A 72,089-nucleotide genomic window follows, 5' to 3' on the forward strand; every position below is an offset into this window, starting at 1 on the left:
TCACCACCCCTTCATACATGTCCCTAATCACGTCAATGTAATCTTTTGTCACCCATTTCTTCTTTAACACCCACCATATTATATCCCAGGGCACTCTATCATATGCTTTCTCAAGGTCGATAAACACCATATGAATATCTCTTTTCTTTTCTTTATACTTTTCTATTACTCTCCTTAAAAGATAGATCGCTTCCATTGTTGACCTACTAGGCATAAACCCAAATTGATTCTCTAACACCTCTGTTATATCTCGCAATCGGCGTTCCATCACCCTCTCCCACACTTTCATTATATGACACATTAACTTGATTCCTCTATAGTTGTTACAATTCTGGACATCACCTTTATTCTTATAGATTGGCACTAAAATACTCTTCCTCCACTCATCTGGCATGTTCCTAGTCAACAAAATTTTGCTAAACAACTTAGTCAACCAACCAACTCCTTTTTTACCCAAACACTTCCAAGCTTCAATAAGGATATCATCGGGTCCTAAAGCCTTATTTGATTTCATCTTCTTAAGTACAATTTCCACTTCAAAGTTCCTAATGCTGCGATAGAACCTATAGTCTTGGTTTATCATATTACTGGCTATTTCTTCCCTTATTGTCGTACCTCCATGCTCTTCATTTAATAGTTTCTCAAAATAATTCTTCCATCTTTCCTTAATCTCATCATCCTTCACCAATACCTTAGAATCCTCACTCTCGATGCACTTTACTTGATTAAAATATCTTGTTTTCCTCTCCCGTATCTTAGCAAGTTTGTATACCCTCTTCTCTTCCTCCTTACTATCTAGTCTAGTGTATAGGTCATCATACACTATCAACTTGGTCTCTCTCACTACTTTCTTAACCTCCTTATTAGCCAATCTATAGCTCTTAAGGTTTTCCTCGGTTCTATCCTTCTGCCACTTTTTAAAGCACTCTTTTTTTGCCTTAACTACCGCTTGAACCTCTTCCCTCCACCACCAAGTTTCCCTAGAGCTGGGTCCCATTCCTTTCGACTCTCCAAGCACTTCCCTTGAGATTCTCCTTATACAATTGGCCATCGAGTTTCACATAGTGTTAGCATCACCTTTTAAGTCCCAAGTACCTTCCTTATCCATTCGATTGTTAAATATTTCTAGTTTATCCCCTTTTAGGTCCCACCATCTCGTCCTACGACGCCTACCATCCTTCTTAGCTTGGTATTGCCCTCTAAAGCATAAATCTAGTACCAAAATCCTATGTTGAGAGATCAGACTCTCTCTAGGAATCACCTTACAATCATTGCATTTTAGGCAGTCCACTTTTCTCACTAAGAAGTAATCTATTTGACTCTTAACTAATCCATTCTTAAAGGTTATCAAATGCTTCTTCCTCTTCTTATACATAGTATTGGTCACCACCAGGGTCAGAAGCCAATGCAAAATCTAAGATACTCTCTCCAGCCTCATTTATGTCACCAAAACCGTATCCACCATACACCCTTTCATAACCTAGTTTATCTATGCCCACATGGCCACTAAAATCTCCACCTATAACCAGGTTCTCTCCTACGGGTGTCTCCTGTAAGATCTCATCCATTTGCTCCCAAAAATCCCTCTTAGTTTGATCATCTAACCCTACTTGAGGGGCGTATGCGCTAATAATGTTCACTATATTCCCTCCAATAACTAGTTTAACTGGCATAATCCTATCTCCTTTCCTAGTGACCGCCACTACACTTTCCAAAAGACCCTTGGCAATTATGATTCCTACCCCATTCCTACGTTTATCCTTACCACTATAATATAGTTTAAAGCCGGTATCCTCAATTTCCCTAGCTTTCTCTCCCGTCCACTTAGTTTCTTGTATGCAAGCTATACTAACTCTCCTCCTAATCATAACATCTACCAATTCCATCGTCTTACCAGTTAAGGTTCCCATGTTCCAAGTGGCTACGCTAAACCTATAGTCTTCGACTAGCTTCTTTACCCGTGCTCATCCAGAAAAGCGCGAAAACCTTTGCCCATTTTTCACCGCACCCAGGCGTCGATGCGGCTCCCTTTGCTCACTTTTCGAAACACCCGGAGGCAGGCGCAATGCGTCACTTGAGGGGAACGACCTAGCATTTAAATGATTCAAAGTAGGATTCATTTTCATAAGGGATCTGAGCGGCTTTTTTACGTGTTAGCTGTCGGCTACCTAACACATAACCCTCCTTCTTAACCCGGGCTTGGGAGTTTTTGTACTAGCCAGTCATTCTGTTTAAAATTTTTTAACTTATTTTGGGATAGAAATATAGACGTATTACTTATTCAATAAGCAATGCATTTATTTCAGTGCTGAACTTTTGTTAATTTTTCATTTTCCTTTTTCCTTGAAAGCAAATTTGTCTACCATCTTAAGTTCTTTAACACGTATGAGGTTAATCTAGTTTTGCCAAAAAAAAAATGATCATATATAAAGAATTTATCTCATTGAAGGAGGTTAGCATCCAATCCAACTATTATGCTTATATTTTTGTAGGTTGAATGGAATTGCATTTAATTTTCCTATATATGGTGCTTCTTCTTCATTTTATTTTATTTTTTAATTTTTGCTTTTTATATTTTTATATATGCTTTGTTCTTTATTTCCATTTTTGTTGTTTAATGAAATGCCATAATAGTGATGTAATGAATGAGTAAGATTGACATAGTGGGACATCAACTGTGACAACTCAAGACATGTCCTGTTGTTTCCACAGGGCCATTGCCGCTGTCACGACACATATCCCTCTTTACTTTGGTAACTTCGATGATTATTCTTTCAACGAAAGCCTACACATATCCCCTCCCCCTCCTTTTTCGGCATTGTCATTCTCATTTACATCATGAGGACTACCTCGTATTGTGAGAATAATATTAGTATATTATATGTATTTTCTAGTTGCTTCCAATAAACGATTCTGTATTTTGCAGTTATTTCCAGTAAACGATTATAAGTTTTTTTTTGTATTACAATTTCTGCTTATCTATTTTATTTATGAATATCCTATTTTAATTTAGTTATTTTAACTTGTTTTATTTAATTTAGTTATTTTATTTATGTGCTGCTTCCACATCTTTAGTATCAGAGCCAAGTTGTTTATTGTTATTTTTTATTCGGTCTTCTCTAATCTATCTTCATAATTGATTCCAATCATCTTTATTCAGTTTAACCTTATTATCCCTTTTTCACTTTGTCAGTAGCCACCGACCTTTTGCCCCGCATCTCTGTAAGCCCTTAAGTTTAGGCAATTAACGAAAATAAGGGTTCTCAGAAAGGGTATGAGTGAACACATTGTATGTGAAAATATGATAAGTTAACCCAGAATTCAGATTTCTGACAATCTTCTATAAATTTAGAAATATGAGTCGATTATTCAAAAGCAACTCTTCTGTTAGCTCTAGATCTACAACATTAGCTCCTATACCTGATAACGATTTACTTATTAACGAAGAAGAACATGAATTTCAAGATGTTAATCTTGATTTAAGTTGGAATATCCCTAAAGTAAGGATTAAAGAAATCTACAAAACTAGTTTTTTACAATCAACCTTTAATGTAGATTTACAGGTCAAAACTGTTGAGCAAATTTATGCTTTAACTAAAATTAGAGAAACTTGCCAGTTATTATCTAAAGAGTCAATTAAAAAACATATCAAAGATGGGCGTAACTTTATTCATCTAGGATTAATTCAAGTTGGAATCAAACCATTAACTCAACAAGGTAAAAATACTTCTATTCTTTTATGCTTAAGAGATGCCCGATTTATTAATTATCATGATAGCCTAACGGGTATGATGGAATCAGACCTTCATAAAGGACCTGTTCACTTTAATTGTTTTCCTGATTTTACTTTAAGTCTTAGAGATCCTCATATATTAAAAGCATTAGCATTAAATATTCAATTGTTTAGCGTATTCACTAATATGTTAGCTAATGTTCATAATATTGCTTTGATTTATCGCATTTATTATAAATGTATTAAAAACTAATCTCAATGTTTAAGCTTTAAATAAAAGTCCAAAAGATAAAACGTTACTTATTCAAGGTAGTACACATGAAGCTAATATTTCAATCCCCAAAATGATTTGTTGGAACGATATTACTCTTCCTGAAGACTGAGTTACAGTTAATGAAAATTATTTCCAAAATCAACAATCTTCTACTAATCAAGATATTCAAACTATTTAATAATTCAATGACGGTTCAGTTCATATACGCTTTAATTGCCTTCCTAGTCACTCATCCTGTCATAGTACTTCTAGCATCCCTACCAACTTAGAAGATGAAATATTTAATACACCTCTATTTACTCACAAAGATAGAAAACTTCATCTTTGGGAACATTCAGATAGTAAATTAAAAGGAATAGATAATTCCTCTACTTCCCAAATTAGTAAACCAGTTTGTTCAACCCACACACATCTCCATGAAGATGAAACCACATCTCAAGATTCACCTACTTAGATTGATTTTGAAGTCGTTCCACCTGTTAACCCACAATTATTAACTCTTAGTAAACCTTTTACTCCAGATCTTAATAAACTCCGTATCGAATTTAAATCTAAAGCCAATAAGTCTAAATGAAAAACCTATAGAAATAATTATAATGAACACCAACAATCCAAGATTACCAAGAAATGGTATAAATTTGTAGCACCCCCAATTAATAATACAAATAATCCAACTCGTAGAGAAATGAATGTAATAGAATTGGCATGCTTTCATCCATCAGAGTTCGTATTACAAAAGGTATTACATGGATTATACATTCATAAATGTTCATCCTGAATCTATAGCATGTAACACTAATTAATAACAGCAAAATAAACGCCCTACGGGCTTACATCTCTCTAAGGTATTTTCTTGGTTACAACAAAAAGGGAATCGTAAGCTCCATACATATAAAGCCCTCGGCTTAAATAAACATTTAAACACAAAATAACAAAAATAGAGCCTCCAGCTCCTAAGTCCTCCAAATCTACGTCCTTGGAGGAAGTATGTCACCGGTACTTGAAAATGGTTACCAAGTAGGGTGAGCCAAAGCCCAGTAGAATCAGTTTAACACAATATATAAGGTTTAACTAAGATATGAGTGTCAGATAAACATTCAACATTTATGACCAATTTACATTCTTCCCATGATCATTCAACATAGATAATCACATCTCAATCCATGTTCATTAATTCATTTCAAGTTAATTTATTTCATTCAAGTCATATACCAAGTGTATAATATTCCAAATACCCAACCGAGACAACAACTTAGTGGTTTTCAATCAAGATAACTATCATACAAGCACTTCAACCTTGTCATTTTACGAAAATTTTGTCTGCGAGATTGGCAACCATGTATACATAAGATTTCAGGACTTTCGCCCTGGACACTCCGACAAACTTAGTTTTCAATGGAGTCCATCCCATATCTCCTGCCAAACAATAGAGTACATCCCTTTTCTCCTTCCAAAATAATATGCATATACAATGTATTTAAAGAATCGTCATATTCAATGACTATCCACAACACATATTCAAGGCCTTAATCATACCGTTATATTCAATGATAGAATTTAAATGATTAGTGTCAATTCGCCTAATCCTCATGCAATTTCTACAACAAACATAGCTATCCTGCACCGATAGCCCAATACAAATATTTCTAAATAGATATACAATCTTTTTAACAGATAATTCATCAAACTCCCATAGGTGAGTGATTAAACAAATCAAACTACACTACTCATTTATACCTTTCCCTAATTTCACATTCCTCACACCAATTTCGTTATTTATACAAAATAATTATTTAACATATATTAGGGCAAATTTCCCTCTTTTTCAAATATTAACCCAAAGGTCAAAATCCACTATTTTAACACAAGATAATCTCATATCCAAAACCCCATAATCCTTTTTGTAACCCAACATGGAAACCCCTCTTTTCCATTTGAACCCAAACCATAAATTTACTCAAAATACTCCCAAATCTCACCATTTATACATAACAACAAACAGCTAGATTAAAGATCATAACAAAGTGTAGAATATCCCTACCTCAAATGTAGAAGCTCAAAGGAGAAGTAGAGAAACTTCAAAGATGCCTAAACTTGACTTTATTCGGATCAAATGGAAGCTCACAGGATGCTCTGACTTTTTATCAAATTGAGTTGGGTGGTCAGATCACTAGATCTAGGCCAAAATGTAGAGAGAGTGTAATTTAGAGAGAGATGGTCCAAATCTAGGTTTTTGGGAAGTTTTAGAGAGAAAAAGAAATGACAAAGTGATGTAAAACATCACTTTCGCGATCTGATATATAAGCAGTTTGCTTGAGCTGAGAAGCTGACGCTCAAGCGTCAGACACAAAGTTTTGTTCCGCTCGAGCGTAGAATACACACATCCAGTATTCATGCAGACAACAGACAACCCGCTCAAGCGCAAGTAATGCCGCTCGAGCGTGGAAAACACCCCTCCAGTATTTTGCAGACGTGGAAAGTATTGAGTGTTTGCGAACCCCGCTCGGGTGGAAGACCAAAATTCTGGGTAACAACATTCAAGACCAACTAGCAACCAACCTATTCTAAACACGCCCAAGATATTCCAAAACTCAGATTTAAAGAGGAAAAGAAGGAAAGGCATCAATAACAATATTAAACCACAGGACCCGAGTCCAGAATACAACAAAGATCGGGTCAAAATCGGAATCGCTATAACCTCTGAAACATTGTGGCGGTAACGCCAAACGAAAAACAACCTCCCTAATCCGCTCAAGGATCTCAAAAGGGCCAATAAATCAAGGGGACAACTTCTCACTCTTTCCAAATCTCCCCAAACCCCGCCTGGGTGATAGTTTCAAAAAGACATGATCTCTCACCTCAAAAGACAAGGGTCTCCTTCTACGGTCGGCGTAACTTTTCTGGCGACTTTAGGCTGTAACCAACCTCTTACGGATAATTGTAACTTTCTCCGTCGTTTCTCGAACCAACTCTGGACCTAACAAATGTGTGTCACCCACCTCGCCCCAACACGCTGGAGATCTACACGGTCGACCATACAAGGCCTCAAATGGTGCCATACCAATACTCGATTGGAAGCTGTTATTATAAGCAAACTTCACTAAGGGTAAGTGCCTCTCCCACAACCCCTTAAAATCAAGGACACAGCCTTGAAACATATTCTCAAGGATCCGAATGGTACACTTGGATTGCTCATCAGTCTGAGGGTGATACGCGGTGCTAAAAGTCAATTTAGTGCCCAAGGCACTCTTCAAACTCTGCCACAACCGAGCTGTGAAGCACGGATCTCTATCCGAAACAATAGTTATAGGGACCCATGCAACCTCACTATGTCCCAAATATACAAGTCGGCAAGGAATTCTACGGAATCTCTCACGCACATAGCTATAAAGTGTGCCGACTTGGTTAACCGGTCAACTACCACCCAAATAGCATCACTACCCCATTGAGTCCTCGGAAGGCCCACGACAAAATCCATCGTGACATGCTCCCACTTCCACTCAACTATAGGTAAGGGTTGCAACAAACCCGCTGGCCTCTGATGCTCGGCCTTCACTTGCTGACAAGTAAGGTATTTCGATACAAACACGGCTGCATCCTTCTTCATACCGCTCCACCAAAATAGGCGACTAAGGTCGTGATCCATCTTTGTGCCTCCCAGATGCACCGCAAGGCGTGAATGGTGAAACTCTCAGAGTACTACCTCTCGGCAAGACTTCGGCACAAACAAACGATCACAGTATCTCACACTCTGCTCGGGATACACATTCAAAACCTTCTTTACCTTTCCAATGGAGATCTTCTCCCAAAAGGTTTCTACTTCAAGATCACCCCTCTACGCTTTTAACACTTGGTTCACAAGTGTAGGTTGTGCAACTACTGAAAATAAGGCTATAGACTCAACTAACTCGCCCAAATATAAGTCAAACTCTCCAAGGGTACCCAACATTTTCCATTCCCTGATGGCAATACAAGCTACACTACTAATTGACTTCCTACTCAAGGCATAGGCCATATCATTCGCCTTTCCCGGATGCTAATGTTACTCGAAATCATAATCATCTATGAACTCCATCCACCTCCTCTGCCTCAAGTTCAAGTCTTTCTAGGTAAACAGATACTTCAGACTCTTCTGATAAAAAAACACCTCAAATCTCTCACCGTACAGATAGTGCCTCGAAATCTTCGAGGCAAAAATCACCGTTGCTAACTCTAAGTCGTGAGTAGGGTAGTTCCTCTCGTGGTTTTCAACTGCTGTGAGCCATAGGCTACTACCTTCTCCTCTTGCATCAAAATGCAACCCAAACCTTCTCGTGAGGCATCACAATACACCGAATAGCCCAAACCCCTCTCTGGAATAATCAAAATAGGAGCAGTGGTGAGTCTAACTTTAAGTTCCTAGAACGACTTCTCACAAATCTCATTCCACACAAATTTGACTCACTTCCTCGTCAGCCTAGTCAAAGGTGAAGCTAGTCCAGAGAAATCCTTCACAAATCTTCGATAATACCCAGCCAACCACAGAAAACTACGGATTTCGAAGGCATTCTTAGGTTGTTCCCAATCTTGAATTGCGTCTATCTTGGATGAATCTACAACCACCCCTTCCCCGGATAACACATGGCCTAAGAACTCAACTTCCCTCAGCCAAAATTCACATTTCCCAAATTTAGCATATAGCTTATGGGTTCTCAGCAACTCAAGCACTACTCGCAAGTGTTCCTTGTGTTCCTCCTCAGGAGGTAAACAAATCAAAATGTCATCCACAAAGATGACCATGAAACGATCTAAGAATTCACGAAAGATCCAGTTCATCAAATCCATAAACATAGCTGGAGCATTGGTTATCACAAAAGGCATCACTAAAAACTCATAATAGCCATACCACGTACGAAATGTTGTCTTCGGGATATCTTCATCGCTTACCCTCAACTGGTGGTAACCCGATCTCAGGTCTATCTTAGAAAAGCAACAAGACCCCTTCAATTGATCAAACAGGTCATCTATACGAGGCATTGGGTACTTATTCTTAGCTGTTACCCGGTTCAACTTTCGATAATCGATACAAAGTCGCAACGCTCCATCTTTCCTTTTAGCAAAGAGAGCCGATGCTCTACATGGTGACGTACTGGGCCGGATAAAACCCTTATCCAACAATTCTATGAGTTGAACCATCAACTCACTTAACTCGGCAGGTGCAAACCAATACGGAGCCATAGAAATCGGTACCGTGCCAAGCACTAAATCGATAGGGAACTCAATCTCTCGGTGAGGTGGTAAACTAGTAAGGTCCTCGAGAAAGACATCAGGGTATTCACAAACCACCCTTGGTAACTTAACCCAATCTTCATTACACTTACCACTCATAAAGCTGGCAAGAAGACAACTAAGCCCACTCCGCCCACATGAATCATATACCAGGGATAAGGCTTTATCCACTCAGTCGCACAAGAAGTGAAAACAGTCACCGCTCAAGGTACATATAGTAACCCTTTAACGATAGCAATCTATAACAGCCTGGTATGACGGTAAGCTATCCATACCCAAATGACATCAAAACTAGCCATATCAAGCAAAACAAATGCAAATGGGAGTCGACGACCAGCAAAATTCTGGGCAACAACATTCAAGACCAACTAGCAACTAACCAGTTCTAAACACGCCCAAGACATTCCAAAACTCAGATTTAAAGAGGAAAAGAAGAAAAAGACGTCAATAACAATATTAAACCACAGGACCCGAGTCCGAAATACAACAAAGATCGGGTCAAAACTGGAATCGCTATAACCTCCCCCCTTAAGGAATTTCATCCCTGAAATTACAAATCTTATTTCAAAACCAAGATTAGCCAATTTCCAAAATGATTACAAATCAATTTTCAACACCATGACCCACCTATTGGTCATTTAATCCCTTCACAAGATGAACAAATCCACAATATACATCTCAGCATATAGTACCAACATGTATCTCCGTAGTTTTAACCGATTTCAATACGTGTATCTCATCTTTCCAAAACATATTCGATGTTTATGATAGATTTGCATTTCTAAAACTTAAACAACATATACAATATTCATATTTAACTTGCATTTCTAAAACATATTCAACATATACAATGTTCTCAGAATTCAAAACATATACAATGTCTTTACAGTTCATGAACAAAACTAAAACCTAAACATATACTCAAACATCAACAAATAAGTTTGGATATTTCTCACGGACTTCCAATTCACACTCCCAAATTGCTTCCTCAACCCCGTGATGTTTCCACAAGACTTTGACCAAGGGGATAGTCTTGCCACACAAGACTTGGTCTCGTATATCCAAGACTCTCACCGGTCTCTCCTTATACGAGGCATCCTCATCCACCTCTAAGTCGGTCCAATCTAATACATGAGATGGATCCGGCTCATACTTCCGAAGCATACTAATATGAAATACGTCATGCACTCAAGAAACTTGTAGCGGTAATGCCAAACGGTAAACAACCTCCCCAATCCGCTCAACGATCTCAAAAGGGCTAATAAATCAAGGGGACAACTTCTCACTCTTTCCAAATCTCATCAAACCCCGCCTGGGTGATATTTTCAAAAAGACATGATCTCCCACCTCAAAAGACAAGGATCTCCTCCTATGGTCGGCGTACCTTTTCTAGCGACTCCAGGTTGTAACCAACCTCTTACGGATAATTGCAACTTTCTTCGTCGTTTCCCAAACCAACTCTGGACCTAACAAAGCTGCGTCAACCACCTCGGCCCAACACACTGGAGATCTACACGGTCAACCATACAAGGCCTCAAATGGTGCCATACCAATACTCGATTGGAAGTTATTATTATAAGCAAATTCCACTAAGGGTAAGTGCCTCTCCCACAACCCCTTAAAATCAAGGACACATCCTCGAAGCATATCCTCAAGGATCTGAATGGTACACTCGAACTGCCCGTCAGTCTAAGGGTGATACGCGGTGCTAAAAGTGAATTTAGTGCCCAAGGCACTCTGCAAACTCTGCCACAACTAAGCTGTGAAGCACGGATCTTTATCCGAAACAATAGTCACAGGGACCCCGTGCAACCTCACTATGTCCCAAATATACAAGTCGGCAAGGAATTCTATCGAATCTCTCACGCGCATATCTATAAAGTGTGCCGACTTGGTTAACCGATCAACTACCACCCAAATAGCATCACTACTCCGTTGAGTCCTCGGAAGGACCACAACAAAATCCATCATGACGTGCTCTCACTTCCACTCAGCTATTGGCAAGGGTTGCAACAAACCCGCTGGCCTCTGATGCTCGGCTTTCACTTTCTAAAAAGTAAAGCATTTCGATACAAATACGGCTACATCCTTCTTCATACCTCTCCACCAAAACTGGCGACTAAGGTTGTGATACATCTTTGTGCCTCCCGGATGCACCGCAAGGTGTGAATGGTGAAACTCTCACAGTACTTCCTCTCAGCAAGACTCTGGCACAAACAAATGATCGCGGTATCTCACACTCTGGTCGGGATACACATTCAAACCCTTCTCTACCTTCCCATTTCAGATCTTCTCCCTAAAGGTTTCTACTTCAAGATCACCCCTCTGCGCTTCTAACACTCGGTTCACATGTATAGGTTGTGCAACTACAGAAAATAAGGCTACAGACTCAACTAACTCACCCAGATGTGAGTCAAACTCCCCAAGGGTACCTAACATTTCTCATTCCCGGATGGCAATACAAGCTACACCACTAATTGACTTCCTACTGAAGGCGTGGGCCACAACATTGGCCTTTCCCGGATGATAATGTAACTCAAAATCATAATCCTCTATGAACTCCATCCACCTTCTTTGCCTCAAGTTCAAGTCTTTCTAGGTAAACAGATACTTCAGACTCTTCTGATCAGAAAACACCTCAAATCTCTCACCATACAGATAGTGCCTCCAAATCTTCAAGGCAAAAATCACTGCTGCTAACTCTAAGTCATAAGTAGGGTAGTTCCTCTCATGGGTTTTCAACTGCCATGAGGCATAGGCTACTACCTTCCCCTCTTGCATCAAAATGCAACCCAAACCTTCGCGTGAGGCATCACAATATACCGAATAGCCCAAACCCCTCTCCGAAATAATCAAAACTGGAGCAGTCGTGAGTCTAACTTTAAGTTCCTAGAACGACTTCGCACAAGTCTCATTCCACACAATTTTGAGTCACTTCCTTGTCAGCCTAGTCCAAGGTGAAGCTAGTCCAGAAAAATCCTTCACAAATCTCCGATAATACCCAGCCAACCCGAGAAAACTACGGATGTCGAAGGCATTCTTAGGTTGTTCCCAATCTTAAATTGCCTCTATCTTGGATGAATCAATAGTCACCCCTTCCCTGGATACTACATGGCCTAAGAACTTAATTTCCCTCAGCCAAAATTCACATTTCCCAAATTTAGCATACAACTTATGGGTTCTCAACAACTCAAGCACTACTCGCAAGTGTTCCTCGTGTTCCTCCTCAGAAGGTGAATAAATCAAAATGTCGTCCACAAAGACAACCACGAAATGATCTAAGAATTCACGAAAGACTCGGTTAATCAAATCCATAAATACAATTAGAGCATTGGTTAGCCCAAAAGGCATCACTAGAAATTCATAATGGCCATACCGCGTACAAAATGCTGTCTTCGGGATATCCTCCTCCCTTATCCTCAACTGGTGGTAACCCGATCTCAGGTCTATCTTAGAAAAGCAACAAGACCCACTTCAACTGATCAAACATATCATTTATATGAGGCATTGGGTACTTATTCTTAACCGTTACCCGATTCAACTTCCGATAATCGATACAAAGTCGCAACACTCCATCTTTCCGTTTAGCAAAGAGAGCCGGTGCTCTACATGGTGACGTACTGGAGTGGATAAAACCCTTATCCAACAATTTCTGGAGTTGAACCTTTAACTCACTCAACTCGACAGGTGCAAACCTATACGGAGGCATAGAAATTGTTGTCGTGCTGGGCTCTAAATCAATAGATAACTCAATCTCTCGGTGACGTGGTAAACTAGTAAGGTCCTCGGGAAAGACATCGGGGTATTCACAAACCACCCTTGGTAACTTAACTTGGTCTTCATTACACTCACCACTCATGAAGCTAGCAAGAAGACAACTAAGCTCACTTCGCCCACGCGGATCATATACCGGTGATAAGATTCTATCCATTCGATCCCCCAAGAAGAGAAAACAGTCAGCACTCGAGGTACATATAGTAATCCTTTGACGGTAGCAATCTATAACAGCTTGGTATGACGATAACCAATCGATACCCAAAATGATATGAAAACTAGCCATATCAAGTAAAATAAACGCAAATGGGAGTCGACGACCGGAAAACTCTATGTCACAACCCCGACACCCCTGTTTCAAGATAACCTCACCCCCAATAGGTGACTCTACACAAATAAGAGATGCTAACTGTGCCAACTCCATACCCAAAATTGATGTAAATGCAGACGAAATAAATGACTGGGATGCACCCGTATCAATCAACACATTGGCAACTGAATTGCAAAACAAGAAGGTTCCTTTCACTACAGAAGGTGCAAGTACAAGATCTGGCACTGTGACTGGATACATACGCCCTGTTAGCCTCTGATCTACCTGTTCACCCTTGGAGCATAGGACTACAGCACTGACTGAGCCAAAGATGCTCCCTAATTGGCCCTCGAGGACTGTGCTAACTGTGCAGGCTGATGACTCTGTGTTTGCCTCGAACCAGATGCACCAGACGTGCCACCCAACTATGTGTAGACGGCCCGAACATCCTGGCTCCGCACGCGAGGGCACGAAATCGTTTTGTTCTTAAACTACTACAGTTCGGACTCAATGTCGCGGTTCTGTATCTAATCTCGCAAAGTGCAATGTGTGGGAGCCGAATAATGGCAAAATCAGTACCTTAGAAGACTGATATTAATCGACTGTATCCTACGAGAATGGGAAGCCGAATTCAATACATGTGCCGAATAAGTGTAGATCCTTAGAGCCGAATAAGAGAAAGGATAATGATTAAAAAGTAGGCCCTGGCCCTGAGGACCAAAAGGAACAGGTATAAATACAGGAACAATGGATTGAGAAAGTTATGTAAGAATCACTTCACTTAACTTAGTAAAGAAGCTATCCTGAGTGTCTGAACTGACTTGTCCGTCGGAGTGCTAATTCCGGCACCCCCGACCGGAGTGTTTGTATCTTTTCAGGTGACTAGCTGAGGATCACTAGCGTCTCCCAGGATCTGAAGAGTATTTTCAAACCACTTCCCCATAATTTGTGCCGTCTGTGGGAATACTCCAATACATCCATGGCAGGCGTGACTCAAGATCCTCCGATAGCCACTGACGAGACCGCACAGGGAGATGACCTCACTCCAGCAAATATGCTCGGAAAGGAAACCATCGCTGCAAGACGCGCCTTGAACTTCGACTCACCAACAACTTTAGCGCAAGAGACAATGCGAGCGATCATGGAACAAGCAAAGCAGAATGAACAAAGGTTGGAGAACATGATCGCTGAAAATGAACATCTCCGTCAAGATTTGGCCCTGGAATTAGCAAAATCCAGAGAAGCCGTGCGCCAAGATCCCAAACGACCTCAGAGGGCAGGTGGACAACGACCTCGAGCCCGACCAAAGGAGACCGATAGCGACTCCAACTCATTACCCACGGAGCTCAACAAGAAGGGACGATTCGAAACTTCTAGCTCCTCCGAAAAGAGTCTACATACAAGGAACAAGCGCAGAAAAAGCAGTTCAGACGAAGAAGACTAGTACGATCCTTTTGTCCGACGGATCGCAAGGGCAGCCCTGCCCAAGAAGTTCAAAGCTCCGTCATTCACTCTTTACGACGGATAATCAGACCCCACTGATCATATCCGTCACTACAAGCAGGCCATGACATTGCATGCAGACAACGAAGCCCTCATGGGCGGAATATTCCCCAGTAGCCTAGGGCCATTAGCTGTCAGGTGGTATTATAAGCTGGAGCCAGCTTCGATCAAAAACTTCCACCAATTACAGAAATCCTTCAGGGCCAGGTTCATCACCAATGAGGTACAGCCGAAACAGGCCGACTCTCTTTGGGCTATGCAGATCCAGTCAGGAGAAACGCTCAGAGCGTATTCGGCGCGCTATTGGGAGTGCTTCAACCTCGTCGACGACGCTTGCAACGACTCCATGGCCATCACTACCTTCAAAATGGGACTACATCCCGACAGTGCTCTTCGCAGTTCCTTGACCAGAAGACCCCCCAAAACAATCTGGGTGTTGATGAAGAAAGTTGAAGAGTATTGCAAAGTGGAAGATGATGCCTTGAGAATAAAAGCCGGACAAATGTCCAACAAAACGGCCCCCCTTGAAATTGCTCAACCAACAAGTTTCGTGCCACCTCTGAGCCCTGAGCCACAACAATTCGCTAAACGAGACAAAAGGTGGGACTCTCGCCGATCAAGCGATCAATGCTCCCACCGGACGAATGAACAACTGCAAGTCGACAGCAAGCGCTCGAGGCGTGCCGACAAGAAGTACACAGAGTTGTCAGAACCAATCACTGCAATAATGACCAAAGTCTAACACCTTTCATTCTTCAAATGGCTGTCAAAGATGGTGGGGCCACCCGACATGCGAAGAAGGGATAGGTGGTGCGAGTATCACAAAGATCACGGCCATGAAACTGAGAGCTATTATGCATTAAAGGATCACCTGGAAGAACTGGTGCAAGACGGCCGATTGCAATAGTACGTGAGAAAGGGAAAGCCAATCCAAGCATTACCCTTGAGGCAGGACTCACCTCCACTTGGCGTGATCCATATAATCTACAGCCTGCCTGTGTCCCCAACTGTGCACATAATTCAATCGCATCCAATCCCCCAAGAGCAACGTATTCCGACCGAATGGCCCAGAGAAGCTCCGACAATTAATTTCAATGACTCCGATCTTAGTGGCACAACAGCCTCCCACATCGATCCGTTGGTCAGCAAATTACGCGTAAATCGGTTCACCATTGAACGCATTCTCGTAGACCCAGGGAGTACTTCAGAGGTTATGTATTACAAACCTTTCATCAAACTCGACTTCAATGAGTCAGATCTGTCTCCGACGCCTCACCCATTGTTCGGCTTTAATACGAATCCTAAGTACCCGTTAGGGAAGATCATACTACCTATTCGAGCAGGCTCCAGAATGGTCGAAGTAGAATTCCTGGTCATAAAGCTCCCTTCGCCGTATAATGTCATCATGGGGCGGACCTGGTTACATATTATGAAGGCCATTCCAAGCACTTATCATTAGCTTGTACGCTTCCCGACAGCCCATGGCATTGAAGAAATCCGTGGCTCCCCGCAATCGGCACAAGCAGAGATTTTATTAGAACCCTATTACTGACCCGACATGTGGGCTTTGATACTTGTACATATATCACTTCTGCAATGCAAACCATTTTTCTTCATCGCTCAATTCATTTCTTGAAGCCCTCTTTTGGTGCATGACACCTTAGGGCCGATTAAGCCTCCAGATTCGGAGCGCCCTCCGTGGATATCACGATTGGCCAAACTGAGTCTCCAGATTTGGAGCCCCCTTTGCTGCATGACACCTTAGAGCCAATTAAAGTCTCTGGATTCGGAGCCCCCTTCGGTGCATGACACCTTAGGGCCGACTAAGTCTCCGGATTCGGAGCCCCCTTTGGTGCACGACACCTCAGGGCTGATTAAGCCTCCGGATTCGGAGCGCCCTTCGTGGATATCACGAATGGCCAAACTAAGTCTCCGGATTCGGAGCCCTCTTTGGTGCATGACACCTTAGGGCCGATTAAAGTCTCCGGATTCGAAGCCCCCTTCGGTGCATGACACCTTAGGGCCCACTAAGTCTCCGGATTCGGAGCCCCTTTTGGTGCATGACACCTCAGGGCTGATTAAGCCTCCGGATTCGGAGCGCCCTTCGTGGATATCACGATTGGCCAAACTAAGTCTCTGGATTCGGAGACGCCTTTGGTGCATGACACCTTAGAGCCGATTATAGTCTTCGAATTCGGAGCCCCCTTCGGTGCATGACACCTTAGGGCCGACTAAGTCTCCGGATTCAGAGCCCCCTTTGGTGCATGACACCTCAGGGCCGATTAAGCCTCCGGATTCGGAGCGCCCTTCGTGGATATCACGATTGGCCAAACTAAGTCTCCGAATTCGGAGCCCCCTTTCGTGTATGACACCTTAGGGCCGATGAAAGTCTCCGGATTCGGAGCCCCTTTTGGTGCATGACACCTTAGGGCCGATTAAGCCTCCGGATTCGGAGCGCCCTTTGTGGATATCACGATTGGCCGCCCCCTTTGGTGCATGACACCTTAGGGCCGATTTAGCCTCTAGATTCGGAGCGCCCTTCGTGGATATCACGATTGGCCAAACTAAGCCTCCGGATTCGGAGCCCCCTTTAGTGCATGACACCTTAGGGCCGACTAAGTCTCCGGATTCGGAGCGCCCTTCGGCATGAACAAAACGAAACAAAACATGCCAACATTCGAAATAAGGTGCTTAGCTCTGCATATAAAAAAAAAAAAAAAATCCAGAGTAAGACGCAAATGTTTGAAATAAAACTTTTTATCTGATCAAACAGTTGTTACATAGACGCAATCCGCGTTCGAACATTACAATATCTATCTTTAACTTCTATGGAGAAAAGGGGAATTAATCACGTTGATACAGCGGAGGCCCTGAATCGATGCACGTCATTTGGAAGGCCTCTGCGGCTCAAAATGCCTTGATCCAACCATGCCCGAATTAGCTTATCTCTGGACCTCCCTCTGACACCATCGACAATGTCAAGGCCAAGATCCAAGACAAGGAAGGTTAAGGGCAATGGTCGTTGTGTCTCCTTTCGGGGCGATCTGCTTCGACGACTTGGAGGCTAATGCGCCTCCCGTTTCTTTTTTAACGACCTACCTCCCACACTAGAGAATTCTCCGCTGCGATCCATTGCGGCATCAAGCTCGGCCAAAGTTCGAGTTTGGCTGTTTAAAGAAACTCTGTTTTACATCCACAATATTATATAACCCCACGCAACAAATGGCGTTATATTAATGAGGTCACTGGCACGAAGAGTCCATTCCATTTATTTTTAAATGCTGGCAGTGACCCCGAGGTAATTTCATTAACGCCAAAACCCCAAGAGACGAATGTCGGTTGACATTAACCACGGCCTAGGTATCCGAACGGCTTTTTGGAACACATGCACTGACTGCGACAGGGGCGGCGCTATCAATCCAACCGGCCAAGCATTTAGACCCCGCGCCGACTGGAATTTGTCACAGCCACTCCGCGTACTGGCTTTTGGCCTCTTGAAATTACAGTGGCCATTTTCAAGAATAAACGGCCATTACGATTGGGCCGACCCCGCCTATAAGCCGGCGTATCACTATACGATCAATGTTTGTACATTCATTCAAACATCCATATAATAAAACAAAACACGCATATGTCGAATACGAACTACGACGAAATATTTATAATAGAACGTTTTTATTCAATCCAACAATAAATTACATAGTTTTTATTGCGTTTCAACCTTACAATGCGTATTCTTATACGGCGTCACCCTCATCCTCACTTTTCTCGACTTCAAAATCGGAAAGCGGAAAATGGAAAATGTTCACTGTGGTAGAGTGGCGATGCCGAATCAATGCCCGACGCTCGAAGACCTTCCGCGGTTTGAGATGCCTTGATCCAACCGTGCCTAAATCTACGATTCTCACACTGGCAAACGTCTTCGGCAAGCTTCTCCTTGGTCTTTTCGATTCCAACTTTTGGCCTTCATGAAAACCTTTTTCATAGGCCCTCCCCTTCGCAGACTCCATTGCAAACATACTCGCCGTCTCACGATCGGCGAGCGCGGTACTGATGAACCTACTGGTAACCCTTTCCTCCACAATTGGGTTTCCCTGCCCGGCGGGTTGTGCCTGTGCCACCCTGGCTTTCCTTAACTCACGCTCAGCCGCCTCCGCGCTGTAGACACCCCATTTTTGACCGTCCTCAAGACTCGGACGTCACCGCTTGAACACTCGGTGATTATCCTTGTTTGTGTTTGTTTGGAGTTCCCGGAGGTTTTGGCTCTCGCGCCCTACCTCAGAATCTCCGAACTTGACCGTTCAGTGTCCGGTTTTGCACCGAACACTTGTGTTTTGCCTTGGAAGGGCAGGGTAGGGCTTGTAGACCATCCCCACCCATCACCGGCAGTGGCTAGAGGCCACCGGCTGGTTTTTGCTGCCACCGGCAAAATAGTTTGCCGGTCGGCACTATTTGTTGCCGGTCAGCACTTTTTTGTGCCGGTCGGCACTTTGTTTGGCCAAGATGGCATTTTTTGCCGGCCGATTGCTGTTCATCTGCTTTTGCAGATATTTTAGGACAGCTGTATAACTTTTTCTCCCCTCCATACACGTGTATGGAGGGATCTCCCTCTTGCAAAGCTTGTTGAATAAGCTTTACAAGAGGCTTATAGAGAGGGCTCTCTCTAAGGCAAAGGGAGGGAGGCTTAGACATTTTTGAGAGAAAAAAGACAGGGGAGAGCTCTGGTTTTCTAGGGTTAGGGTTAGATACACTCAATCTATCTCTCTTTCCCTCCCATTTTGCACACTAGGTGTTTTGTGCCTTACTATTGCACACAAACACCTAGTGTTTCACCTTCCTCTTAAGATTAGAGTTCTAAGGGGTTGTTCTTGAGCTTCTTGACTGATTTGGAGCCAAAGGAGGCCATTGGAGCATCCTTGTTGAAGAGGACTACAAGGGTAAGAAACTTACACCTTTATTCCCCATTCTTGCATCAATTTTATACCTATCTTAGAGCTGTTTTTGTGATTATTGTATAACATAAAAAAGTTCTATTTTTAAGCCCTCTTTATTGTTTATTAAGAGTGTTTTGTTGTTTGAGGGGTGTTGACCACCCTTAAGCCCCAAAAGGCCTCATTTTGAGCCATTTTGTGCTAGCTCCGGGATTTTGGTGTTGAGGTCTCTTCACCACTGAAATCTTGAGGGATTTCAGTGGTAAAGATGATGCTTTGAAGTCCCAAGAAGGAGAGGGCCACCCCCTCTCCTTGTTGTCCTTGAAAAGGGCACATTTTGGCCTCTTAAAGAAGCCTATGCTTGAGTGTGTGTTGAGCATGTTTGGTTTGTTTTTCATGCTTATATATCCATGATATAACATGATTTCAAGTTGGTTTTGGAACCTTATGCATGTTTAGCATAGTTGCCATGTAATGCCTTATTTGTGCCTTAACATGTTCTAGGTTGTTAGCCTTTGTTGGAGCATGTTTTAGGCTTGTATTTGTGAAGGTTATATGCTTATTTTGCCATGTTTTAGATCTGTCCATAGTCGTTTGGGTCGATTTTAGCATGCATTATAAGGCTCCTTTGCATTTGGGCTTGTTGGCCTTGAGTATGTGCATGTGTAGCATGCCATCTTTGCATTGTTTTGGTGAATTGGGATCATCTTGCATGCTATTTCAGTCCCATTTCCATGCTCGTTTGATTGCCTCGCATGCCTCTTTAATGCTTTGAAAGCATGTGTTGCAATGCTCCATGTTTTGGCCATGGTGTATGCCTTTGTATTTGGGCCACTTAGATGCCATCTAAGTAGTCCTTTAGCTTTGTTTTAACATGCTAAACCCCTGTTTTTGGTTGCTTAATGCATGCCTTGTTTGGTCTTGTTAAGTATGCTCAATGCCACTTTGGTTTACTTTGAACACTTAGGCCATTTGTCGCATGCTTGACTTGATTTATAACTTGATTTGGCATCATTTTATAGCATGATTTTAGGGCTCATGTTGCATGCTAATTGTCCATGTTTCCTCCTTTCAAGTGTGCTTGAATGTTGTTTGATTTGTGCTTAAGTGGTGGCTCTCATGTGCATGTGTGTGTGCATGCCATCTAGCCTTCATTTCACAGCACTATGGCTACTGTTTTAGGCCTATTTTAGAGCCACCTAATTCATGTATAAGTCCATCTTGCCATCCATTTGCATTGCTCTATGTATGCTTGCATGATTGCATAAGTGCCTTGCCATGTCATGTTGCATTCCTAGCTTGTATGCCTAGGTTGCATTGCATTTTGCATGCATGCCTTGTTCCTTGAATTGGTGATAGGAATTGGGCCTAATTTGTTTGATTGGTTTGCATGCATTTGAAACCAAAGTTGCATACTTGGTTCCTTGGGCCATCATGCATGGAAATGCGTGATTGGTGGTCCGAGAACCGAGGCACATGTCCCTTTGAGTCATCACAATGATAAGGGACATGGTTAGTGCATACATGTTTTGAAATATGCTGTCATGCCTTGTTTTGCCCTCTGTTGCTGTGAGTTGCAGGTTCTGCAGGAATACTCTGCCGACCGGCAGTGTAATGTGCCGACCGGCACAATTTTCTCTGCCGACAGACCCTATTTTGTGCCGATGGCCATACTACACTGCCGGTGGAAGTTTCATCTAGCCGGTGGTGATCCTCTCTGTCCAAGGATGTAGTCCTGAGGTTTTGACAACCTCCAGAGGAGGAAAGGGAGGAAAACAGAGGCAGCTTGCGCATGGTGGCGCGTTTCCCGAGACGCTTTCCTGCTTTAATTAATTTAATTTAATTTGTTAATTAAATTAGTTAATTTGTAATATTAATTAGCTTGCGTAGTTAATTAATTTGTAACATTTATTCGGTCCCTCCGAGCGAGGGCAAATCTGTAATAAGTGTGTGTGGGTGTGTGAATGTCTTCCAATCCCCACTTCTTTCTTCCCTTTTACTTACCTGCTTTGATGGTTAGTATTAGGTCACGTCTAATTTAGCATACCTTATGCTATGCATGTGTGCATCCATGCATTTGTATTACATGCATTAGGCTCGGTACATCACGCTAATTGCATCAATACTTCAATTTTCAAACTGAATACGTGATAATTGTGCATTTTCACATGACATGTTTAGGATAGCCGAGCCTATCTTAGCGACATTTTGTATGCGATGCATTAGGCACTTCACATGGACTTGGATCATGCATGATTACTAACAAGTTCTTTGTTTTGGCGCGGAGTACTATGTAAGTATTTCCGCTTTAGCATATCGCATGAGTGTGAATGTTGCCATAACAGCATGCTTAACATGTGGCTAGATGCTTATGTGTTAAACTGTTTTGAATGCCTGTGGGTGAAGGCCGGATTGTTTGAGTTGGAAAAACTCGTTGAAATCCGTATTTTAGCCTACTTGCGAGTAGCAAATTCCAAAGCATTTTCAAACCAAACGGATATGCAATGTTTATTTCCAAATTAGGCAATCTAGTCTATACTTGTTTGCTGTGCGCATAACATAGTAATTCTAGGCTAATAACCGGAATAAGAACACATAAAGTTTTCAAAAACGGATATCACGGTTAGTAGAGGCCGGTCTTCGGACCGGGCGAAAGGGCGTGCTCATAGCTGACCTTCCCCGATCGTACCCAAGCTCCCGAGCCGAGACAACTCCGGTGATGACGGACATGTGGCCTTCGGCACCGAGTCAGGGTTTCCTAAATTCTCCCATAAAAAATATTTAGGTGGCGACTCTGTATCTGGCAAAGCAGTCCATGTTTGGCACTACTTTTTCAAAAATCTGTTTCTCAAAACGATTTGCCAGATTTGGACTCTTTGGTTCAGATTAAGAACCGTGACACAAATCGAGTCCGAACTGTAGCATGAGGCCCACGCGGGCGCTGTTACAGTTTCTGGCGACTCTGCTGGGGAATTTAGAGAGCTTGACTCGAACGCATGATATCCTATTTTGATTCCATTTATGTGTCTCTTTGCATTGCATGTGCATTGGTGCGCCTAGGAACACAGTGTTTGCCATCTGCCATTCCTGAACGGTTTGCCGGAGGCTTGTCTTGTCAAGGCATGTCCATAAGGCTGACCGGCTATGGGCTCTGACAGCATGGGAACACAAACCCCGATTTACCGGGGCACCCTTTTTGACCATTCGACCTAGTGCATATTCGGAATCCATAGTGACCATTCCAAGCTAGGACAGGTTGCTTACCCGATTATAGGTTGTTTGAAACCGCTGCGTGCGTAGTGAAATCCTAGTTCCTGACAAAATAGGACAGGGAAACCCTACCCCAACATAGGGGTGTTTTGGCTCTCTCTTACTTGCTATGTGCTTTTAGAGTGTATCTCTACAGGAATGTACATACCAGTTTGCAAGTTTGGGGCATCAGGCCTAAGGGCATTGGTATCAGAATTTGAGAATCAGTTATCCGCGGGTATCAGATTCAGTATTTTGGGGAACAGAAATCTGGGAACAGTGATCAGCAGTAGGGAACAGTTGTTCGGCTACACCCGTGTTTGATCAGTTTGGGCTGAAGTGCTGTCTGTTTTTCTTTCAGTCCAGAGAGTTGCAGAGTTGATACAGAACAGCCAGTGTCTCCCCTTTGCTGAGGCAAGATTTATGGCGACACAAAGTTCAGAAGAAATTGTGGTTATGACAGCCGCACCGGAGCAGGGAACCACTCCGCAGAATGAAGCCAGCATCAGTATGTCATATCCGCCCAGGTCGCCCGTTGTGCACCCGGTTTGGGCTCCCCAGTTATACCAGGCTCGTGAGCCCACCACCTTCGAATTGATGGGGATGATAGGCGATCTCCAAAGGTCTGTGGCAGACCTCGCCTATGGAATGTCGGCTTCACCACCAGCGGCACCGTATGCCGGGAATTTTGTACCACAGGAGCCCCCGCTACTGGGGCGGATTGTGATAGAGCTCAGCCAGCCAGAGATGGCTTCTGGCTATAGCCACGATATGTCAGCACTAACCCCGACCCTCGATCAGGCTGAGGCCAAAGGAAAGGACAAGGCAAAGGTAGATGCCGACCCTATTGAACAACTGCTGTGGGCAGTCGAGGCTCTGAAGGCCAGAGGGATGAACAAGCAACAAACATCCGCAATAGTGACCAAAGCTATAGATGATGCTTTCCCCGCTCCAACCAAAGGCAGTTCAAGCCAGGCAGAAAACCGGGATGGGCCCCGTCATGCCCAAACAGTTCCTGTTGTTCCCAACCCTGCACCGGGAAAGGTTCAAAAAGCCAAGGCAGCGCCAGCTGATCCTTTCGCCAGTGCGTCTGGCAAGAATCCTCAAACTGCAAAGTACCTACCTCGAGGGCGCAGAGTCTTTCACGACCTCCACATGCCATTGTCTAGGGCATTGTTGATATTGGCGAAGAATGGGCATCTTAAGCCTTTGGAGCCCCGACCGCTCCCGAAGAATCTCCCCGCCACCCATGATGCTACCTTGTACTGCGCGTACCATCAACAGTCCGGTCACAGCACCGATGGATGTTCCCGCCTTCGCCATGAAGTGCAGGATTTGATTGATAATAAGGTTATCCTACCACCTACCTCAGGCAAGCCCGTCACCACTCAGTTGTTGGATTTCGAGGGCTCAGATACTGCGAGTATGTAAAGTGAACCGCCTGCGGGCAACATTTGGTATTTTTTTTGATGAAGCGTTTGGCACGCATTTTTGAGCATCGGTGAAACCGAGTTTTGTAAATTCTGGCTTGGATATCGAGTCGGTCTTTTGTTTTGAGTCTGTCTCTTTGTCTTGAGTCAGTCTTTTTTTGCTTAAGGGTCTGTCTTGTTGTATCGAGTCAGTCCCCGTTGTATATAATACCCGGTGATTCAGGGGTTGTTGTCCCGAACACCGTCTTGTTTTATTATTATCTGTTTTTGTTTTGAGTCTGTTCCTGCCGAGGGGCCAGTTACACCAACAGAGCCGATTGAAATAGCTGTTGCTATCTCAACTTCATGCTTGCTTTCAGCATAAGGACCAGAGAATTTGATTGGGCTGACAGTACATCTCGCCTGCTCTCCTGCGCGCCAAACTCATAACATTAACCTAAGTTTTCAAAAAAAAAAAACTTTTTGAACACTGCGGTGATGAAAACGAAGAGGAAGGAATTCCTTGGGTTTTGTAAAATTTTGATCATTTTGAGAGAAAGAGAGGCGTGCTAAGCCTTTTTATGAATGAAATCATGCTTGTCGGCGTGAGTACTGAGAAGGACCCTGGCCTGATCCAGATTGGTTCCACACTATCTTCGGCACGAGCGATTCGTCGCTTTCTTAAAAACTTTCAAAAACAAATATTTTACGCGGCCTTGTGAAGACCTGTGTGGAATCGTTCTTGAGATCGCGCAGCTTAGGATCGCTCTCAGCCTCAAGATTCAACCCGCTCCGACTTTGAACCCATTCAGACTGTTCAAAAAGTTCAACGGACAAACGCCATGAAAGGCCCGTGTGGCCAGTTTTGAGGTAGCCTTCGATCAAGAAGCATCAAGGCCGAATCAGAAGGAGTAGATCTCGCCGGAAGAAGCTCGTAGAGTAACCCTGATGGGTTCTCCGCAAATCAGTGCAACAGCCGTTCTCTTAGACACGGAGAGGCTTCCAGTCCAGGAACCATTTGGCATGGACTTGCTACACTTTTACCCTTTGAGAGGCTCGCTGGGCCGAAAACCCAGAAGGGCGACCCAGGCAAAAGTTAGAGCAAGAGAAAAATACAAAAAAAAAGAAGAAAAGAAAAGAAAAGACAAAAGATACCAAAAAGAAAAGAAAAAGAAAAATGCAAAAGAAATGAAGAAGAAATAGAAAATGAAAAGAAGCTCGCAAGGTCGAAAACCCGCATTGGGCGCCTTGGCAAAAATAAGAGCCAAACAAAGTGAAGGTTAAAATACCCGAGTGGACCTTAACCGGAACTACGTAAGGCTTGATTCCCATGTTTGGGATACGTAGGCAACTTCATCATGAAGTCCAGCCCCCAACGCTTTCATAAGCGTCTCAGTCCATGCAATGGTTTCAATTTCGTTCCAAAGTCCAGTGGCCAACACCCTTCAAGGTGACTGTGTCCATATATGTGTTGTGACCGTCTTCGTCATCGCTGTGTCTAAGAGCTCGACCACCGCCAATGAAGACTGTCTGTGAATTGCTGCGGCACCATCCCAAACAAGGGGCAACTTTCCGTTGCCACGAGCCGCTGTGAGCCGCCTTTCAAACTAGGGGCAACTTTCCGTTGCCTCCCACCCTCCTTCAAACCAGGGGCAATTTTCCATTGCCTCCGATCCGAGGTCGCGCATCTCGAAGAGTAAGTTCCATGCTTGTTGAGCATCAGCTATTTGAAAAATAGTTTTTGAAAATTTTTACTGAGGTTGACTATTTTCTCGAAAACTATTTCATTTTCCAAAACCGGACCATTGTCTTGGACCTAAAAGGAAAATTTTCAGTGCTTGCTGCCTGACTTGCATGCTTTTCAAAACAAAAGTCGAACAAGTACGTTAATCCGACTCTCATTTCGATCAAAACCGTTTTAGTAGAAAGTAAAAACGAAAAAAATGGTTAAAATGATGAACTAGGGGCACAGTTGAGCCAGGCGTTCTGTCTCTCCCCCGTCATCGACGTACTTGCCAGAAGAGCACTCTGCCTGCCCGAAGAATAGCCGTGAGCTAACGGTGTCGAGCATAAACCCGCACCTTTCCATTTATCCATCAATCACCCCGGGGAGGGATGAAAAATGAGAGAATGAAGAATAGAGAGGTGTAAGTTGAGAGAAAAGCGAGGAAAAGGGTTTCGAGAGAAAATCCGAGCTTGAGAATTGAGTGATGTGAGAATCACAAATAAGAAGGGGTGGGAAACAATACCCAGATTGAACTGGCTCCTCGTGGTCCGAGGTCCCCCATCTTTGGTTACGCGTCTGTGTGTCGTGTCTCTTTCATTTGACGGTCTCGTCTTTTGTTTTTAGTCTTTCCCGAGCGTGTCTCGTTGTGTTTAGGTCGTGTACCTATATTTGAGTCCTTTCCGCTCTGTTCAGTGGTAGGCTCGATATCCCGGTTTGAAAAACCCTCATTCGATTTCAAAAATCGCTTATGCTCAGAATGCTGTGCCATTCTCTACATTGGAACGTGTTCCGACTCCAACCGGTTCCATCTTTGAGGTCCGTCCTGATTAGATTGGGCTGTCTTGTTTGAGAATTGCAGTGTGCAGAATGAACTGAATGCTGTGTTTTGGGCTGTATGCAGATCAATCCCCAACAGAGTAAGGGCTGTGTGTCTAAGAATCAGGCAGTGGGTTGCTTGGGTTGTTTCGGTTGTTAGCTGTTTAAGTTATCTGATTATTACAGTGCAAGTGTTCAATTTTCAGACAACCAATCAATTCCATTTACATTGAGGTGTAACATGATGAGATGCGATGCAATGCATGAAATGTGTAAATGTAAACACTTTTTCAGATAAAAAGTTCGCTTCGTTTCATTTCATTATCTTTTTCAAATGTACAAGCTTTGGAAACAAAACCTGCCTGTGGCAGTACAAGGTAATCTATCTACCAACCAAAAAGAAAAGTACAAGGAAAGAAAGAAAAGATAGCAAAAATCTACATCTATGTCAAGCACTCCGAAGGGCCGTCAGTCTGTCCTGGTCCTCTTCCTGGACGAGGGTCCAGGAGCATCAGCAGCGTCGTCATCAGAGCCCGAGCTAGAACCGTCTGCGGTCTCCTCCTCCGACGACCCTGCCTCCGCCTCTGACTCCTCGTCGTCGTCATCGTCCGGGACTGGAGCCCGCGAGCTGCTCCCGACGTGAGTACGCCCACCCCTAGTGCGGGGAAATATCCTGCCCTCCTCATCTCTCCCCCGGGCAGGGACAGAAGGTCTGGCTGGAGCACCTCCTGCCATGGGAATCTGGAAGGCAGGCTAAAAAAGCACACAAAAAGTGAAATGCATCAGTATACTGTAGACAGTTTATCAGTGCAGAATGCAGTGTATGGATACAGTGTATGAAGGCCGTGAGCAGTTTGTCAGTACAGAGTTTAGTGCAGAATGCAGTGTATGCAGTGCTCAGATACAGTGAGATCAGTGTATCAGGTGTTGTGCCGTGAATCAGATTATGCGAAGCAGTGTATGAATGGTTTGAGGCCAGTGTCAGAAGGACATACCGGTATGCTGTAGACAGCCAGAAGGTCAAATGTCCGCTGGAGCATCCCCATCATCGAGGCATTCATCGCCAACGACTGACGGGTGTACTCAGGAGAAGCCTGCAAAGGTATCAGATGCATTAGTATTCTGTGGAATATCAGTAAACTGAAGTGAGATAACTGTACGAAGTGCAGTGATACATACCGGCGGAAGGTCGGGGATGTCAGTGAACTCATGACCAGCCGGTGGAGGGGCGAAGGGGATCTGATAGGTCGACCCACCCTGCCCCTGGAAAGTCAGTACAGCAGGCAGGGCAGGCCAGCCAGCTCCTCGTCCTCCCCGCGCTCCGCCTCTGCCACGGACTCGGGCCCTCCTCGAAGATCCAGCCCCTGCTCCTGCTCCGGCCCCAGCCGCCGATGCTACAGGCCTGGCCCCCTCTGCTCGACGACCGCTCAAAGGTCGCATCAGGTACGTCCGCACGTACTCCTGATAGTCGCCGGTGCCTCGGAAGCCGGCCTCCTCCCAGCCGATGGAGTAATCATCCAGCTGCTCAGGGGTCAGCCCCTCGGTCTCCCTCATCTCTGCAGGAGGGTGAGCCGGGACTATCTGCTCAGGTAACCCGCGGGTCTGGCGTAGAAAACGCTCCCCCAGGTACCAAGCCCGACAGACCGGGCCCTCTAGCAGAATCCGGAAACGCGAGGTCTCCTCAGCACCAGGGAACCGACCCCGCATCGCCGACGGCAAGGAAGCCCATGGCCGCCATGTGATCTGAAAGTAACAGACAGTTTGTTATCTACTGTTATTGAAACATGCAGTGGGAAAGCGAAGCTAAACGAACTGAAAGTAAAGCATACCTCTGTGGGGGTGATGGTGTCGAAGTATCGGCGGAAGAAGCCGAATGTCTCCCGAGGTCGCCGGGTGCATCCCCCGTCAAAGCGACTCGAGAAAGGAACAGCCGGAGGAGGCTCCGCAACTGGTACAGGTGCAAGCCTAGGGAAGTAGGCATAAACCCACAACTGCAAAACAGATGTCAGTATGACCTTCAGATAAAGCAGGGTATACAGAATAAAGCAGAAATGGCAGAGCCGTGTGTTGTGCAGTGTATTGTGTGCAGTGTACAGTGTGAGCAGTGTACAGTCAGTGTAAAACAGAATGTATGTGTGTGCCGTGTGTACAGTATACAGTGAGTGTAAAGCAAACCGCAGTGTGTGCAGTATACAGAGTACAGAAAGTACGAGACAGAAATGAAAAGTGGAGAAGAAATGTACCTCCCAAGCTCGCCAGTAACCTCCGAGCAGCTGGCCGCTGCCGCGAGAAGCCGAGCTCATATATCCGTACAAGGTGGCCAGAGCAGCGCCGCCCCAATCGAAGTGCAGAATATCTCGGACGTCCACCAGTGCACTGAGAAGGCAGAGAGGCACGGTGTTCGCCCGGTCGGCGAAGATAGTAGTCCCGAAAAGGAACATGAGGAAGCCCCGAGCATATCTCTCCACGTCCTCCTCGGTCATCTGAGTCTCCTCCCCCAATGCGGGCAGGACCCTGAACTGTGCCTCGAACCAGGAATAGCGGACGAAGCCTGGGCGAGCTAGCGGAGGGGCCTCCCCCAGTAAATGAACCTGAGCGGCGGTCCACTCATCCATCGCTATGTCGAAGGGGATCGGATCACCCCCTACCCCGATGCCTGTGAGCATCGAGAAGTCATAAGGGGTCATCGTCATATCCCCTGCGGCAGAAAAGTGGAAAGAATCGGTGGTGTCCCACCACCTCTCCGCCAAAGCAGCAAGGAGAGGTCTGCATGTGGAGAGCCTAGAGAGCCCTCGGCAGAAGGTGCCGAAGCCCGCTCGGTCCACGATGCGCTGGACCGCATCAGGGAGCTCGTCATACCACTCCCGCGCACCAGTATTCCCATACCCGCGAATGGTATGGGAATCCTCCTGTAAACAGAAAACAACAATTGCAGGACAACATTCAAAATGCGATTTTGAAAAGACAGATATGGCATGTATGCAAGTTTGTCAGATTCAGGCAGATACCGGGTGCCGGTGTGCTTATAGAAAATACGTGTGCTGTGTCAGCGTGTTTGGGCGTTTCAGAACAGATGTGGCATGTGTGCAAATCGAACAGATTCAGACAAATACTGGGTACCAGTGTGTGTGCAGTAGAATACAGTGTGTGCCGTGTGTTTGGGTGATTCAGGACTAGTGCAGTGTGTGTGCATGTGTCAGTCTCAAGCAGATATCAGTTGTATGTATGTTTACAGTCAACTACGGTCTACGGCATATCAGATTTCAGCAATTAAAGAATACAGCTAACTATGGCAGTTTTGTATCCTACATTGCAGAAAGTAAAGCAGAAGATGAAGAGTTACCTCGGGAGTGCCGAATGAAAGGTGGGAGGTAGGCTCGCGTAGCAGTAACTCAGGGGGCGCGTACCTCTCGAAGCTCCGGAACTGACGCAGGCCGTCAGGGGGCAGAACGTGGATCGCCGGCCGGTAGGTCGCCGGGTCGAACGGGCGCTCGCTCAGTGGTAAGAGCTCGACCCCGGGGTCCATCTCGTGGTCCGGGGGAGTCCCGACACGTGGAATGTCGTCCGCCATGTAGAGAGTGGTGTGAAAATGGCCGGAAAAGGAAAACCGAGCCGGAATACGAAGAGTCAACTGAAAAGTCAACTCCCGAGAGGGTCGGAAATGGCCGGGAAGGCCGGAATGTGAAAGGACACGGAAATGAAGAGGAAAGTGAGGGGAACAAACCCCGAGAAGGCGAGAACGCCGAACGAGGCGCCGAAACGAGAATGTGATCGGTGGAAAATGTCCGAAACGCGAAGAGAAACGCGAATCCGACGACGAAACGGGCGTAGAACGCGAAGAAACGGGCGAAAAATGAGACAAAAGCACTCTAGAGAGAGAGGGCAAGAATTTTCGGCGGTGGAAAAGTGAAGAATAGGGTTTTCAAGCCCTATTTTATAATGCCCGAAGTGAAAAGACAAAACTGCCCCGATTCAGCAACTGTTTGCCGGTCGGCAATGTTTTGTGCCGGCCGGCACTTTTTTGTGCCGATAGAATTATTTTTGTGCCGACGGCCAGCCGGTGGCCTCCCCTTTCGGCCGGTGGGGTTCCCACAGCCTTGGTTAGGCCATATGAGAAGTTTGTGGTCTTCATAGCTCAAGAAAGTGCAAGAAAGTGCATCTCCGACATTCAACCGGCCCCCGTTTTGACCGCTGGCCGTGTCTCCAGTGTGTGGCACTCGAATTCGTGCAAGGTGTATCCTTTTTGTATCCTTTTGAATTCAAAAGTTGCCCCATGTGTGTTGCACGAACTCATCACACTACTTCGGTGCATTACATCGCGCTGTCACGCGCCACACATTTGCATTGTTATGCACGTGTTACATGCGTTGCAACACGCACCCCTTTGCATTATCGTGCACATTTCTCATGCATCATCATTGCATTTCCATTCCATGCATTGTCATGCATTCCGGAATACGTGCGTTGTTGCGCATTTAAGCCCATTTACACTCCGTGTGGCATGCACGTCACACTTGGCCTTGCACTTGTTAGTGCATTGTATTTTGTTCGCGCTATCTTGCGCACCTTACTTGCACTTGTTAGTGCATTGTATTTTGTTCGCGCTATCTTGCGCACCTTACTTGCACTTGTTAGTGCATTGTATTTTGTTCGCGCTATCTTGCGCACCTTACTTGCACTTGTTAGTGCATTGTATTTTGTTCGCGCTATCTTGCGCACCTTACTTGCACTTGTTAGTGCATTGTATTTTGTTCGCGCTGTTCTGCGCATTGCACTTGTTAGTGCATTGTATTGTTCGTGCTGTTCTGCGCATTGCACTGTCTTGTGCATTTCAAACCTCGCGCTGTTCTGCGCATCGCACTGTTCTGTGCATTTCAAAATTGTTCGCGCTGTTTTGCGCATCTCATTGCATTTTGCATGCATTCCATCGCACTGTCCTGTGCACTCGCGTTGCCTAACGCATTGCGCTATTTTGTGCATCATACCGTCGTGCAATACCGCCGGTCTGGCGAGACCTTAAACACGCACGGTCTGGCGAGACCTTAAACACGCACGGTCTGGCGAGACCTTAAACACGCACGGTCTGGCGAGACCTTAAACACGCACGGTCTGGCGAGACCTTAAACACGCACGGTCTAGGAGACCTTAAATCCTTTGGAGGTGCGAAACCTTCAGCGCATTGTCACGCGTCTTGTAAATACCCCAATGGTCTGGCGAGACCTTAAACACGCATGGTCTGGCGAGACCTTAAACACGCATGGTCTGGCGAGACCTTAAACACGTACGGTCTAGGAGACCTTAAATCCTTGGAAGGTGCAAGACCTTTATTGCATTGGTGTGCACACTATTGCTTTGTACATATCTTAAGCCGCGTGTTGTCGCGCATCTCATGCAACATGCATTTCATACATCATTTGCATTTCAAAAAAAAACAAAAAAAACATGCATTGTCATGCATACATTTTGCATCCCGGTCTAGGAGACCTTAAATCCTCTGAAGGTGAAATTCCTTCGGTGTTTGTCGTGCCCGAACGACTTTCGGTGGTCTGGTAAAGCCACCTGTCTGTGCTTGCGATGAGTTCCTAGAAGACCAACGGGGACGGTGGAAACTAGAGTTCGAACGGCTTATGCCTAGAACGCAAAGGTTCGGGAGTTCCGAGACTAAAGTCTGGTTTAAATACCCAGAGGTTTACCCTCGGCTTGAAATCTGTATGGAAGCCCCATAGGTTGAGGCGGCATGTCTACGCCTCAGTTCTGGATACTGAACCAACCTAGTATATCACCCTGTTGGTAAGATAGGGAAAGTTGCAATCATAGTCATTGCATATTTGCATTGTCTTGCATTTGCATTGTAGTTTGCATGCATTCATTGCATCACCTTCCGCCTTTGGCTTGCGCCTTTCCAGGTTGAGCTTGGTCTGGTATGTGTCCTTACTTTTCATGTTAGAACACAGTTCTTGTGTATCGCGCCGATTCCACGTTGATATGTTGGTTGAGGGTTGCGGCACCTTTTCTGTGTTACACATGGCTCGTATGTGTGCATGCCTTTCCTAGGCAAGATTTGGTGTGGCTTGTAGGCCATATCCATTGTATCCATTCCATTGCATATTTGTAAATATTGCATTGTAATATTGCATGCATTCATTGCATCACCTTCCGCCTAATGGCTTGCGCCTTTCCAGGTTGAGCTTGGTCTGGTATGTGCCCTTACTTTTCATGTTAGAACACAGTTCTATATGTGTATCGCGCCGATTCCACATTGATATGTTGGTTGAGGGTTGCGGCACCTTTTCTGTGTTACACATGGCTTGTATGTATGCATGCCTTTCCTAGGCAAGATTTGGTTTGGCCTGCGTGCCATATCCACCCATTACATTGTAGTGTAATTTTTGCATCCGGCATTAGGATCGTAGTCCTTTCTCCAGCGGGTTGTTTCCCCACTTGTGTCATTCCACCCAATACTTGTTCTTACGTCTGTCTACAATACTCATAGTTCAGTTGACCGTTCTATGGTAGACAGACTTGTTACCTCCATCAATCTATTTGACATAGGTGTGGTTTCGAACCGCTCGTGATTGGATCACGATTCAATTGCTTTGCATGTAGCTTGCATTGTTTCAATTACATTGCATCTGCATTTGCATTGTTTATACATTATTTTGTATATATCGCATATCGTTTTGCATCCATTTTGCATTGTCATGCATGTTGCTAACAATATTGTACCTGTTAAGTTTGTTTTCTTTTTCAGGCACGATATTGTATGTACGGTTCATTTGAAGCTGGTGCAACCAGACGAGCCGCGCAGGTATTGTATCTCCCGAGTGAGACGTATTGAGAATTCCATAATTCTCTTACATCCTTTCTGCATTGTAGTGTAGTTTGGTATGCTAGCTTAAAATTGTTGCATGTTTGCTTCATTACAGCTTTCTTTGCATGATCATAAGTTATGCTCGGCTTTGTGCATTGTCGTGCATTTTGCCCCTGCCTTCGGGCGCATATCTTATTTGTATTGCATGTTTGTCTAAGTCTTCGGCCTTGTCAAAAATGGGTCGTCTCTAGGCTTTGACATTCACTCCCGTCATTGTTATGACTTTCGAGTTCTGTCAAAGAGGGGCAACTGTAGACACCCCATTTTTGACCGTCCTCAAGACTCGGACGTCACCGCTTGAACACTCGGTGATTATCCTTGTTTGTGTTTGTTTGGAGTTCCCGGAGGTTTTGGCTCTCGCGCCCTACCTCAGAATCTCCGAACTTGACCGTTCAGTGTCCGGTTTTGCACCGAACACTTGTGTTTTGCCTTGGAAGGGCAGGGTAGGGCTTGTAGACCATCCCCACCCATCACCGGCAGTGGCTAGAGGCCACCGGCTGGTTTTTGCTGCCACCGGCAAAATAGTTTGCCGGTCGGCACTATTTGTTGCCGGTCAGCACTTTTTTGTGCCGGTCGGCACTTTGTTTGGCCAAGATGGCATTTTTTGCCGGCCGATTGCTGTTCATCTGCTTTTGCAGATATTTTAGGACAGCTGTATAACTTTTTCTCCCCTCCATACACGTGTATGGAGGGATCTCCCTCTTGCAAAGCTTGTTGAATAAGCTTTACAAGAGGCTTATAGAGAGGGCTCTCTCTAAGGCAAAGGGAGGGAGGCTTAGACATTTTTGAGAGAAAAAAGACAGGGGAGAGCTCTGGTTTTCTAGGGTTAGGGTTAGATACACTCAATCTATCTCTCTTTCCCTCCCATTTTGCACACTAGGTGTTTTGTGCCTTACTATTGCACACAAACACCTAGTGTTTCACCTTCCTCTTAAGATTAGAGTTCTAAGGGGTTGTTCTTGAGCTTCTTGACTGATTTGGAGCCAAAGGAGGCCATTGGAGCATCCTTGTTGAAGAGGACTACAAGGGTAAGAAACTTACACCTTTATTCCCCATTCTTGCATCAATTTTATACCTATCTTAGAGCTGTTTTTGTGATTATTGTATAACATAAAAAAGTTCTATTTTTAAGCCCTCTTTATTGTTTATTAAGAGTGTTTTGTTGTTTGAGGGGTGTTGACCACCCTTAAGCCCCAAAAGGCCTCATTTTGAGCCATTTTGTGCTAGCTCCGGGATTTTGGTGTTGAGGTCTCTTCACCACTGAAATCTTGAGGGATTTCAGTGGTAAACATGATGCTTTGAAGTCCCAAGAAGGAGAGGGCCACCCCCTCTCCTTGTTGTCCTTGAAAAGGGCACATTTTGGCCTCTTAAAGAAGCCTATGCTTGAGTGTGTGTTGAGCATGTTTGGTTTGTTTTTCATGCTTATATATCCATGATATAACATGATTTCAAGTTGGTTTTGGAACCTTATGCATGTTTAGCATAGTTGCCATGTAATGCCTTATTTGTGCCTTAACATGTTCTAGGTTGTTAGCCTTTGTTGGAGCATGTTTTAGGCTTGTATTTGTGAAGGTTATATGCTTATTTTGCCATGTTTTAGATCTGTCCATAGTCGTTTGGGTCGATTTTAGCATGCATTATAAGGCTCCTTTGCATTTGGGCTTGTTGGCCTTGAGTATGTGCATGTGTAGCATGCCATCTTTGCATTGTTTTGGTGAATTGGGATCATCTTGCATGCTATTTCAGTCCCATTTCCATGCTCGTTTGATTGCCTCGCATGCCTCTTTAATGCTTTGAAAGCATGTGTTGCAATGCTCCATGTTTTGGCCATGGTGTATGCCTTTGTATTTGGGCCACTTAGATGCCATCTAAGTAGTCCTTTAGCTTTGTTTTAACATGCTAAACCCCTGTTTTTGGTTGCTTAATGCATGCCTTGTTTGGTCTTGTTAAGTATGCTCAATGCCACTTTGGTTTACTTTGAACACTTAGGCCATTTGTCGCATGCTTGACTTGATTTATAACTTGATTTGGCATCATTTTATAGCATGATTTTAGGGCTCATGTTGCATGCTAATTGTCCATGTTTCCTCCTTTCAAGTGTGCTTGAATGTTGTTTGATTTGTGCTTAAGTGGTGGCTCTCATGTGCATGTGTGTGTGCATGCCATCTAGCCTTCATTTCACAGCACTATGGCTACTGTTTTAGGCCTATTTTAGAGCCACCTAATTCATGTATAAGTCCATCTTGCCATCCATTTGCATTGCTCTATGTATGCTTGCATGATTGCATAAGTGCCTTGCCATGTCATGTTGCATTCCTAGCTTGTATGCCTAGGTTGCATTGCATTTTGCATGCATGCCTTGTTCCTTGAATTGGTGATAGGAATTGGGCCTAATTTGTTTGATTGGTTTGCATGCATTTGAAACCAAAGTTGCATACTTGGTTCCTTGGGCCATCATGCATGGAAATGCGTGATTGGTGGTCCGAGAACCGAGGCACATGTCCCTTTGAGTCATCACAATGATAAGGGACATGGTTAGTGCATACATGTCTTGAAATATGCTGTCATGCCTTGTTTTGCCCTCTGTTGCTGTGAGTTGCAGGTTCTGCAGGAATACTCTGCCGACCGGCAGTGTAATGTGCCGACCGGCACAATTTTCTCTGCCGACAGACCCTATTTTGTGCCGATGGCCATACTACACTGCCGGTGGAAGTTTCATCTAGCCGGTGGTGATCCCCTCTGTCCAAGGATGTAGTCCTGAGGTTTTGACAACCTCCAGAGGAGGAAAGGGAGGAAAACAGAGGCAGCTTGCGCATGGTGGCGCGTTTCCCGAGACGCTTTCCTGCTTTAATTAATTTAATTTAATTTGTTAATTAAATTAGTTAATTTGTAATATTAATTAGCTTGCGTAGTTAATTAATTTGTAACATTTATTCGGTCCCTCCGAGCGAGGGCAAATCTGTAATAAGTGTGTGTGGGTGTGTGAATGTCTTCCAATCCCCACTTCTTTCTTCCCTTTTACTTACCTGCTTTGATGGTTAGTATTAGGTCACGTCTAATTTAGCATACCTTATGCTATGCATGTGTGCATCCATGCATTTGTATTACATGCATTAGGCTCGGTACATCACGCTAATTGCATCAATACTTCAATTTTCAAACTGAATACGTGATAATTGTGCATTTTCACATGACATGTTTAGGATAGCCGAGCCTATCTTAGCGACATTTTGTATGCGATGCATTAGGCACTTCACATGGACTTGGATCATGCATGATTACTAACAAGTTCTTTGTTTTGGCGCGGAGTACTATGTAAGTATTTCCGCTTTAGCATATCGCATGAGTGTGAATGTTGCCATAACAGCATGCTTAACATGTGGCTAGATGCTTATGTGTTAAACTGTTTTGAATGCCTGTGGGTGAAGGCCGGATTGTTTGAGTTGGAAAAACTCGTTGAAATCCGTATTTTAGCCTACTTGCGAGTAGCAAATTCCAAAGCATTTTCAAACCAAACGGATATGCAATGTTTATTTCCAAATTAGGCAATCTAGTCTATACTTGTTTGCTGTGCGCATAACATAGTAATTCTAGGCTAATAACCGGAATAAGAACACATAAAGTTTTCAAAAACGGATATCACGGTTAGTAGAGGCCGGTCTTCGGACCGGGCGAAAGGGGGTGCTCATAGCTGACCTTCCCCGATCGTACCCAAGCTCCCGAGCCGAGACAACTCCGGTGATGACGGACATGTGGCCTTCGGCACCGAGTCAGGGTTTCCTAAATTCTCCCATAAAAAATATTTAGGTGGCGACTCTGTATCTGGCAAAGCAGTCCATGTTTGGCACTACTTTTTCAAAAATCTGTTTCTCAAAACGATTTGCCAGATTTGGACTCTTTGGTTCAGATTAAGAACCGTGACACAAATCGAGTCCGAACTGTAGCATGAGGCCCACGCGGGCGCTGTTACACGCGCGAGCCTCCAAACTTCGAATACGTTCCTCTTTCTTCTCCAATTTTCGTCGGGCAGCGCACAGCCGCATGCCAATTTCATAGGCAGTGTAAAGCCCCTTCACCACCCCGTGAATGCCTTCGGGAAATACGTCATAGTCCTGATGACCTACCATTGACTGTTGCACCTCAGGAGGAAAATTTTGTCGAGCAAACTCGACCGCTACATTTGGGTCTCGAACGATCGAGTCCGCCTCTATCATGGGTCTATTCCTCGCATATACCGCAAAGCTTAATGGGCACGGATTCGCGTCAGATCCCCTCTCGACTCGGAGCTGCGGAGATCTGCCCTACGACTGCTTGTCTCGCTTGGGGCAAGGGCAGATTCATCAATCTATTCGGCTCAAGTGCCCCAGACGGCCCATGAATCGACTCTTCAAAATTCTTAAGGTCATTTCATTCGGCTCCCGAATGATCATGCACCCCCTAGGGCAAGGGAAGATTCATCAATATATTCAGCTTAAATGCCCCAGACGGCTCATGAATCGACTCTTCAAAATTCTCAAGGTCGTCTCATCCGGCTCCCGAATGATCATGCACTGCTTGGGGCAAGGGCAGATTCATCAATCTATTTGGCTCAAGTGCCCCAGACGGCCCATGAATCGACCCTTCAAAATTCTTAAGGTCGTTCCATCCGGCTCCCGAATGATCATGCACCCCCCGGGGCAAGGGCAGATTCATCAATCTATTTGGCTCAAGTGCCCCAGACGGCCCATGAATCGACTCTTCAAAATTCTTAAGGTCGTTTCATCCGGCTCCCGAATGATCATGCACCCCCTGGGGCAAGGACAGATTCATCAATCTATTCGGCTTAAATGCCGCAAACGGCTCATGAATCGATTATTCAAAATACTTAAGATTCATCAATCTATTCGGCTTGAAAGCCCACAATACTCGGCATATGAGTGATAAATCAATATTGTCAAAAGATATTCAATCTATGAAAGCTCAAACACAACAATGATTTTATCCAAAGTAGTTAAAGGCAAAACATTCTTCGTTAACATAACTTCACAAACTGTGTACAAGTGGTGGTGAAATAACAAGGAAATTTTCATTAATAAATTGAGTGCAAATAGTAACCAATTTATACATGAAAACTACTCTGAACCAACAAAAATCTAAGTCTACCGAACAAAAACTTACATCGGAATTAAAAATACTTAATAAAATTGAAAAGTTTCCCAGATCAATCCTCGGGGTCAGATTCGAGTAGCTCAACGTCCACTTGCTTGTAGGGAATTGGCAAGGCCAATGTAACTCCAGCAGCAGCAAGGGCTTTGAGCCACCCATGTTTGAACCCCCGATTCTCGAATTTGGGAACTTCATCTACATATTCCGTGTAGGCGGCGCTTTTTCCTGCCTCAAATGCTGCAGAAGCCTCAGAATCGGCTTTTTCCTTTGCCGCCTTGAGGTCCTCTAACTGAACCTTCACCTCGACAAGCGCCTCCTTGGCTAACTTGAGCGATTCTTCGCTCGTATTTGCCCTACCCTCAGCGTCAGAGCGGAGCTGTTCAGCTGAGTGAGCCCTCTCCTCCTCTACTTCAGCTCACACACTCTCCATTACGACTCTCATCACTTCAAACTCGGCCCTACTCTTTTGACCGTCCTCCTCCGTTTGCAAACGATCAATCCTGCCAAGGGCATCATGCAGGCAGCGGCCTAGGTTCGCGATCCTGCCAACCGTCTACAAAACAAGTTGGGATCGTTAGATACCTTAATGGAAACAAATTCAAGAGAATTTGAGATGGTCACTTACCAAGAGCGTCGACTGCGCAGATAGGGCAACGACCATAACATCCGGCATGACGCGAAAGGCTGCGGTGTCAGCCGGCAAGGAAATTGAAGCTGCCAGGCTCAACGCCACAGCTGGATCGTCAATGGCTGAAACGTCAGAAGAGATCGGCATATCTTTAATCTTTGGCCGAACAATAAAAGGAGCAACCACGTCCGACTCTTCTAAATGAGGCCGTTTGGAAGCAAGGCTAATCTCCGACCCAGCCTCTCCCTCGCCACTACGCTTTTTGCCCCGCTCCTCCGGAATCAGACGTTCGTCAATGACTTGTTCAACCTCTTTCCCCGCTTCGGCCGCAGCAATCTGAGTCGTCTCTTCAATAACGGGTACGAAAGTTTTAATCAAGGTGGTCTCAGAATGGGCGGCCTCGGCCTTCCTTCGAGTAGCCATTTGCTCAGTATTTTTCTTTCTCGCCATCTGCGTAAGGCTTTCCCCAGCCATACCTTCGGAAAAATCACCGGGTAGGTCTCCCAAATTCGCAAAAATATCTCCAGAAGAAAACTCTGCCCGGCCCGAAGTGGACGGTGAAGGCTGGTTAAGTCCGGCAGCCTCAAACGCCGAGCTGTAGACACCCCATTTTTGACCGTCCTCAAGACTTGGACGTCACCGTTGGAACACTTGGTGATCATCCATGTTCATGTTCGTCTTGAGTTCTTGGAGGTCTCGACCACGCGCCTTGCCTCAAGACCTCTCGACTTGCCTGTTTTGTGTTTGGTTTTTCGCCAAACGCTTGTGTTTTGCTTTTGAAGAGCAGGGAATGGCTTGTTGGCCATCCCCACATCTCACCAGCCATGGCTTGAGGCCACCGGCCATTGTTTTGTTTCCACCGGCCAAATGTTTGGTCGGTCGTCACTCTTTGTGGTCGATCGACCATTTATTTGGTCAATTTGTCATTTTTGGCTGGCCGGCCACTGTGCATCTGCTTTTGGCAGATATTTTGTGCCAGCTGTGATAGCTGGCACCCACTTTGCACCCCCTCCATACACGTGTATGGAGGGATTTCACTCTTGCTTAGCTTGTTTTGTAAGCTTTTCAATAGTGAATCTCTATAAGAGGAGGCCTTCTCCTCCCTTCTCAAAGGTTCCAGAAGTTCAAGGGAGGGTCTGAGATTAGGGTTAGGGTTGTGTATCTATTCTATCTCTATATCTTCCTCTCTTTGTATATTTGTGTGTGTTTGTCCTTACTTTTGTGCACAAACACCTAGTGTTACACTTTCCTTTAGCTACTAAGGTACTAAGGAGTGATTTTCAGAGTTTTTGAGTGGATTCAAGCTTGAGGAAGCGGCTGGAGCTCAATTCTTGAAAGGGGTCTACAAGGGTAAGAACTTTACCTTTAAATACCCCATTTTTACATAGCCTTTTTGCCTACCTTGCATCTATTTTTGAGCTTACTATATAACATATAAAAGTTTTTTTTTTACTTGCTTAAAATAGTTGTTTAAGGTTGTTTTCGTGTTTGGAGTTGTTTGACCCCTCATAGGCCTTGTTTGGCCCCCATTTATGCTATTTTGGTGAGCTCCGTGACCACCTTGTTTGGGCCTCCTCACCACTGAAATCTTGAGGGATTTCAGTGGTGGGGATGGTGCTTTAAGGTCTTAAGAAGGAGAGGGCCATCCCCTCTCCTTGTTGCCTTTAATATTGGCCATTTTAGCCTCATGTGTGAGCATCTTGTTAAGACCATGTTGGCCACGTCTTAGTGGGTATTTGGTAGTATTTTTCCATGTTTTACCTCTGTTTTAAGTTGGTTTGGACACACCATGCTTGCTTTGCATACTTGTCTTGTAATGCCATGAAATTACTTTAACATGTGCCTAGCATTTAGACCACTATGCTTACTTGTTTTGGCTTAGCTTTGTGAAGCTTTTGTGCATGTTTTAGTATGCCTAAGGTTTGGTTGTGGTTGTTTTGGCCATCCATGACATGCCTTGCATAGCCACCTTGCATTTTGGCTTGTCAGCCTTGGGTGTGTGAGTGTTGAGAGTGTTGAGCATGCATTGCTTGCATCATTTCAGTGGTTTGGAACCACTTAACATGTCATTTCAGTCCTCATGGGATGCTCGTATGCTTGCATTTGATGTTCCTTTAAGGCCTTAGAGGGTTTGTGCTTCATGCTCCATGAATGTGCCATTGCGTATGCCATCATGTTTAGGCCTCTAGGATGCCATGTTAATGTGTTTTTGGCTCAGTTTTAACATGCTAAAACTCTGATTTTGGTTGTTCAAATCATGTCATATTTGGTTTTGCTAAGTGTAGTTCAATACCCCTTTGGTGAGCCTTAGGCCTTGGACCATAGTTGCATGCTTGGCTTGTCTTGTTTACTTGGTTTGGCACCTTTTATAACATGATTTCAGAGCTCAGTATGCTTGCCATATGTCCATGTTTGTCCCCTTTTAAGTATGCTTAAAAGTTGCTTCTATGTGCCTAAGTGTTGGACCATGTTTGCATACATGATTATATGTGTTTTGGCCCTCGTTTCCTTGGCATTTGGCCACTGTTTTGGACCTAGTAGAGAGCTGTCCATCTTGGTGTAAGTCCCTCCCTTGCATGTGGTCGCATGCTTGCCTTGCGTGTTGTTGTATATTTGGCCTATCGCATGTTATGGCATGCTTGAAACACTTTGCATTTGGTATGCATTCTCTTGGTTAAGTTGCTTAACATGTTGTCACACGTCTTGCATACTTACATGTCCACATTGCATCTTGTATGCTTGCCATTAGCATATCTGTTCCATGCCTTGCATGCTTGTTTGCTTAGGTTGCGTGCCTATTGCATGTCTGCCCACATGTTCATGTTGCATACTTAGGTCACATGCCTAGGTTGCATTTTGAATGCATGCCTCACCTCTTGAATCACCATGATGGAGGTTGGGTCCCTTGTTTGTTTTGTGTGCATTACATTTGACATTAAAATGCACACCTTTGGCCTCTTTGGCCATCACGCATTGAAATGCGCGATTGGTGGCCCGAGGGTTGAGTCCCAAACTCCTTTGAGTCACAAACATGATAAGGAGTGTGGTGGTGCAGACATTTGCTTGAAAATGCATTGCCATGCCATGTTTGCCCTCTGCTGCTGTCAAAACAGGATTCTGCAGGCATACATGGTCGGCCGACCATCTCTATTGCCGACCGACCAAACATTTGATGCCGAGAACCATATAAATGGTCGATGACCCATCTACCATGGTCGGTGATGTCACCCCTTGGTCGGTGATGCTCCACAGTGTTCAGAGAGTGTTCCTTGGGACTTGCACAATTTTCAAAAGAGCAGAGCAGGGTAAACAGAGGCAGCTTGTGCATGGTGACGGATTTCTGAGCAAACCCAAGCACGCATGCATTGCACCCTCTTCCCGAGGCTATTTTATTGCTTTCTTAGCTTAGTTAATTTGCTTAACTAGTTAAGTGGTCTGTAATATTTGATTAGCTTGTAGGTTAATTAATTTGTATTATTCTTTTGGTCCCTCCGAGCGAGGGCAATTGTGTAATAAGCGTCCGTGAGTGTGTGTATGTCTTCCAACCCCACGTCTTTCTCCATTTTTATTTACTAGCTTTTGATGGTTAGTATTAGGGCATATTCAATTTAGCATACCTTATGTTATGCATGCGTGCATCATTCATCAGTATTGCATGCATCGGGCTCGGCGCATCATGCTAACTGCATAGTATTTCAAATCTAATTTGAATATATGCTATCTGTTGCATTTCACATGCCATCCATAGATTAGCCGAGCCTATTCTAGTGACATTTTCTATGCGATGCATTAGCCACTTTAACATGAACTAGGATCATGCATGATTACTAACTAGTTTCTTGTTTTGGCTTGGAGTACACTGTGAGTGTTTTTTTATGCTTTAGCATCTCGCATGAGTGTGAATGTCAAACATGACAGCATGCTTACCATGTGGCTATATACTTATGTGATATAAACTGCCTGAATGCCTATGGGTGAAGGTTGGATTGTTTGAGTTGGAATAACTCATTGAAATCCGTGTTTTAGCCTACTTGCGAGTAGCAAATTTCAAATTGTTTTTCAACCAAACGGATATGAGATGCTTTGTTCCAAATTAGGCGATCTAGTCCTTACTTTTGTGTTGTGCGCATCACATAGTAAGATTAGGCTAATAACCGGAATAAGAACACATAACGTTTTCAAAACTAGATATCATGGTTAGTAGAGGCCGATCTTCGGATCGGGCGAGCGGGGGTGCTCATAGCTGACCTTCCCCAACCGTACCCAAGTTCCCGAGCCAATGCTACTTTGGTGATGACAGACACGTGGCCTTAGGCAACGAGTCAGGGTTTCCTAAATTCCCCGAAAATAAAATATTTAGGTGGCGACTCTGTATCTGGAAAAACAGTCCATGTTTGGCACTTCCTTCTAAAAAATCTATTTTCCAAAACGATTTACCGGATTTGAACTCTTTGGTGATTTATCAATCTCACATTGCACATTGTGAGATCAGATTAAGAACCGACACACAAATCGAGTCTGAACTGTAGCATCAGGCCCAAGGGCGCGTCTACACGAACGCATCGCCTCGTCGACCTCTTCGGCCTCCTCAGTCACCTCTCTAGTTGGTTCGGCAACTACCTCTACCACCGACTCTGCGTCTTCCCCCGAATCTGAATCTTCGAGGCCAATTTGCCTAAGGCTCTTGAAACTGGGAAAGAAAAGAGCCAAAAGGTGTTGATCGCTGGATGGAATTGGAATGTCGTCCGCGGCCGAGAATGTAGTATAAGTAGGTTCGTATCAGAGGAGTATGTGAGCAGCTCTCCCTTACTTTTGTACGTTTGAACGGCCGAAGTATCTGAGTGCAGACTTAATCAATCTATTACTTGCAAAGAACAAGGGGTGATTAAAGGAAAAAAGCCGAATAAAAGAAAGATCAACAAACACGAGGCGTTACATGGCAACCTGGATCCTTCCGTCTGGGAATAGGGTCTAGGCGGTCTTCGCCTTCACCGAACTCCCAATTACCTCGGACATTGACCATTACGTCGTCAACTCTCTTACCAGAACTGGCAAGCATGGTTATCAAGTGATGGTCAGTGTCCTTGGCCCTGAGAAAGTATCGCCCCAGCCGAATGGAAGATTTGGCCGAAGCGTAGCAGTGCCGAATCGCCGGAATGCCAAGGTTGATTCTAAGGCATCGGTTCAACTCTATCACCCCCATGATGATTCGAAAGAAATTTACGTTGGGTTGAGAAGGAATCAGACTCCAATTAGCGAAGGACGGCCCTAAGCAACGGATGTAGGGGAAAATGGACTCCGCCCTCCGCTATGGATAAGAGAGGGAAGACGATCGTATTTTCATCCTCCCTCTCCATATCGAGAGTACTGTCCGTTACAAGAGATAAGTGGACATCGTCGGGAATGGAAAAGTGTCACCGGAATTCGGAAATACGACCCTTAGAAAGGAGGTCTTTCAAGTGTTTAGCCATTTTCGCGGGGATTCAAGGTTCCGCCGAAATCAAAATGACAAACAGAAAATAGGGTTGCAAAGAAGAGAGAAAAAGACTTATGAGTAGACGGGGCAAGGATAGATGGAGAAGAATTGCAGAAAACGTGAGTCAGAGAAGGTCTGAAATTTCAAATCGCAATAAATGCGAGACGCACGAATGAGGCAGGAAAGTGTAATGATGACCAAAAAGGTGTGCGCGTTCTGACATCTGCATTGGGGCACGCGAAGCCGCCTGGCCTATTTTGAATTTTCCAAATCAAGACCAAACACGCCGATTAACTACCATCAATGGGGAGTTCGGGGGGCAATTGTGGGAGCCGAATAATGGCAAAATCAAAAGGTGCGTACCTTAGAAGACTGATATTAATCGGCTGTATCCTACGAGAATGGGAAGCCGAATACAATACATGTGCCGAATAAGTGTAGATCCTTAGAGCCGAATAAGAGAAAGGACAATGATTAAAAAGTAGGCCCTGGCCCCGAGGATCAAAAGGAACAGGTATAAATACAGGAACAATGGATTGAGAAAGTTATGGAAGAATCACTTCACTTAACTTAGTAAAGAAGCTATCCTGAGTGTCTGAACTGACTTGTCCGTCGGAGTGCTAATTCCGGCACCCCCAACCGGAGTGTTTGTATCTTTTCAAGTGACTAGCTGAGGATCACTAGTGTCTCCCAGGATCTGAAGAGTATTTCCAAACCACTTCCCCACACAATGCAAGACCGATAAATCACCAAAGAGTCCAAATTCAGCAAATCGTTTTAGAAAACTAATTTTAATAAAGAAGTGCCAAACATGGACTGGTTTGCTAGATACAGAGTAGCCACCTAAATGTTTTTATTTTGGGAAATTTAGGAAACCCTGACTCGTGCCTAAGGCCACGTGTCCGTCATCGCCAAAGTTTCCTCGGCTCGGGAACTTGGGTACGAGAGAGGAAGGTCATGCAATGAGCACCCCCACTCGCCCGATCAAGGATCGGCCTTTACTAATCATGATATTTTGTTTTTGAAAACACACGTGTTCTTATTCCGGTTTATTAGCAAGCGTACTACGTCATGCGCACAACATACAAGTATAGACTAGATCGCTTAAGTTGGAACAAAACATTTCATGTTTGTTTGTTTGAAAATGGTTTGAAGGTGCTACTCGGAAGTAGGCTAAGACATGGGCTTGCCACCCTCAAGTGGGCTTAGAAAACATGACTTTACCACTCTCAAGTGGGCTTAAAACTCGCATTTCAATGAATTGTTCCAATTCAAGCAATCCAACCTTCACCCACAGGCATTCAGGCAGTTATATCATTTCAGCAAATAGCCTCATGGCAAGCATGCTATCATGGCAACACTAACACTCATGCAAGATGCTAAAGCGTAAAAGCTTACCTAGTACTCCGAGCCAAAACAACAACTAGTTAGAAATCATGCATGATCTTAGTTCATGTTCAGATGGCTAATGCAACACATGCAAAATGCAACTAGAAATAGGCTCGAGTATTCTAAGATGGCATATGACATGCAACTTGATAACATGTTGTTGAACATGTATTCAAATAAGTATTGAAATACAATGCGGTTTGTATGATGCGCCGAGCCCGGTGCATGCAAGAAAGATGAATGAATGCAAACATGTAAGCATAAGGATGCTAATCAAAACATAACCTAGAACTAACCATCGTAAGCGGTTAAGTAAATAGGAGAGAGACGTGGGGTTGGAGGACATTCACACACTCATGCACACTTATTACAAAATCCGCCCTCTCGACGGAGGGTTCGAATAAATAATACAAACCAACTAACTATCCTAGCTAATTAATTATTACAAAACCGAATTGAAACAAATAGCTACACTAAGCTAGTTGAGATATTACACAACAAATCAAGTAATTAAATTACATGAATTAATCATGAATACTGAATGCCATGTTTGATTCACTTTCTTTCGGGGTACTTTGTTAAGTATATAATTAGCAGAAAGTATTGCTTCCCCCCATAAGTTCTGAGGTAATCCAGAACTGATTAACATGGCATTCATTTCTTTTAAAGTCCTATTTTTCCTTTCAGCAATTCCATTTTGTTGAGGTGAGTAAGGAGCGGTGGTTTGATGAATTATTCCATGTTCTTTACAAAACTCACCAAAAGGTGATTCATATTCACCACCTCTATCACTTCTAAGTTTCTTGATTTTCTTACCAAGTTGATTTTCAACTTCATTCTTATATTGAATGAAAGTTTCCAAAGCTTCATCCTTGGTTCGAATTAAATAAACATAACTATATCTAGTATAGTCATCTATAAAAGTGATAAAATACTTTTTTCCACCTCTAGTTTGAATTGATTTAAAATCACAAATGTCACTATGAATTAATTCAAATGGTTCCATACTTCTTTCAATTGAATGAAAAGGAGTTTTTGATAATTTTGTCTCAACACAAATTTCACATTTATGATTTGAATCAATTGCAAATTTAGGTAAACATTCCATATTAAGTAATCTACGCAAAGATCCATAATTAACATGTCCTTGTCTACCATGCCATAAATTTGAAGACTCAAGCAAGTAAGAAGAAGATGTATTATTATTAATAACTGAGGGTACAACGGTCATTACATTTAACTTGAAAAGGCCATCAGACATGTAACATTTTCCTACATACATCCCATTCTTAGTAAGTATAAATTTATCACTCTCAAATACTAGCCTAAACCCATTCTTACTCAACAAAGATCCGGAAACAAGATTCTTGCGAATGTCCGGTACATGCAGCACATTGTTGAGAGTGAGTTCCTTTCCAGATGTCATCTTGAGTACAATCTTTCCTTGTCCTTCAACTTTGGAAGTTGAGGAGTTGCCCATAAAGAGTTGTTCACCATTGTCCACTGTAGAATAAGATGTGAACATCTTTTTGTCGAAACAAATGTGGCGAGTAGCACCAGTGTCCACCCACCATTCTTTAGGATTTCTGACAAGATTTGCCTCGGAAACAACTGCAGAAAGATTGATGTCATCTACACCATTGGAAATCTTGTCCACTTCGGTCATATGGGCTTGAGCAGGCTTCTTCCTTGTTCTTCTTTTGCTTTTGCCTTTGCTACGACAATCTTTGGCCCGATGTCCCTCTTTGTCACAGATGTAACGTTTGCCATTAAACTTGTACTTTTTATTTCCCCTCCCCCCCCCCTTTAGAGCCTTGTGATGAACTTTCTCCAGAAGACTTTCGTTTCTTGGTTTTTGAAGCATGTTCCACCACATTTGCCTTAGACTCCATAGGATGCTTACCAGCCCGTTTTTCAGAATTGCGGTTGTCCTCCTCAATCCTCAAACACACAATTAATTCTTCCATAGAAATTTCTTTGCGCTTGTGTTTGAGGTAGTTCTTGAATTCCTTCCAGCCTTTTGGTAATTTTTCAATTAAGGCTGCAAGTTGGAAGGATTCACTGAGAGACATGCCTTCTGTGTGAATGTCATGCAAAATGAGTTGGAAATCTTGAGCTTGGCTAATCACAGTTTTTGAATCAACCATTACAAAATCCAAGAATCTGCCAACCACAAATTTCTTTGAGCCGGCATCTTCCGTTTTGTACTTTTTCTCCAACGATTCCCAAAGTTTATGTGCTGTCTTGATTGGACTGTAGACGTTGTATAATGTGTTGTCAAGTCCGTTCAAGATGTAATTATGGCAAAGGAAATCGGCATGTTTCCAAGCATCAACCGTAGCAGCCACTTGCCGGTTGGTTTCATCCTCTTTCAGGATAGGAGCATCTTCACGGAGGAAACGAGCCAGATTCAGAGTTGTAAGATAGAACAACATTTTCTGTTGCCATCTTTTAAAGTCAGTTCCTGAGAACTTCTCTAGCTTCTCTCCATGATTTATTGGTACTGTCACCACAGGAGAGGGAGTTGGTGCAGTTGCAGCCACCACAGTAGTACTTGTTCGGGCATTTGTTTCAGTAGCCATCAATTCTAATTTATAAAATAAAATTATAATTAGAATTTACACTACCCAGAAAATTAAACCAAATTCACAGAATTAAATTCTATAAAAAAAATAAAAGAAACAAGAATGTTACTTTTATTTTCCAATTAATTTGGAAATAAAATAAAATTTTATTCAGCCAAATTAATTCCACACAAGAAGTTAAATTCTATAAAATAAAAGAAATAAGAATATAACTTTTATTTTTTAATTAATTTGGAAATAAAATAAAATTTTATTCAACCAAATTAATTCCATAAAGGAAATTAAATTCTGTAAAGTAAAAGAAATAAGAATATAACTTTTATTTTTCAATTAATTTGGAAATAAAATAAAATTTTATTCAACCAAATTAATTCCACACAGAAAATTTAATTTCTGTAAAATAAAAGAAATAAGAATATAACTTTTATTTTTTTAATTAATTTGAAAATAAAATAAAATTTTATTCAACCAAATTAATTCCACACAGAAAATTTAATTTCTGTAAAATAAATGAAATAAGAATATAACTTTTATTTTTTCTGTTAATTTGGAAATAAAATAAAATTTTATTCAACCAAATTAATTCCACACAGAAAATTTAATTTCTGTAAAATAAAATAAATAAGAATATAACTTTTAGTTTTATAATTAATTTGGAAATAAAATAAAATTTTATTCAACCAAATTAATTCTACACAAAAAATTAATTTCTGTAGCACTTCAATAATTAAAATACTAAAACAGAATTTTAAGTAATGAAAACTCAGAAAATAATTTCTAAAACCCATAATTAATTTTCGAAAAAATTCCACAAAAATATATTCTGAATTGTTAATGACACCAGTATCGTACTACTAGTTGTCAAAGAAAATAGACAATATATTACTACTATATGTCAAATAGCATATAATCACTATTTGTTTTTCTAACCAGAATATTATTTTGTTAATCCATAGAAAATAATTTTCTTAAAAGAAGAAAGAGAAAAAGAAACAAACGAAAAAATTCTGTAAACAGAATAAATTCGGATATGTCTGAAGATTGTTGGAACAATCTTCTGTGTAAATAAAATAAATTGAAACTAAATCAAACAAAATAAATAAATAACATACTGAATTTATTTATCGAACCGAATTTAAAAATTCAAAAGACCAAGTCGAGTGTGTGACACTTTATCCTTAAGACAGATTCGCCCCGCTACGGTGCTTACGGTTGAGTGGCGTCTATCTCCCAGGATACAATGATCTTAACCAATTTGTAGTAGCACTCCAAAACAAATTGTCCGGCGAACCAAACCTGTGTTCTAACTCTCTGAATATTTTTCGCAAAATTATATATGTAGAATAAAATGCAGCAGAACTAATTTGGACAGTAATGAGACAAAATCTGGACTGATTTTCGGATCCCCTTGACTGCTGAAAAATGATTGTATTTATAGGCAAAATGAAAGACCCGAACAGGTATCAAAATTTAAATGAAAAGGTGCACAATTTAAAAAAACAAGTGCACGCACTATTCACAATTTGAAATTTTGATTTGTCCGTTGGAAAGACCAAATTTTCAAACAATTTGGAACAAGGCCGTTTGGTGGAATAGTTATAAACCTGTTGGAACTGATTTTTGTTTTATTAAACTATTAGAATAATTTAATCAAAACAAAACCAATTCAATTGAAAAGATTTATTAAAAACTGTTTGGAATATAAATATTAATCTATTTGACAAACTTTAGGAAACCACTCAGGAACCCAAAATTTTGAATTTAGAATTAAATTAAATTCCCACAATAATTTTTATTGAAAAAATTCAAAAGAATTTTATCTAAAAAATTAATGGTAGACCCGAAAACGACGTCAACTTTCCATTCACTCATAAATTGTTTTGACGTTCCGTCTTCACTGTGTGACTTGCCACGCGGCAAGGAACACTTCACCTCTTCGGACCCACCCCAAAAGACGTTTGGGGCCCACTCAAATTTGGGCTCAAAGTTGGCCCAACATAAGCCATATAAAACACCACCATTTTTCCAACAAAATATTGCTCCGTAGCCATCTCTCAGTTCATGTCCCCAAGCTGTTGCCAAGCATTCCTAAGATAATATAACCAGTTTACCGCATGAATTACACAAAGAAGCTACAAATCTTATTATCAAAACTAACAGCCAATTACACACCAAAATGTAATTAACGAATAAGGATGAGCACTAATGTAGTGTACAAGTAAAGTCCATTTGCTTTATACCTACCTTAACTTATGTTATGAGTTTCGTAATTGGGAGAGGTTAGTATGAGAAAAGGCAAGTGAATAGGATGAACCCTAACAAAGTGTTGTGTGTATATGTTGCAATGTTGTGAATTGTGCAGAGGGTTTAGAACCACTTCCATGGGAGACAAGGCTTAGGGGTTGTTTGGGAAATGCTAGATTAGTATAATTTTTCACTCTTCATGAAAAAATGTGAAATATGGGTTGGGTTTGAAATGATGTGTTGGAGAGGTGATGTAACTCAAATAATAAGTGATGTGACCCAAGTAAGATGATTGTGACTCAAATAAGATGATGTGCTAAAATATAAAACTGTTTACTCTAGTTGGAAAGCATGTCATTGAATTCTATGGACAAAAAGTACAAAAACACAGTAAATCAAAAACCCTGAACTCATAGAAAAAAAAGTTTTGTTTACTCATTAGATGAGAACTTTGAAAACAAAAACAAAAACAAAAAGCAGTAAAAAAAAAAAACTTTGATCAGCTAATCCTATAAATTTGCAGATATTGATTTGAAATGAATCTGAAACGTATCAATATAAAATAGTTCAATTTTAGGAAAATATATACAGGAAAAGTCACATACAAATAATTCAATTATGTGTACCTACACTAAATTGTGTAATGCTTTTTTATGTTAGTATAGATAACTCTTTATATAATATATTTAACTTTTTATTTTGTTTCATGGTACTTCAATTTAGTTAATTATCAATGGATAAGAGTTGGATAAAGAAGAGTAGATTGTCAAGAGATTATATGCAATGGATTAAAGAATTTTTGGAGTTTGCTTCTCACAATGTATCTAATGATGGAACAATTCCATGTCCATGTATGAGATGTGTGAATTCATACATGTTGACCCTAGAAGTTGTACATGATCACTTGGTATCCTATGGAATTAGTCTGGGTTATAATTGTTGGTATCATCACGGGGAAATTATGTCTGCAACGACTTCTAGTAGAACTAGTCAAAGCCATGTTGAAGAAATAGGACCCAAGTATGGTGATATACATGGCATGTTGCGGGACGTGTTTCCCATGCACACCCAAAATATGGATGAATATGCAGAAGAAAGTAATTTACCAGAACCATCTGATCAAGGTCCAAGCGTGCAACGACCTCAAGAAGATCCTAATGAAGATGCACAAAAATTTTACGACTTACTGAAAGATGCTGAGAAGCCTTTGTATGAAGGGTGCAAGAATTTTAGCAAGTTGTCAGCAATTGTGCATCTGTATCACTTGAAATGTCTTAATGGATGAAGCAACCACTCATTCACAATGTTGCTTCAAATTTTGAAAGATATGTGTAGACACCCCATTTTTGACCGTCCTCAAGACTTGGAAGTCACCGTTTGAACACTCGGTGATTATCCATGTTTGTGTTCGTTTGGAGTTCCCGGAGGCCTCGGCTCGCGTGCCTTGCCTCAGGATCTTCGAACTCGACCGTTTAGTGTCTGGTTTTGCACCAAACACTTGTGTTTTACCTTGGAAGGGCAGGGTAGGGCTTGTGGACCATCCCCACCCATCACCGGCAGTGGCTAGAGGCCACCGGCTGGTTTTTGCTGCCACCAGCAATATATATTGCCGGCCGGCACTATTTGCTGCTGGTCAGCACTTTTCAGTGCCGGCCGGCACTCCTTTTGGCCAAGATGGCATTTTTGGCCGGCTGATTACTGTGCATCTGCTTTTGCAGATATTTTAAGACAGCTGTCTTGCTTTTGCTCCCCTCCATACACGTGTATGGAGGGATCTCCCTCTTATGAAGCTTGTCTTGTAAGCTTTACAAGACAAGAAGTGCCATATAGAGAGAGAGAGAGGTCTCTTGGCTGAAAAGGTTAGAGAGTTTAGATATTTTGAGAGCAAAAATAGCCATTGTTAAGCTTTGGTTCTAGGGTTTGAGTTAGATACACTTCCTATATCTCTTTCCCTCTCTTTTGTGCTCTAGGTGTTTTGTGTCTTACTATTGCACACAAACACCTAGTGTTTCACCTTCCTCTTGGAACTGAGGTTCTAAGGGACTAATTTTGAGGTTTTGGTGTTGGATTCAAGCTAAGGAAGGCCATTGGAGCACCATTTGTGAAGGGGTCATCAAGGGTAAGAATCTCACCCTTTTATTCCCCATTTTTGCACCTCATTTCTACCTATTTTAAATTCGTTTTTGTGCTTATTGTATAACATAAAAGAGTTCTATTTTTAGGCCCTCTTTATTGTTTATTAAGAGTGTTTTTTGGTTTGGGGGTTTTTGAACACCCTTAGGCCTTAAAAGGCCTCATTTTGTGCCCTTTTGTGCTAGCTCTGGGATTTTGGTGTTGGGGTCTCTTCGCCACTGAAATCTTGAGGGATTTCAGTGGTGAAGATGATGCCATGAAGTCCCAAGAAGGAGAGGGCCACCCCCTCTCCTTGTTGTCCTTAAAAAGGGCATGTTTTGGCCTCTTAAGAGAGCCTATGCTTGAGTGTGTGTTGAGCATGTTTAGGCTATTTTTCATGCTTATATATCCATAATATAACATGATTTTAAATTGGTTTTGGTACTCCATGCATGCTTAGCATAGTTGCCTTGTAATGCCTTGTTATGCCTTAACATGTCTTAGGTTGTTAGCCTTTGTTGGAGTATGTTTTAGGCTTAGTCTTGTGAATATTTTGTGCATGTTTTGCCATGTTCTAGGTCTGTCCTAGGTTGTTTGGGTCGAATTTGGCGTACATCATATAGCTCCTTTGTATTTAGGCTTGTTGGCCTTGAGCATATGAATGTATAGCATGGCATCTTTGCATTGTTTTGGTGATTTGGGGCCACCCTACAAGCTATTTCAGTCCCATTTTCATGCTTGCTTGATTGCCTTGCATGCCCTTTTGATGCTTTGGAAGCATGTGTAGCGATGCTCCATGTTTTGACCATTTGTGCATGCCTTTGTTTTGAGTCATTTAGATGCCATCTAAGTGGTCTTTTGGGCCTTATGTTATGCGCTAAAACTCTGTTTTTAGCCATTTAGTCCATGCCATGTTTGGTCTTACTAAGTGTAGTTCAATGCCCCATTGGTTTGCTTTGAACACTTGGACTATTTGTTGCATGTTTGGCTTGATTTTGTTGCTTGGTTTGGCACCATCCTAACATGATTTTTAATGCTTATGTTGCATGCTATGTGTCCATGATTACCCCCTTTCAAATGTGTTTGAGGGTTGTTCAACTTGTGCCCAAGTGTTGGCCTTTCAACATGTGTATGTGTGCATATGTATTTGGCCCCTCATTTTAGCATTATGGCTACTGTTTTAAGCCTATTTAGAGTTGCCTAATTCATGTTTAAGTCCATCTTTGCATCCATTTGCATTGCCATATGTATGCTTGTATGCTTGCATAAGTTAGTTGCCATGCCATGTTGCATCCTTAGCTTGTATGCTTAGGTTGCATTGCATTTTGCATGCATTCCTTGCCCCTTGATTTGGTGATAGGGATTAGGACTTTGGTTTGATTTGGTTTGCATTTCATTTGAAATCAAAGTTGCATACTTGGTTCTTTGGACCATCATGCATGGAAATGCGTGATTGGTGGTCCGAGAATCGAGGCACATGCCCCTTTGAGTCATTATCATGATAAGGGATATGGTTGGTGCATACATGCCTTGAATTGTGCTGCCATGCTTTGCCTTGCCCTCTGTTGCTGTCATTTGCAGATTCTGCAGGAACACTCTGCCGACCGGCAGTGTAAGGTGCCGACCGGCAATAATTCCTCTGCCGACAGCTTCATTTTGTGCCGATGGCCACACACCACTGCCGGTGGTAATTCCACTCAGCCGGTGGCACTCCCCAATGTCCAGGGATGCAGTCTTGAGGTTTTGACAGCCTCTAGAGGAGTGAAGGAAGGAAAACAGAGGCAGCCTATGCATGGCGGCGCGTTTCCCGAGGCGATTTATCTGTTTTCTTAGCTTAATTTAATTTGTTAATTAAATTAATTAATTTGTAATATTTAATTAGCTTGCGTAGTTAATTAATTTGTAATATTTATTTGGTCCCTCCGAGTGAGGGCAAATCTGTAATAAGCGTGCGTGAGTGTGTGTATGTCTTCCAACCTCACGTCTTTCTTCCCTTTTATTTACCTGCTTACGATGGTAGATTAGGGCACGTTTAAATTAGCATACCTTATGCTATGCATGTGTGCATCCATTTGTATTGCATGCATTAGGCTTGGTACATCATGCTAACTGCATTTGTACTTCAATTCAAAAACTGAATATGTGATAGTTGATCGCATTTCATATGCCATGCTTAGATTAGCCGAGCCTATCTAATTGCATCTTGTATGTGTTGCATTAGGCAATTTAGCATGAACTAGGACACGCATGTTTTGCTAACTAGTTTACTGTTTTGGCACGGAGTACGATGTAAGTATTTATGCTTTAGCATCCCGCATGCGTGTGAGTGTTGCCATGACAGTATGCTTGCCATGTGGCTAAATGCTTATCTGTTAAACTGATTGAATGCCTGTGGGTGGAGGTTGGATTGTTTGAGTTGGAAAAACTCGTTGAAATCCGTATTTTAGCCTACTTGCGAGTAGCAAATTCCAAAGCACTTTTCAAAATCGAACGGATATGCAATGCTTATTTCCAAATTTGGCAATCTAGTCTATACTTGTTTGCTGTGCGCATAACATAGTAATTCTAGGCTAATAAATGGAATAAGAACACGTAATGTTTTCAAAATCGGATATCATGGTTAGTAGAGGCCGGTCTTCGGACCGGGCGAAAGGGGGTGCTCATAGCTGACCTTCCCCGATCGTACCCAAGCTCCCGAGCCGAGACAACTCCGGTGATGACGGACATGTGGCCTTCGGCACCGAGTCAGGGTTTCCTAAATTTCCCCATTAAAAAATATTTAGGTGGCGACTCTGTGTCTGGCAAAGCAGTCCATGTTTGGCACATCTTTTCAAAAATCTATTTCTCAAAACGATTTGCCGGATTTGGACTATTTGGTTCAGATTAAGAACCGTGACAATTTGAGAGTCCCACAAATGACCCCACAAATGAACAGAACGGGACTCACCCTCCCGGGGCGTTCGGGGACGTCTACAGTTTCTGGCGACTCTGCTGGGGAGTATTTAGAGAGCTTGACTCGAACTCGTGATATCCTGTTTTGATTTCACTTATGTGTTTCTTTGCATTGCATGTGCATTGGTGCGCCTAGGAACACAGTGTTTGCCATCTGCCATTCCTGAACGGTTTGCCGGAGGATTGTCTTGTCAAGACATGTCCATAAGGCTGACCGGTTATGGGCTCTGACAGTATGGGAACACAAACCCCGGTTTACCGGGGCACCCTTTTTGACCATTCGACCTAGTCCATGTTCGGATCCATAGTGACCATTCCAAGTTAGGACAGGTTGCTTACCCGATGGTAGGTTGTTTGAAAACCGCTGCGTGCGTAGTGAAACCCTAGTTCCTGACAAAATAGGACAGGGAAACCCTACCCCAACATAGGGGTGATTGAGCTCCATTTACTTGCTCTGTGCTTTTAGAGTGTATCTCTACAGGAACGCATATACCAGTTTGCGAGTTTGAGTATCAGGCCCGAGGGCACCAGAATCAGTATTGTTGAGAATCAGTTATCAGGAATCAGTTATCCGCGGGTATCAGATTCAGTATTTTGGGAACAGAAATCTGGGAACAGTGATCAGCAGTAGGGTACAGTTGTTTGGCTACGCCCGTGTTTGATCAGTTTGTACTGAAATGCTGCCTGTTTTTCCTTTCAGTTCAGAGAGTGGCAGAGTTGATACAGAATTGCCAGTGTCTCCCCTTGCTGAGGCAGGATTTATGGCGGCACAAAATTCAGAAGAAGTTGTGGTTATGACGGCTGCATTGGAGCAGGGGACCGCTCTGCAGAGTGAGGCCAGCATCAGTATGTCACACCCACCCAGGTCGCCCGTTGTGCACCCGGTTTGGGCTCCCCAGTTATATCAGGCTCGTGAGCCCACCACCTTTGAATTGTTGGGAATGATAGGAGACCTCCAGAGGTCCGTGGCCGATCTGGCCTATGGAATGTCGGCTTCACCGCCAGCGGCGCCGTATGCCGGGAGTTTCGTACCACAGGAGCCCCCCGCTACTGGGGCGGATTGTGATAGAGCTCAGCCAGCCAGAGGTGGCTTCCAGCTACAGCCGCGACACGCCAGCACCGACCCAGACCCTTGATCAGGCTGAGGCCAGAGGAAAGGACAAGGCAAAGGTAGACGCCGATCCTATTGAACAACTGCTGTGGGCAGTCGAGGCTCTGAAAGTCAGAGGGATGAACAAGCAACAAACATCCGCGATCGTGATCAAAGCTGTGGATGATGCTTTCCCCGCTCCGATCAAAGGCAGTTCAAGCCAGGTAGAAAATCGGGATGGGCCCCGTCATGCCCAGACAAATCCTGTAGTTCCCAACCCTGCACCGGGAAAGGTTCAAAAAGCCAAGGCAGTGCTAGCCGATCCTTTCGCTAGCGCATCTGGCAAGAATCCTCAAACTTCAAAGTACCTGCCCTGAGGGCGCAGGGTCTTTCACGACCTCCACATGCCTTTGTCTAGGGCATTGCTAATATTGGCGAAGAATGGGCATCTTAAGCCTTTGGAGCCTCGGCCGCTTCCGAAGAATCTCCCCGCCACGCATGATGCTACCTTGTACTGCGCGTACCCCCAATAGTCCGGTCACAGTGCCGATGGACGTTCCCGCCTTCGTCATGAAGTGCAGGATTTGATCGATAACAAGGTTATCCTCCCACCCACCTCGACCAAGTCCGTCACCACCCAGTTGTTGGATTTCGAGGGCTCAGATACTGCGAGTATGTGAAGTGGACCACCAGCGGGCGACATTTGGTATATTTTGGATGTAGCGTCTGGCACGCATTTTTTGAGTATCGGTGAAACCGAGTTTTGTAAATCCTGGCTTGGATATCAAGTCAGTCTTTTGTTTGAGTCTGTCTCTTTGTCTTGACTCAGTCTTTTTTTTGCTTAAGGGTCTGTCTTGTTGTGTCGAGTCAGTCCCCTTTGTATATAATACTAGGTGATTCTGGGGTTGTTGTCCCGAACGCCATTTTGTTATTATCTGTTTTTGTTTTGAGTCTGTTTCAGCCAAGGAGCCAGTTACACCAATCAAATCCGAATGAAACAGCTGTTGCTATCTCAACTTCATGCTTGCTTTCAGCATAAGTGCCAGAGAATTTGATTGGGCTGACAGTAAATCTCGCCTGCTCTCCTGCGCGCCAAACTCATTGCATTAACCTAAGTTTTTTCAAAAAACAAACCTTTTTGAACACTGCGGTGATAAAAACGAAGAGGAAGGAATTCCTCGGGTTTTGCAAAATTTTGATCATTTTGAGAGAAAGAGAGGCGTGCTAAGCCTTTTAATGAGTGGAATCATGCTTGTCGGCGTGAGTACTGAGAAGAATCCTGGCCTGATCCAGATTGGTTCCACACTATCTTCGGCGCGAGCGATTTGTCGCTTTCTTAAAAACTTTCAAAAGCAAATGTTTTGCGCGGCCCTGTGAAGACTTGTGTGGAATCCCTCTTGAGGTCGCGCAGCCTAGGATCGCTCTCAGCCTCAAGATTCAACCCATTTGTTTTCCGACTTTGAACCCGTTCAGAACGTTCAGAAAGTTCAACAGACAAACGCCATGAAAGGTCTGTATGGCCAGTTTTGAAGCAGCCCTCGAGCAAGAGGCACCAAAGTCGAATCAGAAGGAGTAGATCTCGCCGGAAGAAGCTCGTGGAGTAACCGGGCTGGATTCTCCGCAAATCATTGCAACAGCCGTTCTCCTAGACACAGAGAGGCTTCAATTCAAGAAACCATTTGGCATGGACTTGCTACACTTTTACCCTTTGAGAGGCTCGCTGGGCCGAAAACCCGGAAGGGCGACCCAGGCAAAAGTTAGAGCAAGAGAAAAATACAAAAAAGACAAAAAAGAAGAAAAGAAAAGAAATGAAAAGAGAAGAAGAGAGAAAAAAGGAAGAGCAAAAAAAAAAAAGAAGGAAAAAAAATAGAAAATGAAAAAAAAAAAAAAAAGCTCGCAAGGTCGAAAACCCGCATTGGGCACCTTGGCAAAAGTGAGAGCCAAACAAAGTGAAGGTTAAAATACCCGAGTGTACCTTAACCGGAACTACGTGAGGCTTGATTCCCATGTTTGGGATACGTAGGCAACTTCATCATGAAGTCCAGCCCCCAACGCTTTCATAGCGTCTCAGTCCATGCAATGGTTTCGATTTCATCCCAAAGTCCAGTTGCCAACACCCTTCAAGGTGATTGTGTCCATATATGTGTTGTGACCGTCTTCGTCATCGCTATGTCCAAGAGTTCGACCACCGCCAATGAAGACTGTCTGCGGATTGCTGCGGCACCACCCAAACAAGGGGCAACTTTCCGTTGCCGCAAGCCGGCATGAGACGCCATTCAAACCAGGGGCAACTTTCCGTTGCCTCCCCCCCCCTTTTTCAAACCAGGGGCAATTTTCCATTGCCTCCGATCCGAGGTTGCGCGTCTCAAAGAGTAAGTGCCATGCTCGTTAAACATTGACTGTTTGAAAAATAGTTTTTGAAAATTTTTACTGAGGTTGACTATTTTCTCGAAAACTATTTCATTTTCCAAAACTGGACCATTGTCTTGGACCCAAAAAAGGAAATTTTTCAGTGCTTGCTGCCTGACTTGCATGCTTTTCAAATCAAAAAATCGAACAAGTACGTTAATCTGACTCTCATTTTGATCAAAATTGTTTTAGTAGAAAGCAAAAACAAAGAATGGTTAAAATGATGAACTAGGGGCACAGTTAAGCCAGGCGTTCTGTCTTTCCCCCGTCATCGACGTACTTGCTAGAAGAGCGCTCTACCCGTCAGAAGAAATAGCTGTGAGCTAACGGTGTTGAGCATGAACCCACACCTTTCTATTTATCCATCAATCACCCCGGGGAGGGATGAAAAATGAGAGAATGAAGAATAGAGAGGTGTAAGTTGAGAGAAAAGTAAGGAAAAGGGTTTTGAGAAAAAAATCCGAGCTCGAGAGCTGAGTGATGTGAGAATCACAAATCAGAAAGGGTGGGAAACAATACCCAGAGAAACTGGCTCCTCATGATCTGAGGTCCCCCGTCATTGTTAACGCGTCTGTATGTCGTGTCTTTTGTTTTGTATATCTCCACCTTTTGTTTTAGGTCTTTTTTTAGCGTGTTTCGTTGTGTTTAGGTCGTGTACCTATATTTGAGTCCTCCCCGCTGTGTTCAGTTGTAAGCTCGATATCCCGTTTTGAAAAACCCTCATTTGATTTCAAAATTCATTTACACTCGGAATGCTGTGCCATTCTCTACATTTGAACGTGTTTCGACTCCAACCGGTTCCATCTTTGAGGTCCGTCCTGTTAGATTGGGCCGTTTGTTCAGAATTTGCTGTGTCCAGAATGAATCCAATGCTGTGTTATGGGCTGTATGCAGATTAATCCCCAACAGAGTAAGGGCCGTGTATCCGGAATCAGGCAGTGGGTTGTTTGGGTTATTTTGCTGCTGGCTGTTTTAATTATCTGATTATTACAAGTGCAAGTGTTCAATTTTCAGATAACCAATCAATTTCATTTACATTGAGGTGTAACATGATGAGATGCGATGCAATGCATGAGATATGTAGATGTAACACTTTTTCAGATAAAAAGTCTGTTTCATTTCATTATCTTTTCAAATGTACAAGTTTTGGAAACAAAAATCTGCCTGCGGCAGTACAAGGTAATCTAACTACCAACAAAAGGAAAAGTACAAGAAAGAAGAAAAATAACAAAAATCTGCATCCATGTCGAGCACTCCGGGGGGCCGTCAGTCCGTCCTAGTCCTCTTCCTGGACGAGGGTCCAGGAGCATCATTAGCATCATCGTCAGAGCCCGAGCTAGAACCGCCTCCGGACTCCTCCTCCGATGACTCGGACTCCGCCTCTGACTCCTCGTCATCATCATCATCCGGGACTGGAGCTCGCGAGCTGCTCCCGACATGAGTACGCCCTCCCCTGGTACGGGGAAATATCCGGCCCTCCTCATCTCTCCCCCGGGCAGGGACAGAAGGCCCAGCTGGAGCACCTCCTGCCATGGGAATCTGGAAAGGAGGCTGAAAAGGTACACAAAAGGGAAATGCATCAGTATACTGTAGACAGTTTATCAGTGCAGAATGTAGTGTATGAGTACAGTGTGAGAATGCCGTGAGCAGTCTATCAGTGCAGAATGCAGTGTGTGAGTACAATGTATGAATGCCGTGGGCAGTTTAACAGTGCAGAATGCAGTGTATGCAATGTTCAGATACTGTGAGATCAGTGTATCAGGTGTTGTGCCGTGCATCAGATTATGTAAAGCAGTATATGAATGGTTTGAGGCCAGTGTCAGAAGGACATACCGGTATGCTGTAGAGGGCTAGGAGATCAAAAGTCCGCTGAAGCATCCCCATCATCGAGGCATTCATCGCCAACGACTGACGGGTATACCCAGGAGAAGTCTGCAAAAGCGTCAGATGCATCAATATTCTGTGGAATATCAAATAAACTGAAATGAATGACTGTACAGAAAGGCAGTAGTACATACCGGAGGCAAGTCGGGGACATCGATGAACTCGTGACCAGCCGGTGGAGGGGCGAAGGGGATCTGATAGGTCGACCCACCCTGCCCCTGGAAAGTCAGTACAGCGGGCAGGGCAGGCCAACCAGCTCCCCGTCCTCCATGCACTCCGCCCCTACCATGGACTCGGGCCCTTCTCGCAGCCCCTACTCCAACTCCCGCTCTGGCCCCAGCTGCCGATGCCATAGGCCTAGCCCCCTCTGCTCGACGGCCGCTCAAAGGTCACATCAGGTACGTCCGCACGTACTCCTGATAGTCGCTGGTACCTCTGAAGCCGGCCTCCTCCCAGCCGATGGTGTAGTCGTCCATCTGCTCGCTGGTGAGCCCCTCGGTCTCCCTCATATCTGCCGGGGGGTGAACCGAGACTATCTGCTCAGGTAACCCCAGGGTCTAGCGTAAGAAACGCTCCCCCAGGTACCAAGCCCGACAGACCGGGCCCTCAAGCAAGATCGGGAAACGTGAGGTCTCCTCCGCACCAGTGAACCGATCCCGCATCGCCGCCGGCAAGGGAGCCCACGGCCGCCATGTGATCTGAAAGTGACAGACAGTTTGTTATCTACTGTTTTGAAAATATACAGTGAAAAAGCGAAGCTTAAATGAACTGTAAGTAAAACATACCTCGGCCGGGGTAATGGTATCGAAGTATCGGCGGAAGAAGCTGAATGTCTCCCGTGGTCGCCGGGTGCATCTCCCGTCGAAGCGACTCGAAAAGGGGACGGCCAGAGGAGTCTCCGCAACTGGCACAGGAGCGAGCCTAGGGAAGTAGGCGTAAACCCACAACTGCAAGATAAATACCAGTGCATTTATCAGTTGAAGCAGAATGCAGAATAAAGCAGAAATGGCAGAGCCGTGTGTTGTGCAGTGTATTGTGTGCAGTGTACAGTGTGAGCAGTGTGCAGTCAGTGTAAAGCAGAATGTATGTGTGTGCTGGGTGTACAGTATACAGCAAGTGTAAAGCAGACTACAGTGTGTGCAGTGTACAAAATACAGAAAGTATAGGGCAGAAATGAAAAGCGGAGAAGAAGTGTACCTCCCAAGCCCGCCAGTAGCCTCCGAGTAGCTGGCCGCTGCCGCGAGAAGCCGAGCTCATGTACCCGTAGAGGGTGGACAGAGCGGCGCCGCCCCAATCATAGTGCAGAATGTCCCGGACGTCCACCAGTGCGCTGAGAAGACAAAGAGGCACGGTGTTCGCCCGATCGGCGAAGATGGTAGTCCCGAACAGGAACATGAGGAAGCCGCGAGCATACCTCTCCACGTCCTCCGGGGTCATCTGCGCCTCCTCCTCCAACACGAGCTGGACCCGAAACTGTACCTCAAACCAGGAGTATCGAACGAAACCTGGGCGAGCTAGGGGTGGCGCCTCCCCCAGTAGATGGACCTGAGCGGCGGTCCACTCATCCATGTCGATGTCGAAAGGGATCGGATCACCCCCCACCCCGATGCTAGTGAGCATCGAGAAATCGTAAGGGATCATCGTCATGTCCCCTGCAGTGGAAAAATGAAAAGAATCGGTGGTGTCCCACCATCTCTCCGCCAGAGCGGCAAGGAGAGGCCTACAAGTGGAGAGCCTAGAGAGTCCTCGGCAGAAGGCGCCGAAACCCGCTCGATCCACGATGCGCCGGATTGCATCAGGGAGCTCACCGTACCACTCCCGAGCGCCAGTATTCCCATACCCACGGATGGTATGGGAACCCTCCTGTAAACAGAAAATAACAATTGCAAGACAACATTCAAAATGCAGTTTTGAAAAAGCAGATAAAGCATGTGTGCAGGTTTGACAGATTCAGGCAAATACCGAGTGCCGGTGTGCTTACAGTGGACTACAGTGTGTGATGTGTCAGCGTGTTCGGATGTTTCAGAACAGATATAGCATGCGTGCAAGTTTAACAGGCTCAGACAAATACTGGGTGCCAGTGTGTATGCAGTAGAATACAGTGAGTGCAGTGTGTTTGACTAATTCAGGGCTAGTGCAGTGTGTGTGCATGTGTCAGTCTCAAGCAAATATCAGTTGTATGTATGTTTACAGTCAACTACAGTCTACAGCATATCAGCTTTTAGCAGTTAAAGAATACAACTAGCTATGATAGTTTTTGTATCCTACATTGCGGAAAGTAAAGAAAAAGACAAAGAATTACCTCGGAAGTGCCAAATGAAAGGTGGGAGGTAGGCTCACACAGTAGTAGCTCAGGCGTCACGTGCCTCTCGAAGCTCCGAAACTGGCGGAGTCCGTCAGGGGGCAGAACATGGATCGCCGGTCGGTAGGTCGCCGGGTCGAACGGGCGCTCGCTCAGTGGTAGGAGCTCGACCCCGGGATCCATCTCGTGGTCCGGGGGAGTCCCGCCACGTGGAATATCGTCCGCCATATCAGAAATGATGAGAAAATGGCCGGAGGAAGGAAAACCGGGCCGGAATGCGAACAGTCAACCGAAAAGTCAACTCCCGAGAGGGTCAGAAATGGCCGGAAAGGCCGGAATGTGAAAAGGCACAGGAATGAAGAGGAAAGCAAGGGGAACAAACCCCGAAAAGGCGGGAACGCCAAACGAGGCACCGAAACAAAAATGTGATCGGTTGAAAATGTCCGAAACGCGAAGGAAATCGCGAATCCGACGACGAAATGGGCGTAGAACGCGAAGAAACGGACGGAAAATGAAAGAAAAACACTCTAGAGAGAGAGGGAAAGAGTTTTCGGCGGTGGAAAAGTGAGGAATAGGGTTTTGAAACCCTATTTTATAATGCCCAGAGTGAAAAGTCGAATCTACCCCGATTCAGCAACTGTTTGCCGGTCGGCAATGTTTTGTGCCGGCCGGCACTTTTTTGTGCCGATGGAATTATTTTTCAGCCGATGGACAGCCGGTGGCCTCCCCTCCCGGGAGGTGATGTTCCCACAGCCTTGTTTAGGCCATGTGAGGAGTTTTTGGTCTTCATAGCTCAAGAAAGTGCAAGAAAGTGTACCTCCGATGGTTAACCGGCCTCCGTTTTGACTTCGGACTGCATCTGCAGTGCGTAGCACTCCAACCCATGCAAGGTGTATCCCTTTCGTATCCTTTTGACTTTTACAAGGTCCAAAAGTTGCCCCATGTATATCGCATATCTGTCGCACTGTTTTGTGCATTTCAAACCATCGCACTGTTTTGTGCATTTCAAACCGTCGCACTGTTTTGTGCATTTCAAACGGTCGCACTGTTTTGTGCATTTCAAACCGTCGCACTGTTTTGTGCATTTCAAACCGTCGCACTGTTTTGTGCATTTCAAACTGTCGCACTGTTTTGTGCAATTCGAATTGTCGCACTGTTTTGTGGATTGTATTTCAATCGCGCTGTGTTGCGCATCGCACTGTTTTGTGCGTTGTATTTCAATCGCGCTGTTTAGCGCATCGCACTGTTTTGTGCATTATATTTCTATCGCGCTATCTTGCGCACCTCGCTTGTACTTATTAGTACATTGCATTGTTTTGAACACAAACCGGCTTCGCGAAGCGTATAAGTCCAATTGTCGAAATCTTTTTTCGCATCTTATGAGGCATACGTGTCTCATTTGTATCGTCTTACATTCTGTATGGCACGCGTACCGCACTTGCATCATGTGCATCTCAAAAAAAAACAAAAAAATCATAGTGCATTGTCATGCATTTCCATTGTAGCTTGCATGCATCCATTGCATTTTCCCCAGTAGGTCGCATCATACTGTATTGTCATGCATATTTGTAAATATCCGTTCCATTGCATATTTGTAGATATCGCATTGTATAGATTGCATGCATTCATTGCATCGCCTTCCAACTATGGCTTGCGCCTTTCCAGGTTGAGCTTGGTCTGGTATGTGCCCTTACTTTTCATGTTAAAACACAGTTCTGCATGTGTATCGCGCCGATTCCACGCTGATATGTTGGTTGAGGGTTACGGCACCTTTTCTGTGTTACACATGGCTCGTACGTGTACATGCCTTTCCTAGGCAAGATTTAGTTTGGCTTGCATGCCATATCCATTGTATCCATATCCACTCCATTGCATATTTGTAGATATCGCATTATAGATTGCATGCATTCATTGCATCGCCTTCCGTCTATGGCTTGCGCCTTTCTAGGTTGAGCTTGGTCCGGTATGTGCCCTTACTTTTTATGTTAAAACACAGTTCTGCATGTGTATCGCGCCGATTCCACGCTGATATGTTGGTTAGGGGTTGCGGCACCTTTTCTGTGTTACACATGACCTGTATGCGTACATACCTTTCCTAGGCAAGATTTGGTTTGGCCTGCGTGCCATATCCATTGCCATCTTCCTAGCATATCCTTACATTGTAGTGTAATTTTGAAAGATATGTGTAGACACCCCATTTTTGACCGTCCTCAAGACTTGGACGTCACCGTTTGAACACTCGGTGATTATCCATGTTTGTGTTCGTTTCGAGTTCCCGGAGGCCTCGGCTCGCGTGCCTTGCCTCAGGATCTCCGAACTCGACCGTTTAGTGTCTGGTTTTGCACCAAACACTTGTGTTTTGCCTTGGAAGGGCAGGGTAGGGCTTGTGGACCATCCCCACCCATCACCGGCAGTGGCTACAGGCCACCGGCTGGTTTTTGCTGCCACCGGCAATATATATTGCCGGCCGGCACTATTTGCTGCCGGTCAGCACTTTTCAGTGCCAGCCGGCACTCCTTTTGGCCAAGATGGCATTTTTGGCTGGCCGATTACTGTGCATCTGCTTTTGCAGATATTTTAAGACAGCTGTCTTGCTTATGGAGGGATCTCCCTCTTATGAAGCTTGTCTTGTAAGCTTTACAAGACAAGAAGTGCCATATAGAGAGAGAGAGGTCTCTTGGCTGAAAAGGTTAGAGAGTTTAGATATTTTGATTCTAGGGTTTGAGTTAGATACACTTCCTATATCTCTTTCCCTCTCTTTTGTGCTCTAGGTGTTTTGTGTCTTACTATTGCACACAAACACCTAGTGTTTCACCTTCCTCTTGGAACTGAGGTTCTAAGGGACTGATTTTGAGGTTTTGGTGTTGGATTCAAGCTAAGGAAGGCCATTGGAGCACCATTTGTGAAGGGGTCATCAAGGGTAAGAATCTCACCCTTTTATTCCCCATTTTTGCACCTCATTTCTACCTGTTTTAAATTCGTTTTTGTGCTTATTGTATAACACAAAAGATTTCTATTTTTAGGCCCTCTTTATTGTTTATTAAGAGTGTTTTTGGGTTTGGGGGTGTTTGAACACCCTTAGGCCTTAAAAGGCCTCATTTTGTGCCCTTTTGTGCTAGCTCTGGGATTTTGGTGTTGGGGTCTCTTCGCCAGTGAAATCTTGAGGGATTTCAGTGGTGAAGATGATGCCTTGAAGTCCCAAGAAGGAGAGGGCCACCCCCTCTCCTTGTTGTCCTTGAAAAGGGCATGTTTTGGCCTCTTAAGAGAGCCTATGCTTGAGTGTGTGTTGAGCATGTTTAGGCTGTTTTTCATGCTTATATATCCATAATATAACATGATTTTAAATTGGTTTTGGTACTCCATGCATGCTTAGCATAGTTGCCTTGTAATGCCTTGTTATGCCTTAACATGTCTTAGGTTGTTAGCCTTTGTTGGAGTATGTTTTAGGCTTAGTCTTGTGAAGATTTTGTGCATGTTTTGCCATGTTCTAGGTCTGTCCTAGGTTGTTTGGGTCGAATTTGGCGTACATCATATAGCTCCTTTGTATTTAGGCTTGTTGGCCTTGAGCATATGAATGTATAGCATGGCATCTTTGCATTGTTTTGGTGATTTGGGGCCACCCTACAAGCTATTTCAATCCCATTTTCATGCTTGCTTGATTGCCTTGCATGCCCTTTTGATGCTTTGGAAGCATGTGTAGCGATGCTCCATGTTTTGACCATTTGTGCATGCCTTTGTTTTGAGTCATTTAGATGCCATCTAAGTGGTCTTTTGGGCCTTATGTTATGCGCTAAAACTCTGTTTTTAGCCATTTAGTCCATGCCATGTTTGGTCTTACTAAGTGTAGTTCAATGCCCCATTGGTTTGCTTTGAACACTTGGGCTATTTGTTGCATGTTTGGCTTGATTTTGTTGCTTGGTTTGGCACCATCCTAACATGATTTTTAATGCTTATGTTGCATGCTATGTGTCCATGATTACCCCCTTTCAAATGTGTTTGAGGGTTGTTCAACTTGTGCCCAAGTGTTGGCCTTTCAACATGTGTATGTGTGCATATGTATTTGGCCCCTCATTTTAGCATTATGGCTACTGTTTTAGGCCTATTTAGAGTTGCCTAATTCATGTTTAAGTCCATCTTTGCATCCATTTGCATTGCCATATGTATGCTTGTATGCTTGCATAAGTTAGTTGCCATGCCATGTTGCATCCTTAGCTTGTATGCTTAGGTTGCAATGCATTTTGCATGCATTCCTTGCCCCTTGATTTGGTGATAGGGATTAGGACTTTGGTTTGATTTGGTTTGCATTTCATTTGAAATCAAAGTTGCATACTTGGTTCTTTGGATCATCATGCATGGAAATGCGTGATTGGTGGTCCGAGAATCGAGGCACATGCCCCTTTGAGTCATTATCATGACAAGGGATATGGTTGGTGCATACATGCCTTGAATTGTGTTGCCATGCTTTGCCTTGCCCTCTGTTGCTGTCATTTGCAGATTCTGCAGGAACACTCTGCCGACCGGCAGTGTAAGGTGCCGACCGGCAATAATTCCTCTGCCGACAGCTTCATTTTGTGCCGATGGCCACACACCACTGCCGGTGGTAATTCCACTCAGCCGATGGCACTCCCCAGTGTCCAGGGATGCAGTCCTGAGGTTTTGACAGCCTCCAGAGGAGTGAAGGAAGGAAAACAGAGGCAGCCTATGCATGGCGGCGCGTTTCCCGAAGCGGTTTATCTGTTTTCTTAGCTTAATTTAATTTGTTAATTAAATTAATTAATTTATAATATTTAATTAGCTTGCGTAGTTAATTAATTTGTAATATTTATTTGGTCCCTCCGAGTGAGGGCAAATCTGTAATAAGCGTGCGTGAGTGTGTGTATGTCTTCCAACCTCACGTCTTTCTTCCCTTTTATTTACCTGTTTACGATGGTATATTAGGGCACGTTTAAATTAGCATACCTTATGCTATGCATGTGTGCATCCATTTTTATTGCATGCATTAGGCTCGGTACATCATGCTAACTGCATTTGTACTTCAATTCAAAAACTGAATATGTGATAGTTGATCGCATTTCATATGCCATGCTTAGATTAGCCGAGCCTATCTAATTGCATCCTGTATGTGTTGCATTAGGCAATTTAGCATGAACTAGGACACGCATGTTTTGCTAACTAGTTTACTGTTTTGGCACGGAGTACGATGTAAGTATTTATGCTTTAGCATCCCGCATGCGTGTGAGTGTTGCCATGACAGTATGTTTGCCATGTGGCTAAATGCTTATCTGTTAAACTGATTGAATGCCTGTGGGTGGAGGTTGGATTGTTTGAGTTGGAAAAACTCGTTGAAATCCGTATTTTAGCCTACTTGCGAGTAGCAAATTCCAAAGCACTTTTCAAAATCGAACGGATATGCAATGCTTATTTCCAAATTTGGCAATCTAGCTATACTTGTTTGCTGTGCGCATAACATAGTAATTCTAGGCTAATAAATGGAATAAGAACACGTAATGTTTTCAAAATCGGATATCATGGTTAGTAGAGGCCGGTCTGCGGACCGGGCGAAAGGGGGTGCTCATAGCTGACCTTCCCCGATCGTACCCAAGCTCCCGAGCCGAGACAACTCCGGTGATGACGGACATGTGGCCTTCGGCACCAAGTCAGGGTTTCCTAAATTTCCCCATTAAAAAATATTTAGGTGGCGACTCTGTATCTGGCAAAGCAGTCCATGTTTGGCACTTCTTTTCAAAAATCTGTTTCTCAAAACGATATGCCGGATTTGGACTCTTTGGTTCAGATTAAGAACCGTGACAATTTGAGAGTCCGAGCTGTAATGACCCCACAAATGAACAGAACGGGACTCACCCTCCCGGGGTGTTCGGGGACGTCTACAATATGCTTCCTTCAGATGCAAATTTGCCGAAAGCCTCTTATGATGCCAAGAAGATTATTAACGATTTGGGTCTCAGTTATGAAAAGATTCATGCTTGTCCTAATGATTGTAAGTTATTTTGAATGGAACATGCAAATGATGAAGTGTGTCATTGTGGTGCTTCAAGGTGGGCAACAAATGAGAATGATTTGCAGCAAAGTATGAGTACTTCATCTAAAAAGAGAAAGAAAAAGGCTGCAAAGGTTTTACGATGGTTTCCCTTGAAACCTCGATTGCAGAGGTTGTTCATGTCTTCAAAAACAGCTGCTTCTATGAAATAGCATGCTGAAGGCCGTACAAATGATGGCATAATGAGGCATCCTGCCGATTCTATGGCTTGGAAAACATTCGACTCTCGATATGTAGATTTTTCCTTTGACTCTCACAATGTCAGGTTGGGGTTGGCAGCAGATGGATTTAACCCTTATGGGAATATGAGTACTAGTTATAGCATATAGCCGGTCATATTGGTCCCAAATAATTTGCCTCCATGGATGTGCATGAAAAGGTCTTCTTTCATCCTATCATTGCTTATTCCTGGTCCGAGCTCCCCTTCGAATGACATAGATGTGTACACGTAGCCTTTAGTTGAAGAATTGAAGGAATTATGGGATGTTGGAGTACAAACTTATGATATATCTTCGAAAGAGAACTTCCAAATGCATGTAGCTCTAATGTGGACTATAAATGACTTTCCCGCATATGGTGATTTGTCTGGTTGGAATACCAAGGGTGCTCTTGCATGTCCTTCTTGTAATTATGAGACTCATTCTCGATGGTTAAAACATGGAGGAAAATATTGTTTTATGGGTCATAGGCGTTTCTTGGATAAAGATCATAGATTTCGTAAAGATAGAGCATCATTTGATGGCAAACAAGAAATAGAACTAGCTCCCGATATGCTATCTGGCTTTGAGATCATGATGCAAATAGAAGACCTTGATTACAAATTTGAGAAGACAAAGGCAAATGAAAAAAACAAAAAAAAAAAAGAAAGAAACAAGCGGATGGTGATGAGATACAACCATGGAAGAAAAGAACTAGATTTTTTACATTGTCGTATTGGGCAAATCAAAAATTGCGTGATGTGATGCATATAGAGAAAAATGTGATTGATAATGTATATGGAACATTGTTGAATTTAGATGGGAAGACAAAGGATAGCCTGAAGGCATGTGTTGACTTACAAGAGATGGGTATAAGACGTGAACTTCACCCACAAAAGATCAGTTCCAATAAGACATATTTGCCTCCAGCTTGCTTCTCAATGATTTTAAAAGAGAAAGATGACTTCTTGAAAGTTTTGAAAGGGGTAAAAGTCCCAGATGGTTATGCTTCAAATATTTCACGTTGTATCCAACTTCAACAGCGTAAGATTATAGGTTTGAAGAGTCATGATGGTCATATTTTGATGCAGTAACTTCTTCCTATCGCATTACGAGGAGCATTACCAAAACAAGTCGCTTCACCTCTAATTGAGTTATCTTGTTTCTTTAGGGAAATATGTTCAAAAGTCTTGCAAGTGGAAGAGCTTGACCGACTTGCATCTCGAATTGTATTGACTTTATGCGATTTGGAGAGAATCTTCCCTCCCTCTTTTTTTACTGTTATGGTGCATTTAGTCGTCCATTTGGCCACTGAGGCTAAAATTGCTGGCCCAGTTCACTATAGATGGATGTATCCCATTGACAGGTTAGGCGTGACGACTTGTATCTATTTGTGTTTTTAACGTACATCACATTGACATCTCAATTTAGTCGATCTATAATTATATTGTTTTTCATGTAGGTATCTCCAATGACTAAAATCTTATGTTCGTAACAAAGCCCATCCAAAGGGCTCTATTGCAGAAGGATACATAGCTGAAGAGTGCTTAATATTTTGTTCGCGATATTTGGAATCTATTGAAACCATATTCAATCGACCCTTAAGAAATGTTGAAGATTCTACAGGGGCAATAATGAATACCGAACTTGATCAAAAGTCATGGATACAAGCACATCGTTATGTGCTATTTACCAATGATCAAATTCAACCATATCGAATGTAAGCAATATTTATGAGTTATGGTGTATAAATA

At 43.7% G+C, this 72,089-nt stretch overlaps 1 protein-coding gene across 1 annotated transcript; it reads right to left on the reverse strand.

Annotated features, from left to right (window-relative positions):
* Positions 1 to 4,457: 4,457 nt before the first annotated feature.
* On the reverse strand, positions 4,458 to 40,087 carry LOC145793197 (protein MAINTENANCE OF MERISTEMS-like). The gene is made up of 5 exons (XM_082875951.1): positions 39,635 to 40,087; positions 29,237 to 29,902; positions 28,823 to 28,984; positions 28,272 to 28,736; positions 4,458 to 4,586 (listed from the first exon to the last, which is right to left on the reverse strand). Exons 1-5 carry the CDS (start codon positions 40,085 to 40,087, stop codon positions 4,458 to 4,460), a joined length of 1,875 nt encoding a protein of 624 aa, XP_082732077.1.
* Between the last annotated feature and the right edge of the window lie 32,002 nt (positions 40,088 to 72,089).

This window comes from Camellia sinensis, chromosome 6 (assembly GCF_055761805.1).
Source record: "Camellia sinensis isolate YWXY chromosome 6, ASM5576180v1, whole genome shotgun sequence".
Classification (NCBI taxonomy): Eukaryota; Viridiplantae; Streptophyta; class Magnoliopsida; order Ericales; family Theaceae; genus Camellia; species Camellia sinensis.

Bases quoted from the DNA above. Each gene is read 5' to 3' on its own strand.
- LOC145793197 (XM_082875951.1), bottom strand. From the start codon at position 40,087: ATGGCGAGAAAGAAAAATACTGAGCAAATGGCTACTCGAAGGAAGGCC. The intron at 29,903-39,634 runs GTAAGTGACCAT...TTCTGTTTACAG, and splicing joins CTGCGCAGTCGACGCTCTTG to GAGGATTCCCATACCATTCG. The intron at 28,737-28,822 runs GTATGCTTTACT...TGTTACTTTCAG, and splicing joins ACACCATCACCCCCACAGAG to ATCACATGGCGGCCATGGGC.